At 46.7% G+C, this 63266-nt stretch overlaps 2 protein-coding genes and 5 non-coding genes across 9 annotated transcripts; 1 reads left to right on the top strand and 6 right to left on the bottom strand.

Annotated features, from left to right (window-relative positions):
• Window positions 1–10827: 10827 nt before the first annotated feature.
• On the bottom strand, window positions 10828–23607 carry RPL7A (ribosomal protein L7a). Its single transcript, XM_068248997.1, has 8 exons — window positions 23516–23607; window positions 20912–21032; window positions 17984–18133; window positions 16402–16542; window positions 16133–16212; window positions 13805–13935; window positions 13555–13624; window positions 10828–10978 (listed from the first exon to the last, which is right to left on the bottom strand). Exons 1-8 carry the CDS (start codon window positions 23516–23518, stop codon window positions 10874–10876), a joined length of 801 nt encoding a protein of 266 aa, XP_068105098.1. The 5' UTR covers window positions 23519–23607; the 3' UTR covers window positions 10828–10873.
• Window positions 13689–13761, bottom strand: LOC137529189 (small nucleolar RNA SNORD36). Its single transcript, XR_011023612.1, has one exon. It is a non-coding gene; the product is annotated as a small nucleolar RNA SNORD36 (small nucleolar RNA).
• Window positions 14006–14080, bottom strand: LOC137529186 (small nucleolar RNA SNORD36). The gene has a single exon (XR_011023610.1). It is a non-coding gene; the product is annotated as a small nucleolar RNA SNORD36 (small nucleolar RNA).
• LOC137529188 (small nucleolar RNA SNORD36) lies at window positions 16279–16353 on the bottom strand. Its single transcript, XR_011023611.1, has one exon. It is a non-coding gene; the product is annotated as a small nucleolar RNA SNORD36 (small nucleolar RNA).
• LOC137529190 (small nucleolar RNA SNORD24) lies at window positions 17713–17784 on the bottom strand. The gene has a single exon (XR_011023613.1). It is a non-coding gene; the product is annotated as a small nucleolar RNA SNORD24 (small nucleolar RNA).
• LOC137529191 (small nucleolar RNA SNORD24) lies at window positions 20543–20614 on the bottom strand. Its single transcript, XR_011023614.1, has one exon. It is a non-coding gene; the product is annotated as a small nucleolar RNA SNORD24 (small nucleolar RNA).
• A 377-nt stretch (window positions 23608–23984) lies between the features above and the next one.
• On the top strand, window positions 23985–54115 carry MED22 (mediator complex subunit 22). 3 transcript variants are annotated; one of them, XM_068248995.1, is made up of 5 exons: window positions 23985–24124; window positions 25893–26027; window positions 33067–33147; window positions 44459–44667; window positions 52027–54115. In XM_068248995.1, the coding sequence occupies exons 2-5, from the start codon at window positions 25905–25907 to the stop codon at window positions 52205–52207; spliced, it is 594 nt and encodes a 197-aa protein (XP_068105096.1). In that variant the 5' UTR covers window positions 23985–24124; window positions 25893–25904; the 3' UTR covers window positions 52208–54115. The 3 variants fall into 3 exon arrangements, with proteins under 3 accessions (XP_068105096.1, XP_068105095.1, XP_068105097.1); XM_068248994.1 differs by having other exon boundaries at window positions 52021–54114; XM_068248996.1 differs by lacking the exon at window positions 52027–54115 and having other exon boundaries at window positions 23986–24124; window positions 44459–45217.
• Window positions 54116–63266: the final 9151 nt, after the last annotated feature.

Genomic DNA, 63266 nt, shown 5'->3' with positions numbered 1-63266 from the left:
CCTATTGGCTGCCACTGTGTCTGGCAGCATATGGTATCCGGTATGTTTAGCTTCAGGTTCAGAAAAATGCTGCAGCCCAGGACATTCTGTTCCATTCATGGAAGGTTTAAACGGAATTGAAATGTGTGAACAGTCCCATTCAAAACATTTCATATGTTTTTCTTTCTATCCCTCTGGCTCTGTACAGTCGGGAAAAAGAGCTTGCTCAGGGCCACGTAGGCGAAGTGGCCGGTGACGGGCTCAGTCGGCGAAATCGAAACAGAGCCAGGGGCAGGGGACTGGAGGATCCTAGAGTACCGGCGCGGGCACAGGGTGACTGCAGGGGGCTGGTTGAAGCCCCAGGTAAGTAAAATTGCCTTTTTCAGCCCTCTGCAATTGAAAAAGTACCCAAAAAAATAGGTGAAAAAGTTCTGCCAGAATAATGGAGTATTTCCTTGCTTGCTGGTGGCTTGAAAAGCATTTTATTGATGGATCTGAAAATATCACCTAGGAGGAAAAAAAAGTGATTTGGGTAAGGGTCATTTGTCTTAATGAGTTTCAGGGGGAACTGGAATTCTAACCTAGTAGCAGGCTAAGTATTTCTTTGTCGTTCTGGCCTAGTCCTACAAGATGTTAGGTTGTGATCACTAGTATGGACCTTGTCAAGAACCGGCCCGCGGCACGCCTGCGTATACGGTTCCCGACTGCGGGTTTGACCAGATCAAGCGGGGAGCAGCCTTATTCAAGCTACAAACAAGGCTGGGACCCCTTAAACACTTCTCACTGCCACCACTAGCTGTTGCTAGAAACGTCCACTCTGCTGTCGAGTGCTCACGTAATCCACGTTTTCGTATTCGGGTCAGCTTTGCGCTTTAGGCCGAATACGGGAACGCCACGCACACTCTCACACAGTACAGTTGTACAGTAACACAGCACAACAGGCACTGACTTGTAATGCAAGTTACACTGTAGTGCAGCAAAACCACTAACAGTCGTTCCGTACGATAAAGTTAGCCACTCTGCTGTCGAGCGCAAAAGTGCCCCATACACACAATGCAATTATAATCTCAAACGGTAGAGTTGCTCCAACACACAATCAGGCATGGACTGATACACAGTTACACTTCAGTCTCTTCTAGGCTATGAGTGTTAGTTTAGTACAGCAGAAGTCAAACTTATTAAATAACGATTTAATATTCCAGAAAAAAAAGGGAACAATACAGAACATAATATATACAAAAAAAAAAACAACAAGTAAAAATTACAAGGATAAAAGTTACAAAGACACACACACACACACACACACGACAAATTGCAAAAGTAACAGGGAAATAAACGTACCAGCGTATCGATCTGGGCGTCGTTTGCGGGAGAATGCACTTTCTGGTCAGGAACCAGGTTAGTCCTAGCGGTGTGCTATCTCCAAAGACAACGAGTTGTGAAGGACCTGTGCAGGTTCTTATAGGCCCATTTGGGGCATGGGGCATTGAACGTTCCCTCCCTAAAACTAACGCAATTTCCCAGTTTGTGACATCACGGTCTGCCGAGCCACTTGTCACATCTGGGCTAGCTGTGACATGCGAATTTCAAGGCTTTTCCTGTCACACCTGGCTGACTTCAAAGCAATTCAGATCACAGGTAAAATTGTATCAAAAGAACTTCAAACATTCCTGTGTTAGCTTCCACTGTCCAGTCTGGATTGTATTTTGGCTTGTTGACAGTTCAAAGCATGGCAACAAAAGACAAAAGAGGGGCTCGTTATCTAATTACCTCTTTCCCCAATTAGGAGCAGACAATGGCTCCCCCTGCTTGCCATTGAATGCAGAGTTAATTTACATTATAGAAGGTACTCCAGGAAGCCAGCTGCCAGCCTTCTAAGCCAGACTGGCTACCAGACAATCCCATATGATACAGTCAGAAAAATGAAGGAAATATGTTCCTGTATTATCCTTACATCATAAGCATCATAACTAGCTGCTATATATTCCTGACAGACCTCATTCAATTTTTCTGCTAAGTTTTCTTCTAAAAGTTCTGTTTAAAATAACTTTTCCTACTGATATTGCAGTCTTCATTTTAGTTCTTGGGTAGAGTTTTTTTCTTGAAGGGTATATTTAGCATATTTACCTACCTCCAAGCTTGGTATAAGAATGCTGAGGTATTGTGTACTCCATCACCACCGACACTGCCTCATAGCACTAAATACACACCAGTTCGTCTACTCAAAGTACCAACACCTATTCACTGCTGCACTTCGGTGTCAACTTTTACTCTTTTTGGGCATTTTGGGATTGTTATTTGTAATCCTTGCCTGTTGAATAAATAGCCGTGAAACCGCTGGAGTAGAACCACTGCACTATGTCTCTGTGACACAAAGGCGCTAGGCTGAGACCAGGGCCGGCCTTAGGTTTCACAGCGCCCTGAGCGTAACCAGATTTTGGTGCCCCCCCCCCAATTCATCCTCTTCGCGTTTCAGCGCACCACACACATACACTAATGGGGGGGGGGGGGGGGTGCCTCCGTCCATCCTGATTCCTGACATATAGCTATACATCCCCCCCCTCCCCAGTATAGGTAGCCAGGCATAGGTGACCCAGTAAAAGTAGCCAGCTGTAGATCCCTCCCAGTATAGGTTAGCCAGGTAGGTGTCCCCAGTATAGGTAGCCAGTATACTTTCCCCAGTATAGGCTAGATAGGCATTTGTCCCAGCTATAGGTTAGATAGGTAGGTGCCCACAGTACAGGTTAGATAGGTAGCTGCCCCCAGTGTATAGGTTAGATAGGTAGGTACCTGCAATATAGGTTAGATAGGTAGCTGCCCCCAGTATAGATTAGATAGGTTGCTGCCCTCAGTATAAATTAGATAGGTAGGTGGCCCGCAGTATAGATTAAATAGGTAGGTGGCCCGCAGTATAAATTAGATAGGTAGGTGGCCCGCAGTATAAATTAGATAGGTAGGTGGCCCGCAGTATAAATTAGATAGGTAGCTGCCCCCAGTATAGGTTAGATAGGTAGCTGCCCCCCAGTATAGATTAGATAGGTAGCTGCCCCCCACTATAGATTAGATAGGTAGCTGCCCCCAGTATAGATTAGATAGGTAGCTGCCCCCCACTATAGATTAGATAGGTAGCTGCCCCCCAGTATAGGTTAGATAGGTAGCTGCCCCCCAGTATAGGTTAGATAGGTAGGTGACCCCAGTATAGATTACATAGGTAGCTGCCCCCCCCCCAGTATAGGTTAGATAGGTAGGTGCCCCCAGTATAGATTAGATAGGTAGCTGCCCCCCCAGTATAGGTTAGATAGGTAGGTGCCCCCAGTATAGATTAGATAGGTAGCTGCCCCCCCCCAGTATTAGTTAGATAGGTAGGTGCCCCCAGTATAGAGTAGGTAGGTAGGTAGGTGCCCCCAGTATACAGTAGGTAGGTAGGTAGGTAGGTGCCCCCTCATACTGGAGGGGGAGCCGCGGGGAGGGCAGCCCGACCTCTCCCTCCCTTCCTCTCCGGGCCGCCCTCCGTGCTCCCCCCTCAGATGTACACTGCAGCAGAGCCAGAGAGAACAACTCACCTCCCTCGCTGGTTCCGATCGCCGGCGCCTCTCACTTCCCGCTGGTCGCCTCTTCTACATTAGTTACTGATGCACACTAAACTTCCTGCTTAACAGGAAGTTTAGTGTGTATCAGTAACTAATGTAGAAGAGGCGACCAGCGGGAAGTGAGAGGCGCCGGCGATCGGAACCAGCGAGGGAGGTGAGTTGTTCTCTCTGGCTCTGCTGCAGTGTACATCTGAGGGGGGAGCACGGAGGGCGGCCCGGAGAGGAAGGGAGGGAGAGGTCGGGCTGCCCTCCCCGCGGTTCCCCCTCCATCACGGTGGCTGGCTGCACGGGCATCATGTTTGCGCCTTATCACGGCACCAGGGGGCAGAGCTTCCATGCGGCAGGAGCGCCCCCTGGAAGCCGGCGCCCTGAGCGATCGCACAGGTCGCTCAGGTCAAAGGCCGGCCCTGGCTGAGACAGACACTTGTTGCTGTATTCTCCATCCCCTATTGCCTGATGAAGCGGGGCAACACCTGTGAAACGTGTTGCCTTGACCCTTTGGAGTGTATATATAAATACATTTGCTTGTTGATATATAATCAACCTGTTTTTTGTGTCTGCTTGGAGGAGGTAAGTCCACCACTGCCTCCCCCATTTTTTTTTTTTTTAAAGTTTTAACTACTTTTATCCTTTTGGCACCTCTGTTCAAGTCCACCCATGGTGGAAGGGTGTTAGCCCCTTGTTTCCAGATCTACAGAGAGCAAGTTCTTAATCCTGAGTGGGGCAGGTCTAATCTTCCCCCCTGCGTTTTACAGTGGTTGCCTTAGTGGTAAACCTGGTTTGTAAGTATAACTTTACATACTTGCCTCTCATCACCCACATCAGTCCAGTACATACTGCACTATATTGGGCTCTCGGTGTTCTCTCTCGTTTTCTCATAACTTACTTTGAGTGATCATTTTGTTTGTAAATGTGCTGAAAGGTTAATTTTATCATTTAAGGTGATAAACACATAATTTATGAGAAGTTATTTTTTATCTTTAACCACTTGACCCTATCTGGACGGATATATCCGACCAGATAAGACTGTGCTGATCCTGCAGCGTGGTGTGCACGATCGGGCGTGCTCCTGCTGCCTGCCGCTAGCCCCCCGATCAGTGAATGGGAATATAATTCCCATTCACCGATCTAAGACCCCTGGAGAAATACAGACGCTTTCTAAGCAGAGAGCGCGGTATTTCTGCCCAAAATAAAAATGTACAGCCTCCTAATAGTTCCTGGCAGCGTGATCGTACGCTCCACAAACTTTTTCCACTGTGGCCATCTTGTAGCCAAATAGTAAACTGCACCCACATACATTTTTTAAACAAAGAATTACATTATTTTACATCTAAAAATAGCTGTTTACCTCCCAAACTAAAATCACCCACATACATTTTTTTTAATTAAAAAATAAAAAAAATTTACAATTAAAAAAAAAAAACTACATAGTTACCTAAGGATCTAAACTTTTTAAATATACATGTTAAGAGAGCATCTTATTCAATTTTTTTTTAAATTATAGGCTTGTAAATAGTGATGAACGCAAATTGATAAAAATGCATCTTTATTTCTAAATAAAATATTGGCGCCATACATTGTGATAGGGACATAATTTAAAAGGCGTAATAAGCGGGACAAATATGCAAATAAAATACATGGGTTTTAATTACGGTAGCATGTATTAATTTTAAACTACAATGGCCAAAAACTGAGAAATAATTATTTTTTTTCCATTTCTTTCTTAATCTTCCTGTTAAAATGGATTTAGAAAAAAATAATTCTTAGCAAACTGCAGCACCCAAAGAAAGCCTAATTAGTGGCGGAAAAAACAAGATAGAGATCAATTAATTGTGATTAGTAGCAATAAAGTTATTGGCGAATGAATGGGAGGTGAACGTTTTCCACGCTGTCGGCTGAAGTGGTTTAAAGGTGATAATTACATCATTTAGAAGTTTTGTGAATAGAGCCCATTTTGGGAGTATATATCTTTGCACAGATCTGTACGAGTCCTGAAAAGGACAAAGGAGAAAAAGAGGGACGGACAGACTTTCCAAAGAGGGACTGTCCCTCCAAAAAAGGGACAGCTGGGAGTAATGAAAATAGTAGTGTAAGAATATTTCCAACTCCTAGCCAAAATGCTAGAGAAATCAGACTTGTGCTGCCATCTACTGGCTCATGAACAAAAAACCGACAACAGAATCTGCACGCTACAGTATGTGTGATGGAAAGCAGACCACAGTAACCACCTCATTCAGTGGGGTACGTAAAGAGGTATGGGCCCCAGTGTAGCATATGTGCAATTAAGGCACCAGGACATTTGGACTCAAGAGTAAAGCCGAAAAAACAGCTCACCATGCTCCCGCAAAATTCCCAGTGTATTTCAAGGTAACCAGCACTGAATCCCTGAGGCTTAGGATAGGCAAAGTCTCATTAGGATCCAGAAACTTCCCCCAGCGCGGTAAGTACCGCCAGGGACTCTTTTCTTAAAGGACTTACGAGGCCAAAATGTCTAAAAAAGCAAAGTACCTGTAAGCTGTTTAAATGCACGGAGGACGCCGTCCGCGCCCTCCGTGAAGTTCCGCCGGATCCCCTTCCTGAGATCGCCCCCCGCGCCGACCCCGACCCCCCAGGCCGGGTCGGGCTCTCGTGCCGCTCTCAATATGGCCGCTTCCATTGTGCGCAGTCCGCCTGGCCGCGAGTGCGGCTGCGCAGCTCTACGGCCAACCCCTCCGATCCACGCTACAGTGCGTGGTTCGGGGGGTTGGCCGTAGAGCTGCGCAGCCGCACTCGCGGCCAGGCGGACTGCGCAGCCGCGGCCAATGGAAGCGGCCATATTGAGAGCGGCACGAGAGCCCGACCCGGCCTGGGGGGTCGGCGCGGGGGGCGATCTCAGGAAGGGGACCCGGCGGAACTGCACGGAGGGCGCGGACGGCGTCCTCCGTGCATTTAAACAGCTTACAGGTACTTTGCTTTTTTTAGACATTTTGGCCTCGTAAGTCCTTTAAGGCGTGTAAACATGCCATATTTGAACAAGAGACGTGTCCGTCAAACCCTCCCACCGTCGTTCTGCCGGCAGATTGATACGTTTTTAACTGATCCACCGTGCACATCAGTCAAAAAGTCTGCTGACAGCTTATACACACATGCTACTGTCGGCAGAACAGGAGGGTCTGACCGACCCGTCGCCTGTAAAAATACCGCACACAGATCCAAGGTAAAAGAAAAATCAAAATCCACTTACCTGGGGCTTCCTCCAGCCCCTGGCAGCCACCCTGTGCCCTCACCGTAGCTCCGCTCACTGCCGGCATCCTCCACTGAAGAAGCCACCAGGTCGGCTTAATGTGTGCTCCACAGCGTGGGTCACATGGTGTAGCCGACGTCATCAGGGCTGTTCTGCGCCTGCACAGTACAGACCTGACGACGTCGGCTTCTTCAGCAGAGGACAACGGAGCTGCAGCGAGGGCACAGGACGGCTGCCAGGAGCTGGAGGAAGCCCCAGGTAAGTGGATTTGCAGTTTTCTTTTTCATTGAATGTATCCTTTAAGGGTCTCCTTATGTGTATTTTTACACAATGGCTTACTTACATCATTATGGGATAGCCAGAAAGAAATTTAAACTGCTCTATTGGCATCACATCATGTTCCTTGCAGATCTACTTAAACGGATTAGAAGCTACTGCTTCTTTAGATCTGGGCGTTTGGGGTTTTCGTCTCAGGTTTGTTTTAAAGCGTTTGTGCAACTCTCCCAGTTTCTGGGTTAGATGTGCCGCCATCTGTTCAGGTCAGATCCTGACTGCAGAATGGTACCATCTGAGCCCACACAAGTTTATCCGAAGACATAAAAGTTGTATAGGTGATACTTCTAATGACCAACTGTACAAGATTTCTTCACAAGCTTTAGAAACATAGGCTCATTCATAAAAGTGTGTTCAGTACAAAAAAAAAAAAAATCCGGCCGGGAAAATACCACATTCGGTATTTTACACTTCTGTGTGCTCATTCATAAAAATGTTTACAGTTGCGATAGAAGTGCAGCGATTTCCCAAACTAGGCTGGCGGTATGTTTGCGTAACAGGAGAAGCTGCCCGTGTTGATACATACTCTGTGCAGACAGCATTACAATAAAAGAGACCGCCCCAGCTTCCCTTTAGATGTGCATTTTTTTTGCTGTTTGCACTGCATCTGTCTATTAGTCTTTCTAATCTATTTAATTGCCACAGCTTAGAAGAACTTCAAAAAATGTTACACATGCAGGCTTTCCGATGTGAAATATATCTGAAAACAGGTACCCAAGAGCTTTTAACCACCCTGGCGTTTTATTAAGATCGCCAGGGCAGCTGCGGGAGATTTTTTTTTTAATTAAAAAAAAAACTATTCCATGCAGCCAACTGAAAGTTAGCTGCATGAAAGCCCACTAGAGGGCGCTCCAGACACGTCATTCTGATCGCCTCCGGCGATCAGAATTAACAAGGAAGACCGCAATGAGCGGCCTTCCTTGTTTTGCTTACCTCGTCGCCATGGCGACGAGCGGAGTGGCGTCATGGACATCCTGACGTCAGCCGCCTCCGATCCAGCCCTTAGCGCTGGCCGGAACCGTTTGTTTTTCCGGCTACGCTGGGCTCAGGCGGCTGGGGGGGGGACCCTCTTTCGCCATTACATGCGGCAGATCGGCGATCAGGTAGCACACGCGGTTGGCAAAGTGCCTGCTGCGTGTGCTTTTTTATTTCATGAAAATCGGCCCAGCAGGGCCTGAGCGGCAGCCTCCGGCGGTTATGGACGAGCTGTGCTCATCCATACCGCCCGGCTGCAGCCTGAGTATTCTGGAAAGCCTCTCACTGCTGCTGCTGCCTGGGAGGTCTGCCTCCATTAACTTAGCTGTTATCTGCATGCTTATCGCTTCTTCCAAGGGAGCGTTATTCTCCGTCCTGATACCGCCTGCTCTAATCTTTATGAATTGCCATGCAGTGACATGTGTTGAGATAATCACCACACAAGGCGGTAATTTAATCGCTGTGCTCAGGAATGTCAGCTTTTCATGCAGCTTGAATGGACATTTTGCTGAGTGCTCTGTAAAGTCAGTTTTCAGCATTACCACATGCAGGAATGCTTTATGAATGAGAGCCTGAGGGCCATTTTTTCACTAGAGCGTTTACCGAATCGCAAGCGATTTTAAAATCGCTAGTTTGCTAATATAGGAATCGCACTAGGTAATTTCCACTACCGCAATTCGGTTTTTACTAAATCACGATCATGCCACAGAATGATTTTTGCCACGATTTTGCTATGCAGTGCATCGCAAGAGTCAGGAAATTTTTAACTTTTGCTGAATCGTAATCACTAGCATTTAACGCAAACGCTAGCGATTGCTAGTAGAAAAGGGCCCTTAAAATTTCTTCTTTAGACATGTTTCAGGTTCTGAAACATGCATGAAGAAGAAACAAAGTTTTGAAACCTTGCAAACCAATCGTGTAAAATTAGTCATTAAAGGCATCACCTAAACAACTTTTATTATAGTTTCTCTCCACATCCAATTCTCTCCACAATTAATACCAGACCACACGCAACTGGTATACAAGTTTAACAGCCTGAGGTAAAAGTGGGAGCTCATTGGATGTGGGTAAGAAAACTGTAATTTACTACTATCCAACACTGAGTCTACGCAGATATAAAGACAGCGTGAGACTTATTTCTCAACTACTGTATATAATCTGGTATAAGTTCTTGAGGAGAAGAAAAAAAAAAAAAAAAAAAAAAAAGGGGATCCAAAAGTGGGGTCTCGGCTTATACTCTAGTCACTATTTTTGCTGAACCCTCCCTGGCACTGATGGCTGCGTATTCCCCAGCATGAGCAGACTGCACTTTGTTGTGCGCGGCCGTCAGATGGCCATGCGCCGCCCACTCACCAGATTGGAGTACTATGCGGTAGTTCTACAGACCTCAGTGTTCCCCCCGCCCCTCTCAAAAGCAGAGCGCTGTGAGCACTTTCATTTACCAGTCTGCACCACAGTTAAACATTCTCCTCGTCGTCCATCCCTGCAGATGCACGTCTTCACAGGGTAATCAGTGTTCGCCCCAGCAGGTGCCCGCCGGCAACGGCAGAACGCTATGTACCAGTCTGCAGATGTTCACAGGCGTCATAGCAACAGTTGCTATGATGCCCTCTAATGGCACCTGTGAGCATGTGCAATCACAGTGCTCCGCTGTTGCCGAAGGGGATCCGCTGGGAGGGAGAGAGTGAGTGAAGTTGGGGGAAAGGACGACATGGATGAACCTTTGAAGCCAGGGGCAGACAGGAGAAGAATGTGGAGCAGACTGGTAAATGAAAGTGCCCACAGCAATCTGCTTTTCACAGGGGACACTTAGAGGGGGGCAGGGGAACATGGAGGTCTGTAAAAACTACCACACACTACTCTGGTCTGGTTGGCGGGGGGGTTGGCACATAGCCATCTAATGACAGCACAGAGCACTCAGCTCATGCCGGGGGACATTAAGTAAACACTACATAGCCATCTTGTAACAGGGAACAATTGGAGGGTGAAACGTATGTGCGATCATAACTGCTGCATTCTTAATTTGCATGGTTTGGCAGGGGAGGGGGTTGCACATGGCGATCTAATGCTGACAAATGGCTCCTGCATGCTGCAAAGGACATTCATCAGCAATAAAGACCATCAGGGGAGGCTTGGTACACTGGACAGCTTTGACCCAATTCTTTAGAGGATTTTTGCCATTTACTAGCCAGTGTGCTTCCTGACCTTATGTACCTCCAGGAATTACTGTGCCAAAATCTGCACAATATCAGCATACAGCCATCAAAATGTGCACAAGATGGGGGCCCCCCACAATACCGTGCACATGGGGGCCGTATACCCTCTGTTTATATTAGAGTCAATTTTTTTTAAAGCAAAAGTTGGGGTGGTGGTGGGATTTCGAGTCTGGGGTTTGGCTTATACTCGAGTATATACAGTAATCCATGACCAATTTTACCACTATGTAGTATGAGGGCCAACAGATTTTTTTAATTCTATGAACGGATTACATAGGCAAGCTCTCACACTACATAGAAGTGGTAGAATTAGCCAATATAAATGGGAAGTAGCCAGACTTTATGCCTGGCACACACACAATGCAATTTTTCCCATCAGAGGATTGAAAAATTTCCAACAGGTATACTGTGCTTTTGATCAAGGAAGGGATCGATTGAGATCAATACTGAAAAGGGAGGAAGCAGACAATCCAGTATCTGACACACAATGGTGCAATAACAGACAACAATGTTCTGTGGATGTTTCTTTATTATGTACACAAGCAAGACCAGAACATCTAACCCAGCTTGGTGGCCAGTTCCTTGGCCTTCGCCTTCTCCAGCTTGGCAATTCTGGCCACGGATTTGGGTCCGAGGATTCCACCTCCCCAGTGACGGCGGATCTGTCGGAGAACGCAGAGGTTAGGAGGAGCTCAGATTTTAACACAACGATATCAGCGGTGAGGTCTGGAACTCACTAGGAGAGCTTTGTGATTTGAAAAGCTCTTGCTGACGTAATGGTATGGGTGTGATCCCACTTGAGTGATGTGATTTTATAAAAAGCCCCCATAGCATTGCATTAGCAAGAGCTTTTTCAAATCACTAGCGCTTAGAAAAGGCTGCTAGTGGGTTTGAGCCCTGAAACGACTAACAATTAAACCATACTGTGCATAGTTTCAAAAGCATGCAAGAAAAAACATCTGCAGGCATAATACAGAACTGGATCAGCACAGATGTGCTCCATGACGAATGCCTCGTACACACCATGCAATGTCCTGTCAGATGGGTCAAACCAATCACTTCTAACAGGTCCGATCAGAAAACAATCAGAAATTAGATCACTTCTATACAAAAATCAGTCGGAATTCAGATCGGACGTTACAAATATAAATCGATTTGAACCGTCTGATAAGAAATTGCATGTTGTGCACCAGGCATTAAACCATATACACACACTACATGAAACTCGGCTGAGGCAGTTAAATGCAGCATGTGTATAACAGCCCCCGACCGCTCTTGGCTGCTTTGTCAGCAATCCACCAGGCCACTGAGAATTTTTCTTCCCACTAACCCCGACTGCCAAGTGATGAGACATATGCTGCTCCACTTCGGAACCGAACATGTACTTAGCCTGCCGGCTAGCGACACATCTTTCAGTCTCAGTCCAGCCACATTGCCTGAGATACTTGGTACTGACCCAAAGGGGTGACATGCCTCATATGGGTGTATGAGGTTTAATACTGGACCATACCACACTCACAAAAGGGGAAGACCACAAGTCCACAGTATTCTATGCAACAGGAACCACGCAGTACAGCCTTCTAACAGCGATTCCCTCACAAGTGGGGACAATGTATTTCTCAGCGATCCTCAAAATATGGCGCACATCATATCCCCAAGGGGTACTTCAGTAGGGCCTAGTAGGCACTTTATACTTTTAATCTTAATTACTATAATGGATTTGACAATAAAAAGTTATCGGATTGTTTGAAAAGCAAAAATACACAATTTATTGAGAGACTGAATATATATATGGTCAAGCAGCCCCAAAATGGGGCCCTATGCATTGTGTTTGGCCCACTCTAGACCGCCAGGAAAGCTATATTGGAGGTGACGCCATAGATCAGGGAAGATATATGGAGAGGAGGAAGATTGCACTGGACACCAAGGATTTATATAGGGTGGGAAACACTAGATACCAGGTAACTGTATAGGGAAAGAAGGAGAGTCACTGGACGAGAGAGAGAGAGAGAGAGAGAGAGAGAGAGAGAGAGAGAGAGAGAGAGACAGAGAGAGAGAGAGACAGAGAGAGAGAGAGACAGAGAGAGAGAGAGACAGAGAGACAGATAGAGACAGATAGAGACAGATAGAGACAGATAGAGACAGAGAGACAGAGAGACAGAGAGACAGAGAGACAGAGAGACAGAGAGACAGAGAGACAGAGAGACAGAGAGACAGAGAGACAGAGAGACAGATAGAGACAGATAGAGACAGATAGAGACAGATAGAGACAGATAGATAGAGAGAGAGAGAGAGAGACAGAGAGAGAGAGAGAGAGAGACAGAGACAGAGAGAGAGAGAGACAGAGAGAGAGAGAGAGACAGAGACAGAGAGAGAGAGAGAGAGAGAGAGAGAGAGAGAGAGAGAGAGAGAGAGAGACAGAGAGAGAGACAGAGAGAGAGACAGAGAGAGAGACAGAGAGAGAGACAGAGAGAGAGACAGATAGAGAGACAGATAGAGAGACAGATAGAGAGACAGATAGAGATAGAGATAGAGAGAGAGAGAGACAGAGAGAGAGAGAGACAGAGAGAGAGACAGAGAGAGAGAGAGAGAGAGAGAGAGAGAGAGAGAGAGAGAGAGAGAGAGAGAGACAGAGAGAGAGACAGAGAGAGAGACAGAGAGAGAGACAGAGAGAGAGACAGAGAGAGAGACAGATAGAGAGACAGAGATAGAGACAGATAGAGATAGAGATAGATAGAGATAGATAGAGAGAGAGAGAGAGAGAGAGAGAGAGAGAGAGATAGAGATAGATAGAGATAGAGATAGAGAGAGGTCACTAGACACCAGAGACTGTTTTTGGGGGTGGGGCAGTAGTCACCAGGAAATTGTATAGGGGAGGGGGACATCAGGGAACTTTGTAAATGCTGAGGTTGGCTCACGACTGGGTCCCAATGTTAAATTTAAGCCCACTTTGTATTTGAGACTCCTGGCTTAGAGGATTCCAGTTTATTCAAAAACACCTAGCAAAGGACGTAATACTTTTCCTGTAAAAATCCACACATGTAACTACCGGCTTACATAAAAAGGTGGACATCGAGACCCAGTTAATCTAGATAACACCCCAGGTAGCATAAAGGTGATTAAAAACCCAACTGCAGTGGTGGAGAAAGGCAAAAGGTTCCTCAGAGGAACACCCCTGAGAAAACCCCCAAAACAAAAAAAGCGCAAGATAAACTATCAGCAATCCCGCCCATCTCACCTCGTCATGTCTGTCATTGTAGTTTGTCTTGACTGCTTCCACCAGTTTAGCGAGAGCCCCTTTGTCCTCACTGTGGAAGAAAGAAAAGTCACCGCCGTACTACATAACTGATCCAGAAAAAGCCCAAAGCCTTCTCTGCTCAGGGTTAAAAAGCTCTGAAAGCCACACGGTTATTCAGGTGAAGAAATTCTAATGACATCATTGCAGAGGTGGGAGACCACGGCAGAGACGTGCGGAGATGGACACTTACGGGTTGACGTGTGTGAAGGCGACGCTGGTGCAGGTCTTCCTGTGCACCAGACGTCCCAGCCTGGCCTTGCCCTTGATGATGCAGTATGGAACCCCCATCTTCCGGCACAAGGCTGGGAGGAAAACCACCAGCTGGAAAACACAGAAGAAGTTAGTGAGACCCGTTCTGAGAATAGGATTCAGCAGCAAGATATGGTGACAGATTGCTCAGGGTTAAAAAGCTCAAAATTCAAACTTCACGGAAGAATCAGGTGAAGAAATTCAAACATCATTGCAATCGGTACAACAGAAATCCAGTAGAGCCTCAGTCAATTCAGGTGACCACAGGAATGGTCTGCTACTACCCATAGGAGGAGGAGGGTAGTGAATTTTTCACAGGCTAAGGGGTGGAGATGCAGTTGCAGATTACCTGTGTAATGATGACAGACCGAACATGGCCGCTCTCATTGTATCACAGGAATAAATCATCATAAACTGTTGAAGCTGTTTGCAGCTAGCTTTGCTGTGAAAACGATCTAAACTTTAGATACGATATATAGACAAGTTACTTGTTCTAGTTTTTCATCTCGGATCCGCTTTAAGTTAACTCTAGCCTTAAAATAACTCCAGAATTCTAAAGTTAAAAACAGGCTGTTAATTAACTGCATGTGAAAATAACTAGAGGAGGTAACTTAAGGAAGAAGATAACTCACTGTGCCATGGTAAGTTCTCTTGCCTTATCTCCAGCATGATCTTAGTGAATTGAGGCCAATATTAGAATCATTTTTTTGCTACTAATGTTTTATTACTTAGCTGTACTATACATACAAGTCATCATAAGTTCATTTTTGCTGTAGTTTTCCTTTGAAGCCTCAGTGTTTACAGTTTGAGAGCTGCCTCAGCAGAACTCCTGCAGTGTATTCACAGCTGCTGATAAAATCATTTGATCTGGCTAAACGGAACTAATTTTTTTTGGAACTATATGTGGAATAAAGACTGCACTGTGCAAAAGTTTGGGTCCATACAAACATTTAAACTTTGATTGGCCAATCTTACCACTTCGATGTAGCACAAGGGCCAAAAAATTTGAAGTACTATGAACAAAAGGATTGCGAAGCCAAGATCTTATACTACACGATGTGGTACAATTGGATGCATCTATGCATTATTAAAGGTGAACCTCCGGACTAAAAATCTACTCCGCAGCACTGAAAAAGGCTTGGCGTTTCTTTATCAGTTTCACAGCATCAGAACTTTTACCAAAGCATTATTTTTAGCTAAGCTCCACCCATCAAATAAAAACTGCCCAGGCTTTTTTTCCCTGATGCTGTGCAGAGCATGATGGGATTTTCTATGTTATTCACGTTGCCTAGCAACTGGGAGAGGTGCTCAGGACACAGGACAGTTGGAACTGTGTCTCATGCTCCCTGTCACCTCCTTTCAACCAAAAAGATGGCTGCCATCATGAAATCAAACATTGCCTGTTCTTTTAAAACCGTGTGGGTAATAGATTACTAATCTATTTTAATTAACATAACTAATGTAACTTAATGACAGTATGTTTGTTTAGGCTGGAGTTCCTCTAAGCCTGGTACACACTTTCAATTATGATTGGTCAATTGTACCACCGCCATGTAGTATGCAGGTATTACTACATACTTTAATGCAGATATTGAATACTATGAGCAGATTGTGTATTTAACCACTTCAGCCCGCAGGTGTTTTCATCGCTTTTGTCAGATTTCTACTACCTACGTTAAGTAGCAGCAACAGAAAAATGTATGGCTCATTTTACTCTGGAAAAAAATGTACTTTGTTTTCCCATTTAAAATGTTTCACCATAGTGCCCCTTTAATATGTATGTCATGTGGGTATTTACTTTTTATTAATACAAACTGTGCAGGGTAATTTCACTTTTCGCCACTAGATGGCTATAAACACTACTTGGTTTACAAGTGATTTGATGTTAATGAAGTAAAAAAAAAAAAACGTTACATTCTCATGAATGGGCATGGCCTCATAATCGGGGTCATGTCCTTTCATCACAGGAATTGCGATTGATTCAGAGAACCACCAGGGTGCCGCTGTTTTCAAACTGGACAAGCCTTTAGCTGTGCTGCGTTGGGAGCTACGTAATTGACCAATAGGGGTTGATCAACAAGATGCAGGCTTACGTAAATTTATGCCGCTTGAAAACTGACCCATACCCTACAATGGTTTAGTCTGATTGGCTCACTTTAAGCCACATAATCTTGCATACAAAAATGTGCATAATCCAACTTGCAACCATTTGCATCTCACTCATCAATGACCTGCCATATAACCGCAGCACCAATATTCCTCTACATACCTCAATAGGATCCACATCATGGGCGATCACTACCAGCTGGGCCTTCTTGTTCTCCACCAGGGTGGTCACTGTGTTGACGCCTGGAAGAGAGGACATTGGTCAGCAGGCCGTTTGAGAGAACCGCCCACCCCTGGGACAGCAATCAGCACGCTCAGGGTTAAAAAGCTCGTGTTTTGATCCACACAATGAATTCAGGTGAAGAAATTCAGACATCACAGCAGTGCAGATCCAGGTTCAGACCAACCCCATCACCCCACCGCGCTACTCACCCGCTCTGACGACGGGGGGCCTCTTGGTGGGGACATCAGGTTTGCCGGCAGCCTTCTGCTCTGCGCGGGCCAACAGCCGCTTCTTCTTCTCCTGCTTGGTCTCTGGCCGGTACTTGTGGGCCAGCTTGAAGAGCTGAGTGGCTGGAGGAGAAACCATCAGTTAGTAGATGTTCACAGCGCCCCCACCAGGTACAAATGTGTATCTACATTGGTCATCCTCTTTCCCAGGTACAGGAGTGTGCCTACACTGACCCCTGTTACAAGTGCGTACCCTGCCACCTCCCCAGGTAAAAGCCTCCACACTCGCCAACCCTAAATACAGGTACACCTTGCATCCACCCCAATTCCCCCTCTTACCGAGGTACAAGTGCCTGCCAACACTAACTGCCCTGCCCCAGGTAAAGAAAAGCCTCCACACGTACCAACCCAGTGTTCTCCGCAGGCTTTTAGCCGGGTGCTCCACCCAACTAGTTTTGGTGACCACCCGGCTGTCATAGGCTCACCTCCTATGCTGTAAGCAGAGTTGTGCAGAAAAGCACCGGCCCTGCATCCTCAACACACCCCACACGGCTGGAAAAAAAATTCTGGGGACAACACTGCAACCTTTACTACAGGACAGGTACACCTTGTGTTCACACTAACCACCCCTTCCCATGTACAAGTGTATGCCCACACTGACCCTCCCCCCAAAATAAAAGGGCCAACCCTAAATACAGGTACGCCCCCTCCCCTCCCAGGTAGAACTGTCCATTATGACCTGCCCACACACGTGCAGTATGACCATTACACTTGTACAACACTAACCACACGTCAAGAGACCCCTTGGACAAGGATGCATCCACACGCTAACCACCCCCTTTCCCAACTCTCTCATACAAGTGTGCCACACATAATGCCCTTCTTGCCCAGAGTAATAACGCATCCACATTCGCTACGTACAGGTATCCATTCACACGCTTTCTACAGGCTGCCTCCTGAATGCTAGGCTGAATTCTTTCACTCCTGAAATCTAGGAACCCAGCGTCATTCCATATTCACAACCCCCTCAGTGAGATGGGGCTGGTTTTCACTGCGTTGGTGTGCGTGCACTTGCAGTAATGAGTATGCATCCAAATCCCTGCAGCTATGCCATAGGGATCTGGATGCATACTAAGGCAAAATGCAGCATGCCACCCAAATTGTGCTGGCAAAGCTATTCCATACACTCAAATTGCTTGGGAGGAAATGCAGCAGTGGAAACCGGCCCGTAAGTGTGCACAACTTCACTGACCCGACCCCTCCCCGCAACATTCAGGCTACAGGTTCTCTCTGTGCATCAGCGATCTTGGTGGGAGTGTGTAATCACCGGGATCAGATAGCAAATATTATTTCACATCATCTGCACAGAGCAGCAACCTGGATTGCATAGGCACAAAGCCACTTCTTTCTAGCAGCATTGATAGGCAACTACAGCTGTGATTACTGACTGCTCCCCTCTGCGCCGCAGAGCACCAGACAGCATCTCCCCTCCGCAGAGCACCTTCTGCACCATAGAGCACCAGAAAGCTCCCCTCTGCAGTGCAGAGCACCCTCATTCTCTCACCTGTCTGTCTGTCCAGAGCCTGGGTGAACTGGTTGATTGCTGGTGGGACCTTCAGGCGTTTGTACAGGATGGATCGCTGTCGCTGAAGGCGGATGTAACGAGGCCACTTCACGAAGCGGGTGAGATCTCTCTTCGGTTGGATATCTTGGCCTAGGAGAAAATGCAGCCAGTTAACAAGTGAAGTACAACCGTTCTAACGTAGGACAAAGTGGTGGGAGGAGAACCTGGTTACTAAAGAGATATTCCCTTCCTGACCAGAGTGCTGACTATGTGCCTCCTGGGGAGGGCATGGTAGACAACTCATAGCAGTATGTTCCTATCTTAAAATCTTTCCAGAGGTGTCAATGTCCTTCAGGTCCCAAGTCTTTGCCCCTAACCATAGACCGGAAGTGTCCATGGCAATGAACCAACGCATTAAACTGACCAAATGGGTTTTGAGAGCTCTCGCTTGCACAGTTCAGAAGCGCTCAGTCCTGGGCACACATCATGCACGGTTTGTGAACGTCTACATACCCAATGCATACGCGCTTGTTCAGGGTGGCAGGAGTTCGTTTTCTGGATCAAATAGAAAGATTAAAGGCCGCAAGAACAAGGAACCCTGGAGGGCCCGGACACCCCTGGCAAGAGATTTCAAGGTAAAACCCATACCTCACCATGTGTGGTTTAACCCCCTCCTTAAAGTACCCCTGAACAAGGGTAAAAACCTATTAAAGGACAACTGTAGTGAGAGGTATACAGAGGCTGCCATATTTATTCCCACTTAAGCAATACCAGTTGCCTGGCAGCCCTGCTGATCTATTTGGATGCAGTAGTGTCTGAACACCAGAAACAAGCATGCAGCTAATCTGGTCAGTTCCGACGTTACTGTCAAACACATGATCTGCTGCATGCTTGTTCAGGTGCTATGGCTAAAAGTATTAGAGACAGGATCAGCAGGACAGCCAGGCAACTGGTATTGCACAAAGGAAAAACATGGCAGCCTCCCTACAGTTGCCCTTTACACAAAGTCCATGGCAGGCTAGATTACCTTTGTAGAAGTGGCCTGGCGTTGCTGGTTGTCCTTAGAGTCCCCCAATTCCTCCCGTTCTCAGCCCCCACCCCTATTCTCCTCCCCTCCCGCAGGTTCCTTCGAGCAGCGCAGAGCCATTTCAAAGTGCACAGCGTAAGAAGGTGCTGCTTCTGAGGGCTTACTTCCTCCATGTTAGGGCAGTCTAGAACTTGTGCCTGCGCAGTTTTACGTGCCGACAGTAGGAGGAGCTTCCCAAATCATATTAGACTGGAGGATTCCGTTGAATAGGAAGCCACGAGGACAAAGCAGTGCAAGCAGACTTCTACGAAGTTAATGTAACACCATGGGCTCCAGTCATTTAACTGGTCCCCAGTTCAGTGGTGCTTTAAAGGGAACTCAATGTGAGAGGGATATGGAGGCTGCCATATTAATTTCCTTTTAAACAATACCCGTTGCCTGGCAGGCCTCCTGGTCCCGTGTGTCTAATATTTTTAGCCATAGACCCTGAACAAGCATGAAGCAGATCAGTTATTGACTCCATATGCTTGTTCCAGGATTTTGACTCAAATGACACTTCTGCCAGAAGATCAACAGAGCTGCCAGGCAACTGGCATGGTTTAAGGAAATACATATGGCAGCTTCCATATCCCTCTCACCTCAGGTTCCCTTTAACCTCCCTGGCGGAGCTGAGCTCGGACTTGGCCGCTGCGGAGGATTTCTCAGGCCCTGGTGGAACAATTTGTATAATTGTTTTGTTACACACAGCTAGCACTTTACGATCGTTGCCGCTCCGCGCTGATTCCCCGCCGTGCTGCCCCCCCAGACCCCTTGCGCAGCCTGGCCCATCAGCGCCAGACAGCGCTAAGGGGTGGATCGGGACTCCCTCATGCGCCATGACATCCTGATCGTCGCCACGGTGACAGGGAAGCCAAACAGGAAATCCCATTCTGAACGGGATTTCCCGTTTGCTCTGATCACCGGAGGTGATCGGAGGGGGTGGGGGATGCTGCTGCACTGCGGCTTTCATGTAGCTAGCGCTAGGCTAGCTACATGATTTAAAAAAAAAAAAAAAAAAAAAAAAAAAAAAAAAGTGCTGCGCTGCCCTCTGGCGGTTTTAATACACCAAGGAGGTTAAAGCAGTGCTTCTCAATACTGTCGGCAAGACTTGCCAGCAGGGCATGTTTTATGGAAACCCAGAGGTAGTCGATCGGCTCTGCTGAGACGCCAATTATCCCACCTGCGATTTCCTGCAAAACGGTGAGCCTTGAGGAACTCTGCATCAGAGCACAGCAGCTATTCTCCCACTGTATCATGAATCAGAGGTGAACTATGACACAGCTAAGTCACCAGCACACGTGGTAAAGAGCGCTACCTACAAATTTAGTTAAAACAAACTGGGCCAATCAAATATCCGCAGCAATAGGTTGGGTCCATTCTCGATCTGCATTCAAACTAAATCTGCATCATCTTTATCAAAGTTTGCAGTTGATCATCTAGTTGCGGGCACTCTCGCTGCTCCCCTTAAATATCCAGGTAACAGGCTCTCTCTGTGCATCAGCGATCTTGGTGGAAGTGTGTAATCACTAGGCTCAGATAGCAAATATTAAGTCACATCATTTGCACAGAGCAGCAACCCATCAGCAAGAATAAGCTAATCCCACAAGCAGCTTGCAGGCTGGCCAGGGATAAAAGAGCAAGTAAAATCCACAGAGTAAGGACGAGGTTAAAAAGGCATTTTTGTTTGGAAATATGCCTTAGGACAAAAAAGTGAATTTGATATGAGCCAATGGCTCTATGCAATCCTTTTTTTCCTGAGTTTTCTCCTAGGTAAGGCTTTCACAATAAAAACTTTTATGATCATAGGGCCAGGTAGAGGAACGCCCACCCAATGAGCACTCAGGCCTAATTCCCCCACTTACCAATGCCATAGTTCTTGGGCCTCTTCTCAAAGAGAGGATTCACAACCTTCTTGGCTTCGGCCTTCTTGACAACGGCCGGGGCCGGAGCCACCTTCTTCCCCTTGGCCTTCTTTCCTTTAGGCTAAATTAAACAAACATTTATAAAGTTTTGCAAACTTTATTACAAAGCAGACAACAGTGACAAGACATTCAGAACTCTTCCGGAGGTACCACTCCCTGTACTGCTCTGGGTTCTACTGCAGCAGTTACTGCTAAACCATTACAGATGTATGGTTAACAGAACTTAATTTTGCAAAAGGTCCAAAAGCAGCCAATTGCGTCAGGTACTTGCCAGAGCCAGATTTGGCAGAAATTATGGTTCATGTCCAATAAAGCTCAGAAAACCGACAGCTGTTGATAAAAATTATTGAGTAATGAGTCAGTCAAAAAAAGAAATGCCTTAACGAGGGTAAACGGCAGCAATTACCCACATAGACCAATCCATCCCGGCATAAATAAGCGAGGATGAGAATCGTTCATACTTGACGTTAAACGAACATTCCATTGAAGGTACTCATGTGTGGCTAGTTGCCCACTTCTAGGGTCATTTTAGCACTTCCGCTGATTGGGAAATGGTCAATGGCTGGATAGTGTAATGTTTAAAGGCTCTGCCTTTGAAAAAGGAGACCTGGGTTTGAATCTTAACACTTCAGTATGCCAATACCTATACAGCCAGGAGACCTTGGGCAAGACTCCCCCCAACACTGCTACTGCCTATAGAGCACACCCTACATGCTGCAGCTCTGGCATTTTGAGTCCACCAGGATGAAAGCACAATTTGTCATGCCGTTGCTGAATTCAAACATGCACTAATGCCTTGTTGAAAACTTCACTTTTCCCCCCTAAACTTACCTGGGGTTTCTACCAGCCACCAGCATTAAGCTCACAACGTCACTCCAAGACATTTCTGCCACCTGCAGCGCCCCTCTATCAATTGGATGTGTGGGCCCTGATCGCACTGCTGCGAATGGAACCGATCTACAGTAAAGATGTAACGGAGGACACGTAGCCCGGCTGGAAGAGGCGCACTGTAGTGGACTGGCATTTCCTGCAGTGACAGCGTAGCGGCTACAGGGGGCTTTGTTGACCTTTTATGCGTCAGGCTCACTATAAGTTAACTAATAAACCCTGACTGCTGATAAATCATGATCTGGCAGATATCATTTAGATCAAATCTGCCAGCAACATTTGTAGACAAGGCTATTTACATAACATTCCATTCATACAGGCAGCAGACTTGCTAGCAGCTCCCTATAGGTCTTCTCCATGCATTGTATACATACATCTCAATAGCTCTGCTATCCCCAAACATATACAAGTCTTTTCCATGCATTTTATTCATATCTGTAGGTCTACTCCCTAGGTTCTCAACAAGTGGTACGCGTACCCCAGGGGGTACTTCTGATGATTCCAGGGGGTACTCGGGCTTGATATACTTAAGAACAACAAGTTTAGCGTTTTAGAAAATTATAAATCCTATTTAAACAACACCAAATTAGTGTTTTAGCTCATTAAAAGCAATAGTAAATGATTGGAAATGGTTTAGAACCAATCATCATGTGCTACAATTAAATATATATTTGTCAAGGGGTACTTGTGATAATGTTTACTATGTTAGGGGGTACTTGTGATAATGTTTACTCAGCTAGGGGGTACTTGGTGAGGACAGGGTTTTAAAAGGAGTACTTACCAACAAAATGTTGAGAAACACTGGTCTACTCCATGCATAACATACATCTCTATAGAGGGCTTCCCCATGCATAGTCTACGTACACTGCCATAGATCTATCCCATGCGTTGTGTACTATACACACTTCTCTATGTCTTCTCCATACATCTCTATAGCTCTGCTATTCCCATGCATTGTATATGATACATTCATCTCTATAGATCTATCAGGCATTGTATACTGTGCACACTTATCTATAGGTCTTCCACCTTCAGTATATATATATATACACATCTCTATAGCTCTGCTATCACCATGCACTATACATACAACTCTATAGCTCTATCATGCATTGTGTACAGTACACACTTCTCTACATACATCTCTATAGCTCTGCTATTCCCATGCATTGTATACTATACATACAACTATAGTTGTATAGCTCTATCATGCATTGTGTACTGTACACACTTCTCTATAGGTTTCCCCATACAGTATATACATACATCTCTTTAGCTCAATCTCCATACATCTCCATAGCTCTGCTATCCACATGCATGTCTATAGGTCTTCTCCATGCCTTGTATACATAGCTCTGCCATCCCCATGCATTGTATACTGTGCACACTTCTCTATAGGTCTTCTCCATACAGTATATACATACATCTCCATAGGTTTCCTATTCCCATGCATTGTATAGGCGGAACTGCTCAGCACCGGCCTGCCGCACACGGGCCCCCCTCACCCCCGGCACACGCTCCCCTCTCCACAAATACCCCGGCAGCCCGCAGCGGAGACCCCCCCAGAGAGCAGGGACCGGCTCGGGGCGCTGCTCAGGCCGGGATGGCGGAGGATGAAGGCGGATAGAGAGACGTGAAGCTCAGCACAAAACTCACCATGGCGGACGGGGGCCGAGAAAGGAAGAAAAAGGCATTCTGGGTAATATATGTAGCGTCATCACAATCTCGCGGGATCCTAGCACTGCCTCCTTACATAGAGGGGGGGGGGTGCGCCCCCTGCTGACTGATAAAGGAAAGCGTTGTGGCTACAGCGTATCCTGCAATAGGCAGGAGCGCTCTCTGCTGGAGGATAAAGGAAAGCGTTGTCGCTACAGCGTATCCTGCAATAGGCAGGAGCGCTCTCTGCTGGAGGATAAAGGAAAGCGTTGTCGCTACAGCGTATCCTGCAATAGGCAGGAGCGCTCTCTGCTGGAGGATAAAGGAAAGCGTTGTCGCTACAGCGTATCCTGCAATAGGCAGGCGCGCCCTCTGCTGCAGGATGGCGGAAGTGCTGCGCGTCTGTCATAGAATGCTCCCGTCTTTACATGAAGGCGGCTGGTTAGTTCGGCTTTTGTATCATAGTCATGTGACACCATCATCACTTCCGCTCCTCGCGTGCTCTATGAACTGCTGCTGAGAAGAGCTCTTGTTTTATGCTTTAAAAACCTTCAGATTTGATCGGCCGACCGAGCTACGAGCACTGTATGCTATCGGTGGTAGAGTAAGGTCCGTAATGGTGGGGATCAGTGACGGGCATGTGGTCAGTGAGGAAAGTGTTAGGTTAGTCCTGGGGGTCGCTGGATGAAGTCCAGTGATTATGGTGTGAGGACAGTTATTGGTATGGCTGAAGATGGGGGTTAGGCCTCTGCAGAACTCTGCAAGCTATGTTCCATCAATTGGCTGAACGCGGCAGCAGCCCCAGGACTGCTCAACACCAATTGGATTAGATTGCGCGCGCATCCCTGCTCGAATGACGCAGCTCAGCTCCGCCATCAGTCTCCCAGCGGCGATCGCCGAAAGGAGACTGTTAGGGCTCTTTTCCACTATGAAATGCGATCGCGCTGCCGATCGCAATCGCGTTTCAATTTCCGCCATGCGATTGCGATTGAGCTACTATACTCATTATAGTGCAGCTCAATCGTATACAAAACGTGGCAGGACGACGATTGCGCTTTGACCAAAATCGCATCGCAATCGGATTGCACTAATGGAAATTGCTGCTGCAGTTTCCATTAGTTTAATGTTCCTTGCGATTTGCGATCAGAAGCAAATCGCAGGCTAGTGGAAAAAGGCCCTTAAATTGTACTGCGCTGCGATCTACGGAAGCGATGTACTGGGGACAGCCATGTGACACGGCTGTCCCCCTATGAGGCTCAGGAGCGATCCGCTGTCATAGGCTGAAGCATTTGAGAGCTTTCTGTTGGTGGGCTTTGATCACTCCCACAATGTTTATATTTTTTGTATTTGTTTTTTTTTATTATTATAAATATACTTTTCTTTATATTGTTATTGTCCCCTCCCTCCCTCTGCCAGCCAATGACAGCGATCGGCTGTCAAATGCTTCAGCCTATGACAGCGGATCGCTCCTGAGCCTCATAGGGGGACAGCCGTGTCACATGGCTGTCCCCAGTACATCGCTTCCGTAGATCGCAGCGCAGTACAATTTAAGGGCCTTTTTCCACTAGCCTGCGATTTGCTTCTGATCGCAAATCGCAAGGAACATTAAACTAATGGAAACTGCAGCAGAAAAGGGGGGGGGGAGGGGTCACTTGTGTGCTGAGTTGTACAGCCCTGCAGCGGGCCCTTAAAGCTGCAGTGGCCTAACCTGTAAAAAATAGCCTGGTCCCTAGGGGGTAAAGCCTGTTTCCTGACTCTCCTGCTGATCCTGTGTCTCTAATACTTTTAGCCACAGCCCCTGAACAAGCATGCAGATCAGGTGCTCTGACTGAAGTGTGACAGGATTAGCTGCATGCTTGTTTCAGGTGTGTGATTCAGACACTACTGCAGCCAAAGAGATCAGCAGGACTGCCAGGCAACTGGTATTGTTTAAAAGGAAACATCCATATCCCTCTCAGTTAAGGTTCCCTTTAAGTGGTAGCAGACCTGAACTCAGAACCTCCTCTATGCTCTTAAAGCTACGCAACAGCATAATGTTTTAAAGAAAAACATTTCTTTGATACAGCTGATACAAATCCTGCAATAAATCTGCAGTGTGTCTACTTCCTGCTTTCATGGAAGCAGACATAGGGTTAACAGCCTGTGTTTTACAGATCAGCTGCTTTGCCGTGGTAGAGGAAATTCCTGAGCTGACACAGCTGAGAGATCAGATTACAGTGATGATTAGTCACAGATGAGGGGGAATTGGAGAGGCTTAACTCTCTAAACACATACATTTTGCATTTCTTTTTTAACTTCTTTCCGTCCTGTGCAAGAGTTCAGGTCCACTTTAATGTGATGTCATAACGTGGTTCCTGCTGTTCCTTCATGTCTCCAGGGGTGTGACATCATGTCTCAGCAGAGAGTGTTACCGCAGAGTAAGGAGACTTTGCTGCAGTCCTATAACAAGAGGCTGAAGGATGACATTAAATCAATCATGGATAACTTCACCGAGATCATCAAAAGTGCCCGGGTGAGCATGTCCCTCTAATCCTGCCATTCACAGAGAGTCCTCTTTAGTGGATGTACAGCTGTCCTTCAGTGTACTCTTACAGTGTACCAGAGACGGTGGATAGTAAAGATTTTTTACTTACCCGCGGCTTCCTCCAGCCCCATAAACATTGGTGCAGGGCCGGATTTACCATAAGGCACCATAGGCACGTGCCTACATGCGCCTGATGATGGAAAGGCGGCTCACTCCCCTCCCTGAGTGCCTCCCTCCCTTCTTCCCTATGCAGAGTCCCAAACAGAGCATAAATGAGAGGTTTCTCGGCCAGCTCTTGACATTTCACTGACGAAATCTCCCCTCAGTCGGGGGCACAGCTAGCTACTTAAAGAGAACCCGAGGTGTGTTTAAAGAATGTTATCTGCATACAGAGGCTGGATCTGCCTATACAGCCCAGCCTCTGTTGCTATCCCAAACCCCCCTAAGGTTCCCCTGCACTCTGCAATCCCTCATAAATCACAGCCATGCTGTGAGGCTGTGTTTACATCTGTAGTGTCAGTCTCGGCTGCTCCCCCGCCTCCTGCATAGCTCCGATCCCTGCCCCCGTCCCTTCCCTCCAATCAGCAGGGAGGGAAGGGATGCAGGCGGGGACTGGAGTTCTGCAGGAGGCGGGAAGAGCAGCAGACTGACACTATAGAGATAAACACAGCCAGCTCTGACAAGCTGTTTGTCAGCAGCGTAGCTGTGATTTATGAGGGATTGCAGAGTGCAGGGGGACCTTAGGGGGGTTTGGGATAGCAACAGAGGCTGGGCTGTATAGGCAGATCCAGCCTCTGTATGCAGATAATATTCTTCAAACCCGCCTCGGGTTCTCTTTAATATTGAGGATACTTCTGGCTACCTAATACTAATAGCTACCTATGACGGGCAAGGGAAGTAAGAGAGAAGTGACAGCTGGGCCAGCCAGCACACTTGTGGTTTAGTTCAGCGGGGGTTTGACGGTTCATAGAGGGCGGAGTCTAAGGTGCCAGGACATCTGTGCCTATAGGCTCCTGTGAGGTAAATCTGGGCCTGCATGGATGTGTCCCTTGCCGTCCTCCTGAGTACCTCCGTTAAGCGTCAATCAGCTCCGGTATTCGGCTCAGTGACGTCAGCAGAGGACCTTCTGCTCATGCGCAGACCTCCTGTGCAAGCGCAAAAGTCCCCAGCTGATGTCACTGAGTCAGACTGGGCCCGACTGAGCCGAATACCGAGAGGTGATCGCGGCTTAACAGAGGCACGTGGGAGGACAGCGAGGGACGCATCCGTGCTTATGGGGCTGGAGGAAGCCCCGGGTACGCAAAAATCTTTCATATCCATCGTCTCCGGGTCACTTTGACATTCAAAATGACACAATGGCCTCAATACACCAAGGGCAGTTTGGTAAAATAATTTAGGTCGGTAAATACCGTCTTCAGTATTTTACACTTTTTTTTTTTTTTTTCCAATGTAGTAGAAGTTTGGTAATTTTCCAAATAAACATGCAAGTCCTGCTCGGTAAGTCTCACTTACCAGCTAGTCAGGCAAGAAGCTGTGTATCTGTGTGCATCTGTCGGGTTTTCTGTCCAGTGCATCACCAGCATCCCTTTATATGTTCTGCGGCCACCAGAGGGAGCTCTTCTGTATAAGAGCATACAAATATTCACAACTAAAAAGTTTCCTTCTCCTGCTCTGCCTGACTGAAGTCCCGCCCTCCAGGGTATCGGATCAAATCAAATGAGAAGGTGTGTGGCTCTCCCTGTTGGCTGCCTGGCTCTCCCTGTTGGCTGCCTGGCTCTCCCTATAGGCTGCCTGGCTCTCCCTATAGGCTGCCTGGCTCTCCCTATAGGCTGCCTGGCTCTCCCTATAGGCTGCCTGGCTCTCCCTATAGGCTGCCTGGCTCTCCCTATAGGCTGCCTGGCTCTCCCTATAGGCTGCCTGGCTCTCCCTATAGGCTGCCTGGCTCTCCCTATAGGCTGCCTGGCTCTCCCTATAGGCTGCCTGGTTCTATCCCTATAGGCTGCCTGGTTCTCTCCCTATAGGCTGCCTGGTTCTCTCCTTATAGGCTGCCTGGTTCTCTCCTTATAGGCTGCCTGGTTCTCTCCTTATAGGCTGCCTGGTTCTATCCCTATAGGCTGCCTGGTTCTCCCTATAGGCTGCCTGGCTCTCCTTATAGGCTGCCTGGTTCTCCCTATAGGCTGCCTGGTTCTCTCCTTATAGGCTGCCTGGTTCTCTCCATATAGGCTGCCTGGCTCTCCCTATAGGCTGCCTGGTTCTATCCCTATAGGCTGCCTGGTTCTCTCCCTATAGGCTGCCTGGTTCTATCCCTATAGGCTGCCTGGTTCTATCCCTATAAGCTGCCTGGTTCTCTCCCTATAGGCTGCCTGGTTCTCTCCCTATAGGCTGCCTGGCTCTCCCTATAGGCTGCCTGGTTCTATCCCTATAGGCTGCCTGGTTCTATCCCTATAGGCTGCCTGGTTCTCTCCCTATAGGCTGCCTGGTTCTATCCCTATAGGCTGCCTGGTTCTATCCCTATAGGCTGCCTGGTTCTATCCCTATAGGCTGCCTGGTTCTATCCCTATAGGCTGCCTGGTTCTCCCTATAGGCTGCCTGGCTCTCCTTATAGGCTGCCTGGTTCTCCCCTTATAGGCTGCCTGGCTCTCCCTATAGGCTGCCTGGTTCTATCCCTATAGGCTGCCTGGCTCTCCCTATAGGCTGCCTGGTTCTCTCCTTATAGGCTGCCTGGTTCTCCCTATAGGCTGCCTGGTTCTCCCCTTATAGGCTGCCTGGCTCTCCCTATAGGCTGCCTGGTTCTCTCCTTATAGGCTGCCTGGTTCTCCCTATAGGCTGCCTGGTTCTCCCCTTATAGGCTGCCTGGCTCTCCCTATAGGCTGCCTGGTTCCCTCCTTATAGGCTGCCTGGTTCTCTCCTTATAGGCTGCCTGGTTCTCTCCCTATAGGCTGCCTGGTTCTCCCTATAGGCTGCCTGGTTCTCTCCTTATAGGCTGCCTTGTTCTCTCCCTATAGGCTGCCTGGTTCTATCCCTATAGGCTGCCTGGTTCTCTCCTTATAGGCTGCCTGGTTCTCTCCCTATAGGCTGCCTGGTTCTCTCCTTATAGGCTGCCTGGTTCTCTCCCTATAGGCTGCCTGGTTCTGTCCTTATAGGCTGCCTGGTTCTCTCCCTATAGGCTGCCTGGTTCTCTCCCTATAGGCTGCCTGGTTCTCTCCCTATAGGCTGCCTGGCTCTCCTTATAGGCTGCCTGGTTCTCCCTATAGGCTGCCTGGTTCTCTCCTTATAGGCTGCCTGGTTCTCTCCTTATAGGCTGCCTGGTTCTCTCCCTATAGGCTGCCTGGTTCTCTCCCTATAGGCTGCCTGGTTCTCTCCCTATAGGCTGCCTGGTTCTCTCCCTATAGGCTGCCTGGTTCTCTCCCTATAGGCTGCCTGGTTCTCTCCCTATAGGCTGCCTGGTTCTGTCCCTATAGAGTACATTTGAAATCGGCGCCGGTACACTTGGGCGCAGGATACAGCCGGTATATGGCTGATCCTGCTTCTGCACAAGTCCGGGCCGATTTAATTACTATTCCCTCTCCAGGCCGCCATTGATAGTGGGGGAATGAAATAATTTGGCTTCCAGCGATTGCTGGAGGCCGAATTATCATGTTTTTTTAAGCAACTTCGGCTCCGTCTTGTGACGGAGCCGACGTTACTCACTGAGCGCCGCTATAGATTCCCATTACAGTCTATGGCGGCGCTGGCTGCGCCCAAATCTAGCAGCGCTGAAAAGCACTGCTCCGATCCCTATAGGCTGCCTGGGTCTCTCCTTATAGACTGCCTGGTTCTCTCCCTATAGGCTGCCTGGTTCTATCCCTATAGGCTGCCTGGTTCTATCCCTATAGGCTGCCTGGTTCTATCCCTATAGGCTGCCTGGTTCTATCCCTATAGGCTGCCTGGTTCTATCCCTATAGGCTGCCTGGTTCTCTCCCTATAGGCTGCCTGGTTCTCTCCCTATAAGCTGCCTGGTTCTCTCTGGTTCTCTCCCTATAGGCTGCCTGGTTCTCTCCCTATAAGCTGCCTGGTTCTCTCTGGTTCTCTCCCTATAGGCTGCCTGGTTCTCTCCCTATAGGCTGCCTGGTTCTCTCCTTATAGGCTGCCTGGTTCTATCCTTATAGGCTGCATAGTTCTCCCTATAGGCTCAATTTAACGAATGCTTTCATCTTTGTGAATTGCAATTTCTTGATATTTCTTGGGGTATTTACTGCACAACTCAGTAATTTACCCCACTAATTTTACTTTTCAGTTCATGTTTAGCGATTTGCCATTTTGGAAGGTGATTGGCAAAATCAGCTGTTTTCTGAAATGTCAAGTAATTGCATTTCACAAAGATTAAAAAGATTAAAGCTGTCGGTAAATCAAATAAAAGTGTTCGGTAGTATTTACCTCCAGCTTTGATCAGCCGGTAACTCACAATCTCCATGCGGTAAATGTTGACAGATGTAGCAGAAAGCCAATATGGAGTACCAGGCAGCTGCTTCTCACCCAATTTGGTCCGATACTCTGGAGGGCGGGAATTCAGAACGCAGAGCAGAGGAAGAAGACCTTTTTAAAAGGCTTTTCTGTATCCCTTTAGATGTTAATATCTGAGTACTCAAATACAGAAGCACTCCCTCTGGTGGCTGCAGCACATCTAAAGGGCTGTCGGGGATGCGCTGGACAGAAAAACTCCCTTCTCATGCACACAGCTTCCTATCTGAGCCGCACCACAGCTGGTGAGACTTATTGAGCAGGGCTTAGTGAATTAAGGCATGTTTGTTCGGTAAGTTACCAAACTTCTACCGCATGCAGGAAATCTTAGTGAAAAAGGAAAGAAAAATGTAACATGCCGAATGTGGTATTTCACCGACCTAAATTATTTTACCGAGCACCCCGTAGTGAATGGAGGCCATTTTGGCTAACAGTGGTATTGTAACTCATATACCTGCCTCTGGGAGAAAACGCTTTGAGTTAAAGAGGAACTCCAGTGAAAATCATGTAATAAAAAAAGCTTCATTTTTTACAATTATTATGTATAAATGATTTAGTCAGTGTTTGCCCATTGTAAATTCTTTTAAATCCCTGATTTACATTCTGACATTTTTATTACATGGTGACATTTTTACTGTTGGCAGGTAATGTAGCTGCTGCATGCTTTTTTGGCAGTTGGAAACAGCTGTAAACAGCCATTTCCCACAAGGCAACAAGGTTCACAGACTGGAAATTGCCAGGAGTACCTCGGTCCTCAGAGCTTCTTGTGGGAGGGGTTTCTCCACAATATCAGTCATACAGCACCCCCTGATGGTCTGTTTGTGAAAAGGAATAGATTTCTCATGTAAAAGGGGGTATCAGCTACGGATTGGGATAAAGTTCAATTCTTGGTTGGAGTTTCTCTTTAAGCTTCCTGAATAAGTTTCTTATCCTATATTGTATAGGAGCTTTTACTTGGACCAGTTATCCCAAAAAAGGAAAAAAAATCTCCAGATGGCCATCATTTGTTTAATCAGATTACATTGCCTCTGCATCTCCCAGTGAGTCTGAGGACTTTGTTAAAGGATACATGTGACATGATGAGATAGACATGGGTATGTACAGTGCCAAGCACACAAATAACTAGGCTGTGTTCCTTTTTTCGTTCTCTGCCTGAAAGAGGGAGACATGAGGTATGCAAGTGACAGCTTCTTTCCTGGTCGAACTGGGTAAGACTGTAGCATAACCCTGATGAGTAATTACAGACATAAAACCCTTTCCTGACAGAAAATGGCTTCTGAGAGCAGGAAAGAGATAAAAAGGTTCAATAATTCATAGATTTGAGCTCTGGTATACTTCAGTGAAGGTGTCATAATTTTATAATGATATAAAATAATACTGGGATATCTTAAAAGGTAATTTTTTGGAGAAGGAGGTTATATACAATTGTTTTTCTCATCATATATTTTTTTATTTTTACCTTGGATGTCCTTTAACCACTTGCCTACCGCTCCACTTGCCGGCAGCTCCCTCAGGACCACATAACGACAATTGTAGTGAAGTCCTGGGGTCGTGTTTTGCAGGAGATTGTGTGCGCATCTCTGCTTGAATGACAGAGCTCCGCTCCGTCATCAGTCTCCCAGCGGCGATCGCCGTCTATTTACAATGTACAGCGCTATCCCCTACAGAGGCTCAGGAGCGCTCGACTCTCATAGGCTGATGCCTATGACAGCCGCTCGTGGTGATTGGCTGGTGGGGGGAGGGAGGGAAAGCTGGGGAAAAAAATAGACAAATGTATTAACCTATTGGGGACTGGCAGCCTAACATCCCATAAGGACCTGGACATTAAACTTTGGGGGGGGGGGGGGGGGTGTCAGGCAGCTGGATCCCCAGTATGGCTAGCGTCCTAGGCTCCAGCGATGAGCAGGACTAGCCCCCTCCGCTCTGGTCAGCATCCCTGCTCACACTGACTCTAATTTCCGGGTCGTGGCTTGATGATGTCATTAAGCTGGGACCCAACATTACAGTCAGAGCGAGCAGTGATGCCGGCCAGAGCGGTGGGGATCATCGTGGGAACGGCAGGGAGGTGAGTGGATCCTCTTCTTCCTCTCCTACCGCCGCTGCTCTAATAGTGATCACTACCATCCGCCGGCGATCGTAGCGATCACGTGATCAGGAGCCAGTCGCGATGGCTCCTGATCACTGAGGGGAGATGTCAGCTGTCATATGACAGCTTAATCTCCCCTCTCGGGTGCGTATGATTTTGGTTAAATAAAAAAATAACAATAAACAAACAGGGCAGCAGAGATCAGAGCCCACCAACAGAACGTTCTGTTGGTGGGCAGAAAAGGGGGAAGGATCACTTGTGTGTGCTGAGTTGTATGGCCCTGCAGTGAGCCCTTGAAGCTGCAGGGGCCTAATTTGTAAAAACAAAAACAAAAAAAAGCCTGGTCACTAGGGGAGTAAAGCCTGTGGTCCTTTAAGTGGTTAAAACCAACTCGTTGTTGGGTCTGGTCTTTCAGCTTAACGTGATCCATTTTTGTTCCAGATTGAGGAGGAGCACCAAGTATCCCGCTCAACTCAAGGAGAACAAGATAATTACGAGATGCACGTCCGGGCGGCCAATATTGTAAGTACCCCTGTCATCGATGTGTCCGGACTCCCTCAGTGAGTCCGAATTACTGTGCTGAAGGATGCGAATATTGGACTTAGTGCACCCCGGCACATGTGACTGCTTCCTTCCTGAACTGCCATGTTCAGAGAGTGTTCTGAGCTGCAGTTCATTCCAGTAATTAGGGAATTGCACAGACACAAAGCCGCATCATCCACAAGGCAACCTAGGCAGTGGCCTTGGGCCTGGAGAGAGTCTAGGGGCCTGCTGGATGCTACCCCCACCAAATCTTATTAAAGATGGTGGGCAAAAACTTCTATATTGCCTAGGACCCCATTCCAGCTTAATCCTTTTCTGACCTTTTTCTACGCATAGCTGTGGGTTACAATACATCTTCTAAGCCAGGGTTTCTCTGCTCCAGGGCTGTGGAGTCGGTACAAAAATCTTCTGACTCAGACTCCTCAGTTTTTTGAGACCACCGACTCCGACTCCAGGTACCCAAAATTGCTACGATGTTTTGTGGAAATCCACAGAGGTAGTTAAAGTGAACCAGAGACGAAGCACCCTCGTATTTTGCCATCAGTGGAAACATTAGAGAAAACACCTACCCTGCTCTCTGTTTCATTCTTCACTGCACAGCTTGCTTCTTATCAGCCCTGATAAAATCCCCGCCTGAGCATTCAGTCTGGCTTTGCTATAATGACTCAGCTATAATGATTCCTGAGCAGAGCCACAAGGGGGCAGGGTTGGGCTTGAAAAGACACCAGAGAAGACAGACTCAGCTATAATGATTTCTGAGCAAAGCCAGGGTGAATGCTCAGTCGGGGATTTTATCAGGGCTAATAAGAAGCAAGCTGTGCAGTGAAGAATGAAACAGAGAGCAGGGTATTATTATTATTATTTATTTATAAAGCGCCAACATATTCCGTGGCGCTGTACAATGTAAGAAAACAAACAAGGGATACATAATGATACAGACAATGATCTACATCAAATATGAGCACTGATACAAAATACAGCACTGCTGATTACAATTTGATTTAACATGATGACTAAAATGTATAAATGTCTAACAGTGTGCAAGCAATTAAATGAATAACAGTCCATGATACAAAAGGATGGGAGCCCTGCCCTTGCAAGCTTACAATCTAAAGGAATGGGGTGGAAACAAGAGGTGGGGATGTATACAGTATATGTACAGGCAGTGCGTAATTAGGTTATTTAGTGGGTGCATGGCCTAAGCTAGAGAATATGCTTGTCGGAAAAGGTGGGTTTTGAGGGAGCGTTTAAAAATTTCAAAGGTGGGAGAGTGGCGAATGTGTTGTGGAAGGGCATTCCAGAGGAGGGGTGAGGCACGTGAGAAGTCTTGTACACGTGAATGTGAGGAGGTAATTGTAGAAGAGGATAGAAGAAGCTCGTGTGCAGATCTGAGATTGCGGTTGGGTTGGTATCTGGAGACTAGTGAGGAGATGTACAGGGGAGAGAGATTGTGGAGAGCTTTGTAGGTTAGGGTTAAGAGTTTGAACTGAATCCTCTCATTAATTGGTAGCCAGTGAAGAGCTTGACAGAGAGGGTCAGCAGAGGAAGAGCGAGAGGAGAGATGAATGAGTCGAGCAGCAGAGTTCAGTACAAAATTGAGCGGTGTTAGTCGGTTAGTTGGAAGTCCACCAGGGCTGTGGAGTCGGTCCAAAAATCCACCGACTCCGACTCCTCAGTTTAGGATTCCACCGACTCCGACTCCTCGACTCCGACTCCTCTAATTTGCATATTACAATTTTGTTGATTAAAAATATGTAACATGAAATTCGTCTCTTAACTGCCAACGCTTAGGAATTTTGCAAGGAAGAGGAGAAAAATCGGCACTAGATGCTGACTTGGCAGGCCAGGAGCTGCAGGTGCTATATCCACTGTGCCTCCAGTAAGTATTATATCCAGGCAAAAACAAGTAAGATTCTCCGGGCACCAGATGGATTTGCAAGTCACCTTTAATAAACTCCCAGCACCTTCATAGATACATACAACAATTCTAAGCCTTACAGCTGTTTCACAGGATAAACCTGCTTCTTCAGAGGCAGAAGATACAAAGTATGGCATAAAAAACACGATATATATAGAGAAATACATTAGCATCAAGTCTTACCAAACGCTGCAGGTTTCCCGCACTGCCGAGCGCGCGCCAGAGTGAAGCGCCGCCCCAAGCCGGTCAGTCCGCCCGCTGGAGGAAGCACGCCCCCTTGCTTGGGAGCGTGCAATGGGATTTCCCCAAGCGTCACATGACTAAAGTCACGTGACCCGCATATCTCACTTCCTCCACTTTCTAATTGGCTGCCGGTATCAGTGCGGAGACTGCAGAGCGTAGCCTAGACAACCAGGCACGCCGTTTGAAGACCTGAAACAACAAAGAGATAAAAACAGCATTTAGTACGCATTCACAATGCGCCATGTAAACGTCTTAAAACAGGTATACAATGCAGCAAAAGGGAGAGGAAACTGATGGATAGACGCAAACATCCGCATTATATGCGGATCATTGGTGGCATAGAACCAAAGTTGCATGGAAAGATACGATTTCAGTTTATATATACAGGAATTAGAAATTCAGTTCATATAAAGAGGAGGTACCTTCAAAGAGGGAAAAAGGGGATTAGTACATACAAAGGGGAAAAAATCTGGGCTAAAGTTACTTAGCAACCTATTTATCAAATGGTTAAAAAGTGAACAGAAGTGGGCTGAAAAAGGAGGAAACAGTACTCCAAACCGCTACTATTAATGTTTGTCCAAAAAACACCAAAGTTCATTTCTCTCATTGAGACCCATCCTACCACACGCTCCTGTAAGGGAAATAAGTCTTGCCTCCTCCCTTCGCAGGAGTTGATCCCTAGACCCCCCTCTACGTGGGGCAGACACCGATTTGAGACCACAGAATCTTGAACATTCACCATTCCCTGCATGTAGATCCCTGATATGAGCAATCAACCTACCAGCCCCCTTACCAGTTTCAATGGACTTATAGTGCTCCTGGAATCGGGTCTTAATCGGACGCGTGGTTTTGCCAATGTAGAACCTCATACATGGGCAAAACACCACATACACCGTAAATTCAGTTCCACAGTGTATACAGTCCTTAATCTGCACCGTATATCCGCCCAGTTGTATATTTTTACACGGCCAGAATTGATGGCAATGACAGCAATTGTGGCAACGGAAATTGCCCTTAGGCCTAGCCTTGGTCAGCCAATCAGGTTCACCAAGGTCCCTGAATTCACTGCTGACCAACCTGTCACCGATAGTCGGGGCACGACGAAACGTTATCATTGCTTTTTCGGGCAACCGTTTTTCCCAATTAGGGCGGCTGCGCAGCTCGACCCAATTCCTTGAGACAGCCTTTCGAATCTTGTCTGACATGGGGGAAAAATCAAAGACAAAAGGCACATTGGCTTTATGATCCACAATATTATTCTTCTTGCTTCTTCTGCCTGTACCTCTTTTCAGGATATCCTCTCGTCCACGGCTATCAGCCTTATTGAAGGCCTCAATCAGTAGAGAGAGAGGGTACCCTCGATTTAAAAGTCTGTACCCTAACTCCCTACTCTGGGTAATGAAATCACCATGTTTGCTATTGTTTCTTTTGAGACGTAAGAATTGACTGTATGGAATGCTGTTCACAACATGACGGGGATGATAACTATCATAGGCCAGGATGGAATTAGTGGAAGTGGCTTTCCTAAAGCCCCTGGACAAAAGCCGCCCTTCATCCACATAGATGACCAAGTCCAAAAACTCCATCTCTGTGCCTCCCCACACGCCAGTGAACCTCATGTTGAGGTCATTCTGCCTCAACCATCCTACAAATTCGTGGAAGAGGGACTCAGTCCCGTCCCAAACAAGAAGCACATCATCCATATACCGATGCCAGGACACGATTGCGTGGCGATAGGGATTATCATGGTTGTAAATATATTGGTCCTCCCAGTAAGCCAGAAAAATATTGGCAAACGTGGGGGCCACTGATGTCCCCATCGCCACGCCCGAGGCCTGTGTGTACCATTGATTATTGAAAAGGAAGGCATTGTGGGTAAGAACAAAGGACAAACATTTGCCAATATAATCTACCCAATCCACATCTTTGCCCCTTTCCATTAGAAACGATTTGATCACTGTTACCCCTAGTTTTTGAGGGATTCTAGTATACAGACTTTCTACATCTATGGATGCCAGGGGGCAACCTGGTTTTAATGTCAAGAGCTTATTACTTGAAAGAGGGTCTTAGACAGCTTGAAGGCCCGGATGGTTTTTATGAGAAACTCAGAGGTGATCCAACACAGCACTATCTGAAGACTTTACGCACCCTTTTGAGACAGGGTGTAGAACAAGGGTGGTTATCCCGTAAATTGGGGGAGGGTCTTTTCCCAGACTTTCCCAGGAAACCAGTCTGGTATTTTTTACCGAAGGTTCATAAAAATCTGGAGTGCCCTCCGGGTCGCCCGATTGTGTCTGCCAAGGGATCGGTCACGGAACCTTTATCCCGGTACCTTGAATATACATTAAGACCATTTTTGGAGGAAGTTCCCTCCCACTTGGCAGACACATTGGCAGTTCTGAGGCTTCTACCAACCATCGAATGGAAAGACCAGTATTTTCTGGCATCCATAGATGTAGAAAGTCTGTATACTAGAATCCCTCAAAAACTAGGGGTAACAGTGATTAAATCGTTTCTAATGGAAAGGGGCAAAGATGTGGATTGGGTAGATTATATTGGCAAATGTTTGTCCTTTGTTCTTACCCACAATGCCTTCCTTTTCAATAATCAATGGTACACACAGGCCTCGGGCGTGGCGATGGGGACATCAGTGGCCCCCACGTTTGCCAATATTTTTCTGGCTTACTGGGAGGACCAATATATTTACAACCATGATAATCCCTATCGCCACGCAATCGTGTCCTGGCATCGGTATATGGATGATGTGCTTCTTGTTTGGGACGGGACTGAGTCCCTCTTCCACGAATTTGTAGGATGGTTGAGGCAGAATGACCTCAACATGAGGTTCACTGGCGTGTGGGGAGGCACGGAGATGGAGTTTTTGGACTTGGTCATCTATGTGGATGAAGGGCGGCTTTTGTCCAGGGGCTTTAGGAAAGCCACTTCCACTAATTCCATCCTGGCCTATGATAGTTATCATCCCCGTCATGTTGTGAACAGCATTCCATACAGTCAATTCTTACGTCTCAAAAGAAACAATAGCAAACATGGTGATTTCATTACCCAGAGTAGGGAGTTAGGGTACAGACTTTTAAATCGAGGGTACCCTCTCTCTCTACTGATTGAGGCCTTCAATAAGGCTGATAGCCGTGGACGAGAGGATATCCTGAAAAGAGGTACAGGCAGAAGAAGCAAGAAGAATAATATTGTGGATCATAAAGCCAATGTGCCTTTTGTCTTTGATTTTTCCCCCATGTCAGACAAGATTCGAAAGGCTGTCTCAAGGAATTGGGTCGAGCTGCGCAGCCGCCCTAATTGGGAAAAACGGTTGCCCGAAAAAGCAATGATAACGTTTCGTCGTGCCCCGACTATCGGTGACAGGTTGGTCAGCAGTGAATTCAGGGACCTTGGTGAACCTGATTGGCTGACCAAGGCTAGGCCTAAGGGCAATTTCCGTTGCCACAATTGCTGTCATTGCCATCAATTCTGTCCGTGTAAAAATATACAACTTGGCGGATATACGGTGCAGATTAAGGACTGTATACACTGTGGAACTGAATTTACGGTGTATGTGGTGTTTTGCCCATGTATGAGGTTCTACATTGGCAAAACCACGCGTCCGATTAAGACCCGATTCCAGGAGCACTATAAGTCCATTGAAACTGGTAAGGGGGCTGGTAGGTTTATTGCTCATATCAGGGATCTACATGCAGGGAATGCTGAATGTTTAAGATTCTGTGGTCTCAAATCGGTGTCTGCCCCACGTAGAGGGGGGTCTAGGGATCAACTCCTGCGAAGGGAGGAGGCAAGACTTATTTCCCTTACAGGAGCGTGTGGTAGGATGGGTCTCAATGAGAGAAATGAACTTTGGTGTTTTTTGGACAAACATTAATAGTAGCGGTTTGGAGTACTGTTTCCTCCTTTTTCAGCCCACTTCTGTTCACTTTTTAACCATTTGATAAATAGGTTGCTAAGTAACTTTAGCCCAGATTTTTTCCCCTTTGTATGTACTAATCCCCTTTTTCCCTCTTTGAAGGTACCTCCTCTTTATATGAACTGAATTTCTAATTCCTGTATATATAAACTGAAATCGTATCTTTCCATGCAACTTTGGTTCTATGCCACCAATGATCCGCATATAATGCGGATGTTTGCGTCTATCCATCAGTTTCCTCTCCCTTTTGCTGCATTGTATACCTGTTTTAAGACGTTTACATGGCGCATTGTGAATGCGTACTAAATGCTGTTTTTATCTCTTTGTTGTTGCAGGTCTTCAAACGGCGTGCCTGGTTGTCTAGGCTACGCTCTGCAGTCTCCGCACTGATACCGGCAGCCAATTAGAAAGTGGAGGAAGTGAGATATGCGGGTCACGTGACTTTAGTCACGTGACGCTTGGGGAAATCCCATTGCACGCTCCCAAGCAAGGGGGCGTGCCTCCTCCAGCGGGCGGACTGACCGGCTCGGGGCGGCGCTTCACTCTGGCGCGCGCTCGGCAGTGCGGGAAACCTGCAGCGTTTGGTAAGACTTGATGCTAATGTATTTCTCTATATATATCGTGTTTTTTATGCCATACTTTGTATCTTCTGCCTCTGAAGAAGCAGGTTTATCCTGTGAAACAGCTGTAAGGCTTAGAATTGTTGTATGTATCTATGAAGGTGCTGGGAGTTTATTAAAGGTGACTTGCAAATCCATCTGGTGCCCGGAGAATCTTACTTGTTTTTGCTTAGGAATTTTACAGGACGACTGAAGTGAGAAGGATATGTAGACTACTATATTTATTCCCTTTAGACTAAAACTAGTCCTTGGTAAGAGTACTTGTAAAAGGTACAAACCGGAACAAAGTACATCTATCAGGCCCTAGGCAATGTAAGTGTGGGTACATGTAAGAATAATGTGCAGGTACTCTGCAGGGGAATGAGGAGATTGTAAACAGACAACACCTCTGTGTTCAATGTGCACAGCATTCTCAGTGGATTCCCTGCAGCTCTGTGGAGAGTGCATATGTAGAGTATAGTACTACTGTGTAACAAAGTAAACCTGAGACAGATGAAATTAAAGTTTTATACATACCTGGGGCTTCCTCCAGCCGCCTTCAGGATAATCAGTCCCTCGTTGTCCTCCTCCGCCACCTGGATCTTCTGCTATGAGTCCAGGTACTTAAGCCAGTCGGGCGTAGTGCGCATGCACACACTCCGCCGCCGGGAGCGTACTACACCTGTGCAGCACTATTGCGCAGGTGCAGAATGTTCCTGGCTGTGGGAGCGGCATGCGGCCGGACAGCGCTGACTGGCTGAATTACCAGGACTCATAGCAGAAGATCCGGGTGGTGGAGGACAGCGAGGGACTGATAAGCCTGAAGGGGGCTGGAGGAAGCCCCAGGTATGTATAAAACTTTAATTTTCATCCGTCTCAGTTACCCTTTAATTTGTAGTCACCAAACCAAATTTTAACAACCTATCAAATTATTTGATTTCATCAGCAAAGGGAGTGCATACATTTGCATAAATCAGCATCAATGCAGAATTATTTCCATCTCGTTGACCATCTCTATTAGTGACACAGCTACACATTAGGCTTTATTCTTACAGCATAGATGTTATTTAGTATATATAAGAGATTCCTGTGTACACATCATATATACAGTCACAATCAGATGTGTATATCTGACCTTAAAAATACGGGGACTGCTTTATTGAAGCAGCACAAGTAACTAATTTTGATTGGTTTATTTCATTTTTGTGGACTAAGCACAGCTATTACTGTGTATATACTGTATATATACATTATTTTTAATGACTATTATCTGAGAAATAGAACATTTTATCATATTTTCTATTTTAATTACAGTTACAAATTCATTAGGAGTCGGAGTCGGTGCATTTTTTCCCGACTCCGACTCCAGGCACCCAAAATTGCCCGACTCCACGACTCCGACTCCACGACTCCGACTCCACAGCCCTGAAGTCCACCACGCAATATATTGCAATAGTCCAATCGAGATATAATAAGAGCATGTACTAACATTTTGGTTGTGTCATGGGAGAGAAAAGGTCGGATACGTGCTATGTTTTTCAGTTGGAAATGGCAGGAGCTGGTTAGGGAGTTAATGTGAGGAGTAAATGAGAGAGAAGAATCAAATATTACCCCCAAGCACCGTGCATTAGGAACTGATGTTATAGACGTGTTGTTAACATTTATTGTAATATCAGGCAAAGGGGTGGACAGGGATGGTGGAAAGACTATTAGTTCAGTTTTATTCATATTAAGTTTTAAGAAGCGAGAGGACATGAAAGAGGAGATAGCGGACAGGCAGTCGGGAACCCGTGTGAGGAGGGAGTTAAGGTCTGGGGCCGATAGGTACAGTTGTGTATAGTCTGCATATAGGTGGTATTGGAAACCAAATGAGCTGATTAAGTTACCAAGACCGTGCATGTAGATGGAGAAGAGGAGGGGACCGAGGACAGAGCCTTGAGGTACCCCTACAGACAGAGGATGTGAAGAGGAGGCCTGATCTGAATAAGAAACAGTGAAAGACCTTCCAGAGAGGTAGGAAGATATCCAGGAGAGAGAGGGGTCCTTTATTCCTATAGATGAAAGGATCTGTAGGAGTAGAGTGTGGTCGACAGTGTCGAATGCTGATGACAGATCTAGAAGGATGAGTATGGAATAATAGCCTTTGGATTTAGCTGTGAAGAGATCATTTGCTACTTTGGTGAGGGCTGTTTCTGTGGAGTGGTTTGGCCGGAAGCCAGATTGGAACTGATCAATCAAGGAATTTGCAGATAAATACTGACTTAGTTCAGCATGAATGTGGCGTTCAAGTAATTTAGATGCAAATGGAAGAAGTGACACTGGGCGGTAGTTAGCAAGTTCGGTGGGGTCTAGAGATGGTTTTTTAAGTAGTGGTGTTACAACAGCCCTCTTGAGTGAGGATGGCAGGCGGTTTCTCTAATGTTATATATATATATGGTAAAATACATGAGGGTGCCTCATCTCTGGTTCACTTTAAAGGACATCCGAGACCCCCCCCCCCCAAACAAAACCCCAATATTACATGTAGTGCATTTGTTATAAATATCATCCTTTTGTAGGCTGTGTCCTCCGTTCGTGAAATTCCCCCCCCCCCCTTTCTCCATTATGAGACCAGTTACTTGGCCCGCCACGACCTTTGAACCGGATGTAATGACTCCTGCGTGGGGGGGGGGGGGGGAATGGAGATATTGTGCATGCGTAAGTAGGCCAAGTCAAGGCTAATAACAGAACCATTTGCAGCTGATTGGAGTGTGACGGAGGAGAATGAACGGTGCGGTTATAATCCGCATTTATGCACAAACATGTCATGAGCCTCCATTTACACATGCCTATTCACCTCTGGTATCCTTTAAAGCTTAAAGGATAGAGGTATATGGAGGCTTCCATTTTGATTTCCTTGTAAGCAATACCAGTTTCCTGGCTGTCCTGCTGATCCTCTGCCTCTAATACTTTTATCCATAGACCCTGAACAAGTGTGCAGGAGATCAGGTGTTTCTGACCTTGTCAGATCTGACAAGTTTAGCTGCATGCTTGTTTCTGGTGTGATTCAGACACTACTGCAGCCAAAAAGACCAGCGGGGCTGCCAGGCAACTAGTATTGTTTAAAAGGAAATCAATATGGCAGTATCCATATCCGTCTCATTTCATTTGTCCTTTAAGAGGACCTTTAATTTGGGACGTTTTCTTCTATCGAGGCTCCCCTCATCCTTCTCCGTCCCACGGTGACCCGAACGGAGGTCTTTTAAATATTTACCTTTCCGGCAGTTTGCCTGCGCAGTAGAGCGGATGTGAACGAGATTGGCTATTTCTACTTGACCCCGAGCAGAGAGCCGCCACTGCGCCTGCGCTGGAGCCGGGGAAGGTAAATATACTCTGTCTCCAGCGCTGCCACCGTGAGACGGAGGAGGACGGGGGAAGCCTCGATAGGATCCAGAGGCTTCCCCCTCCTGAGGTAAGTACCCTCCAGAGGACCTTTTTGAAGTTACAGAGCCTCTTTAACCACTTGACCCTATCTGGACGGATATATCCGTCCAGATAGACTGTGCTGCTCCTGCAGCGTGGTGCGCGCTCCCGCTGCCTGCCGCTAGCCCCCCGATCAGTGAATGGGAATATAATTCCCATTCACCGATCTAAGCCCCCGGAGAAATACCGACTCTTTCTAAGCAGAGAGCGCGGTATTTCTGCCCGGAAAAAAAATGTACAGCCTCCTAATAGTTCCTGGCAGTTTGATCGTACGCTCCAGGAACTTTTTTCACTGTGGCCATCTTGTGGCCAAATAGTAAACTGCACCCAAATACATTTTTTAAATAAAGAATTACATTACATTACATCTAAAAAAATAGCTGTTTACCTCCCAAACTAAAATCACCCACATACATTTTTTTAATAAAAAAATAAATAAAAAAATTACAATTAAAAAAAAAAAAAAACTACATAAATAGTTACCTAAGGGTCTAAACTTTTTAAATATACATGTTAAGAGAGCATCTTATTCATTTTTCTTTTTAATTATAAGCTTGTAAATAGTGATGAACGCAAATTGAAAAAATGCACCTTTATTTCTAAATAAAATATCGGTGCCATAAATTGTGATAAGGCATAATAAGCGGGACAAATATGCAAATAAAATACATGGGTTTTAATTACGGTAGCATGTATTAAACTACAATGGCCAAAAACTGAGAAATAATGATTTTTTTCCATTTCTTTCTTAATCTTCCTGTTAAAATGGATTTAGAAAAAAATAATTCTTAGCAAAATGTACCACCTAAAGAAAGCCTAATTAGTGGCGGAAAAAACAAGATATAGATCAATTAATTTTGATTAGTAGCTATATAGTTATTGGCGAATGAATGGGAGGTGAACGTTGCTCGAATGCATGAGATTTTCCACGCTGTAGGCTGAAGTGGTTAAACATTATGCTTGTGCACCACTGTTGTTCATAGATCTTTTTCCTGTCAAAGCTCCAGTTGGAGTTCCGTGTCTTTCGTACTGTTTGACTGCTGGCCTATCCCGCTCTGCTGCGTTCCTCATTCCTGTCCCATGACATGCTGGTGCCGGCAGAGACTTACCTCCGTGCTGCGGTGTGTGTTGCAGGTCCGAGCCGGCGAGTCCCTCATGAGGTTGGTGTCCGACCTAAAGCAATACCTCATCCTCAACGACTTTCCCTCGGTGAACGAGGCCATCAATCAGCGCAACCAGCAGCTGCGCAGCCTGCAGGACGAGTGCGACAAAAAACTCATTTCCCTGCGGGACGAGATCGCCATCGACCTCTACGAGCTGGAAGAGGAATATTACTCGTCCAGGTATAAATAGGGCCTTGAGAGTGGCGCGCCCTGGTCATCCATCTTGGACTGCGTAGTTTATACTGGTGGCTGGAGTGACGGGAGATCTTGTGCCTTATTGGGGTGGGGGGATTGCTGGTTTCAGGCATGGGTTATAGACCAACAAGCGAACCCTCTAGAGATGCAGTCCAGTCTCCTGCTTGACCTGTAGGTTGCAAGTCCACCAAGATCATTATTTTGTCTAATGGTGGTAGAAAGTCACTTTACAGACTAGTATGGGAAGGAGACTTTTTTTATCTTGACATCCCGGTGCTGTTACTCTATTGATGATGTTGATTATGAATGTGTCTATTCTTCAGCAATGTATAGGAGGGATATCTAATGATCAGAACCATATTCAGAGCTCTTAGAATGCTCGCTGAAAAAAAAATGTCTACTTTTCACCTAGTTCTGATGTTGTTGTGCCTCAAGATTTCTAACAAATTATATAATTATCTATATATAAATATAAAATCAGTTTATAGTATAACAGAATTAATATAAATATGAATAAAGCTATTTCTGTATCGACCTCCCTGACGTGCTTCCTAACCTATCTCTTACACTGGCCGCAGACGTATTGGCCCCACTAAGGAGTAGGCGTAGCCAATGGGATGCTGACAAGTCCAGCCTGCGTAAAAAAATCTCCGAGGCCCTGTAATGACATATAGTAGAATGCTGTAAATTATTCAGGATACCCACTTTTACAGTAATTTTACTGGTTTCAGCATCAGAAACCTTCCCTATATTTACCGTAATTTTCGGCATTTAAGACGCACTTTTTCTTCACCCAAAAATGGGGAGAAAAAGTCCATGCGTCGTATGTGCCGAATACAGGGAGTCCCTGACTTATGAACACCTGCCAATACGAACTGCCCGTGATGTTGGAGTCTCCCTGCACTGTCCGCTCCTCCGTTTGTCCTGCTCTTCCCACAGGATAGACTGTGGCCTCACAATGTCTCGGTGTACACTGGTAACACGTAGGATAGACGGTGGCCTCACAATGTCTCGGGTACACTGGTAACACGTAGGATAGACGGTGGCCTCACAATGTCTCGGGTACACTGGTAACACGTAGGATAGACGGTGGCCTCACAATGTCTCGGGTACACTGGTAACACGTAGGATAGACGGTGGCCTCACAATGTCTCGGGTACACTGGTAACACGTAGGATAGACGGTGGCCTCACAATGTCTCGGGTACACTGGTAACACGTAGGATAGACGGTGGCCTCACAATGTCTCGGGTACACTGGTAACACGTAGGATAGACGGTGGCCTCACAATGTCTCGGGTACACTGGTAACACGTAGGATAGACGGTGGCCTCACAATGTCTCGGGTACACTGGTAACACGTAGGATAGACGGTGGCCTCACAATGTCTCGGGTACACTGGTAACACGTAGGATAGACGGTGGCCTCACAATGTCTCGGGTACACTGGTAACACGGAAGATAGATGGTGGCCTCACAATGTCTCGGGTACACTGGTAACACGTAGGATAGACTGTGGCCTTACAATGTCTCGGGTACACTGGTGACACGTAGGATAGACTGTGGCCTCACAATGTCTCGGTGTACACTGGTAACACGTAGGATAGACGGTGGCCTCACAATGTTTCGGGTACAGTGGTAACACGTAGGATAGACGGTGGCCTCACAATGTCTCGGGTATACTGGTAACACGTAGGATAGACTGTGGCCTCACAATGTTTCGGGTACACTGGTAACACGTAGGATACACTGTGGCCTCACAATGTTTCGGGTACACTGGTAACACGTAGGATAGACGGTGGCCTCACAATGTTTCGGGTACACTGGTAACACGTAGGATAGACTGTGGCCTCACAATGTTTCGGGTACACTGGTAACACGTAGGATAGACTGTGGCCTCACAATGTTTCGGTGTACACTGGTAACACGTAGGATAGACTGTGGCCTCACAATGTCTTGATGCACACTGGTAACACGGAAGATAGATGGTGGCCTCACAATGTCTCGGGTACACTGGTAACACGTAGGATAGACTGTGGCCTCACAATGTCTTGATGCACACTGGTAACACGGAAGATAGATGGTGGCCTCACAATATCTCGGGTACACTGGTAACACGTAGGATAGACGGTGGCCTCACAATGTCTCGGGTACACTGGTAACACGTAGGATAGACGGTGGCCTCACAATGTCTCGGGTACACTGGTAACACGTAGGATAGACGGTGGCCTCACAATGTCTCGGGTACACTGGTGACACGTAGGATAGACTGTGGCCTCACAATGTCTCGGTTTACACTGGTAACACGTAGGATAGACTGTGGCCTCACAATGTCTTGGTGTACAGTGGTAACACGTAGAATAGACGGTGGCCTCACAATGTCTCGGGTATACTGGTAACACGTAGGATAGACTGTGGCCTCACAATGTTTCGGGTACACTGGTAACACGTAGGATAGACGGTGGCCTCACAATGTCTCGGGTACACTGGTGACACGTAGGATAGACGGTGGCCTCACAATGTTTCGGGTACACTGGTAACACGTAGGATAGACTGTGGCCTCACAATGTCTCGGGTACACTGGTAACACGTAGGATAGACTGTGGCCTCACAATGTCTCGGTGTACACTGGTAACACGTAGGATAGACGGTGGCCTCACAATGTCTCGGGTACACTGGTGACACGTAGGATAGACGGTGGCCTCACAATGTTTCGGGTACACTGGTAACACGTAGGATAGACTGTGGCCTCACAATGTCTCGGGTACACTGGTAACACGTAGGATAGACGGTGGCCTCACAATGTCTTGATGCACACTGGTAACACGTAGGATAGACTGGCCTCACAATGTTTCGGGTACACTGGTAACATGTAGGATAGACGGTGGCCTCACAATGTCTCGGGTACACTGGTAACACGTAGGATAGACGGTGGCCTCACAATGTCTCGGGTACACTGGTAACACGTAGGATAGACTGTGGCCTCACAATGTTTCGGTGTACACTGGTAACACGGAAGATAGATGGTGGCCTCACAATGTCTCGGGTACACTGGTAACACGTAGGATAGACGGTGGCCTCACAATGTCTCGGGTACACTGGTAACACGTAGGATAGACGGTGGCCTCACAATGTCTCGGGTACACTGGTGACACGTAGGATAGACTGTGGCCTCACAATGTCTCGGTTTACACTGGTAACACGTAGGATAGACTGTGGCCTCACAATGTCTTGGTGTACAGTGGTAACACGTAGGATAGACGGTGGCCTCACAATGTCTCGGGTATACTGGTAACACGTAGGATAGACTGTGGCCTCACAATGTTTCGGGTACACTGGTAACACGTAGGATAGACTGTGGCCTAACAATGTTTCGGGTACACTGGTAACACGTAGGATAGACGGTGGCCTCACAATGTTTCGGTGTACACTGGTAACACATAGGATAGATGGTGGCCTCATAATGTCTCGTTGTACACTGGTAACACGTAGGATAGACGGTGGCCTCACAATGTCTCGGTGTACACTGGTAACATGTAGGATAGACTGTGGCCTCACAATGTCTCGGGTACACTGGTAACATGTAGGATAGACTGTGGCCTCATAATGTCTCGTTGTACACTGGTAACACGTAGGATAGACGGTGGCCTCACAATGTCTCGGTGTACACTGGTAACACGTAAGATAGACGGTGGCCTCACAATGTCTCGGTGTACACTGGTAACACGTAAGATAGACGGTGGCCTCCCAATGTCTCAGGTACACTGGTAACACGTAGGATAGACTGTGGCCTCACAATGTCTCGGTGTACACTGGTAACACGGAAGATAGATGGTGGCCTCACAATGTCTCGGGTACACTGGTAAAACGTAGGATAGACGGTGGCCTCACAATGTCTCGGGTATACTGGTAACACGTAGGATAGACTGTGGCCTCACAATGTTTCGGGTACACTGGTAACACGTAGGATAGACTGTGGCCTAACAATGTTTCGGGTACACTGGTAACACGTAGGATAGACGGTGGCCTCACAATGTCTCAGGTATACTGGTAACACGTAGGATAGACTGTGGCCTCACAATGTCTCGGGTACACTGGTAACACGTAGGATAGACTGTGGCCTCACAATGTCTCGGGTACACTGGTAACACGTAGGATAGACTGTGGCCTCACAATGTTTCGGGTACACTGGTAACACGTAGGATAGACTGTGGCCTCACAATGTTTCGGGTACACTGGTAACACGTAGGATAGACGGTGGCCTCACAATGTCTCAGGTATACTGGTAACACGTAGGATAGACTGTGGCCTCACAATGTCTCGGGTACACTGGTAACACGTAGGATAGACTGTGGCCTCACAATGTCTCGGTGTACACTGGTAACACGTAGGATAGACGGTGGCCTCACAATGTCTCGGGTACACTGGTAACATGTAGGATAGACGGTGGCCTCACAATGTCTGGGGTACACTGGTAACACGTAGGATAGACGGTAGCCTCACAATGTCTCGGGTACACTGGTGACACGTAGGATAGACGGTGGCCTCACAATTTCTCGGTGTACACTGGTAACACGTAGGATAGACGGTGGCCTCACAATGTCTCAGGTACACTGGTAACACATAGGATAGACAGTGGCCTCACAATGTCTCGGGTACACTGGTAACACGTAGGATAGACGGTGGCCTCACAATGTCTCGGTGTACACTGGTAACACGTAGGATAGACTGTGGCCTCACAATGTCTTGGTGTACAATGGTAACACGTAGGGATAGACGGTGGCCTCACAATGTCTGGGGTACACTGGTAACACGTAGGATAGACTGTGGCCTCACAATGTCTCGGTGTACACTGGTAACACGGAAGATAGATGGTGGCCTCACAATGTCTCGGGTACACTGGTAACACGTAAGATAGACTGTGGCCTCACAATGTTTTGGTGGGTACACTGGTAATATGTAGGATAGACGGTGCCCTCACAATGTTTTGGGTACACTGGTAATACGTAGGATAGACGGTGGCCTCCCAATGTCTCAGGTACACTGGTAACACGTAGGATAGACTGTGGCCTCACAATGTCTCGGTGTACACTGGTAACACGTAGGATAGACAGTGGCCTCACAATGTCTCGGGTACACTGGTGACACGTAGGATAGACTGTGGCCTCACAATGTCTTGGTGTACACTGGTAACACGTAGGATAGACTGTGGCCTCACAATGTTTTGGTGGGTACACTGGTAATATGTAGGATAGACGGTGCCCTCACAATGTTTTGGGTACACTGGTAATACATAGGATAGATGGTGGCCTCATAATGTCTCGGTGTACACTGGTAATACGTAGGATAGACGGTGGCCTCACAATGTCTCGGTGTACACTGGTAATACGTAGGATAGACGGTGGCCTCCCAATGTCTCAGGTACACTGGTAACACGTAGGATAGACTGTGGCCTCACAATGTCTCGGTGTACACTGGTAACACGTAGGATAGACTGTGGCCTCACAATGTCTCGGTGTACACTGGTAACACGTAGGATAGATGGTGGCCTCACAATGTCTCGGGTACACTGGTAACACTTAGGATAGACTGTGGCCTCACAATGTCTCGGTGTACACTGGTAACGTGTAGGATAGACGGTGGCCTCACAATGTCTTGGTGTACACTGGTAACACGTAGGATAGACGTGGCCTCCCAATATCTCGGTGTATACTGATAACACGGAAGATAGATGGTGGCCTCACAATGTCTCGGGTACACTGGTAACACGTAGGATAGACGGTGGCCTCACAATGTCTCGGGTACACTGGTAACACGTATGATAGACGGTGGCCTCACAATGTCTTGGTGTACACTGGTAACACGTAGGATAGACGTGGCCTCCCAATATCTCGGTGTATACTGATAACACGGAAGATAGATGGTGGCCTCACAATGTCTCGGGTACACTGGTGACACGTAGGATAGACTGTGGCCTCACAATGTCTTGGTGTACACTGGTAACACGTAGGAGAGACTGTGGCCTCACAATGTTTTGGTACACTGGTAACACGTAGGATAGACGGTGGCCTCCCAATGTCTCAGGTACACTGGTAACACGTAGGATAGACGGTGGCCTCACAATGTTTTGGGTACACTGGTAATACGTAGGATAGACTGTGGCCTCACAATGTCTCGGGTACACTGGTAACACGTAGGATAGACTGTGGCCTCACAATGTCTCGGTTTACACTGGTAACACGTAGGATAGACTGTGGCCTCACAATGTCTTGGTGTACAGTGGTAACACGTAGGATAGACGGTGGCCTCACAATGTCTCGGGTACACTGGTAACACGTAGGATAGACGGTGGCCTCACAATGTCTCGGTGTACACTGGTAACACGTAAGATAGACGGTGGCCTCACAATGTCTCGGTGTACACTGGTAACACGTAAGATAGACGGTGGCCTCCCAATGTCTCAGGTACACTGGTAACACGTAGGATAGACTGTGGCCTCACAATGTCTCGGTGTACACTGGTAACACGGAAGATAGATGGTGGCCTCACAATGTCTCGGGTACACTGGTAACACGTAGGATAGACGGTGGCCTCACAATGTCTCGGGTATACTGGTAACACGTAGGATAGACAGTGGCCTTACAACGTCTCGGGTACACTGGTAACATGTAGGATAGACGGTGGCCTCACAATGTCTTGGTGTACACTGGTAACACGTAGGATAGACGTGGCCTCCCAATATCTCGGTGTGCACTGGTAACACGTAGGATAGACGGTGGCCTCACAATGTCTCGGGTACACTGGTAACACGTAGGATAGACGGTGGCCTCACAATGTCTTGATGCACACTGGTAACACGTAGGATAGACGGTGGCCTCACAATGTCTCGGGTACACTGGTAACACGTAGGATAGACAGTGGCCTCACAATGTCTCGGGTACACTGGTAACACGTAGGATAGACAGTGGCCTCACAATGTCTCGGGTACACTGGTAACACGTAGGATAGACGGTGGCCTCACAATGTCTTCCCATGTTGACACTTAGAAATATTGGTTCTACATGCAGTGTAAGTTTGTGGTCCACTTTCAAATAAATGGTAACATTTGTTTTCTGATCTAGTAGATTTATATGTTTACAGTGTGCTGTATAGATGACCCCCGATTAGGTCACAGTCCAACTGCTCTATTAGCTGCGATGTATGAAATGACAATATAGAAGAGGCAGGTCCTCTTTTTGTTGTTGTTTTCTTAACCCTTTACTTCTGTCTTACTTTTCTCTCCACCTCTTGTCTCGCTGCCGCCGGACTCTCTGCTTTACCTGTTGGCCTTTGTGTTGTAAGCTACAGTGTGTGTGAGCCGAATGATCTGCCCCTGTGCGAAGTGTACTGGGACCGCGACAGCCTGGACTCCTCCCCTCTGGATTTCTCCTCCTCCTTGGCGTCGTCAGAGAGCATTCCAAGTGGCGGCCAAGTCCACGCCTCTCCCCACCTGAATGGACACAGTGGAAGCATGGCGGATCACAGCTGAGGGTTATCAGAGGCTACTTCCACACATAGACATAGACTGATCTGTTCTACACCTAGGTAACTGGTACAATTATGCTGCAACCCACCGGGGTCTGTTACATCCTAACATTCAGTCAGAGCCTGTAACATTATAGCGGCCATGCAGGGCCTGTTACTCCATAACTACCAGCCACGGCCTTGTAACCCTATGGTAACCTGTCAAGGACTCTTTTTAACTAATCAGTGTTACGTAACACATAACAACCAGTCAGAGCCTGTGCAGTCTAATTGGGGCCTGTTACCTTAACTCTATTATCTAGGTGTGTAACCCATAACAACCAGTCAGGGCCTGTACCGTTGAGGACCTTCTAGCAACTTGCCATGGACTTCATTATCCACTCAATGGCTGTAAATCCATAACAACCAACTACAGCCAGTGCTGTCCAGTCATGGCCTGTAACCCATATTAGCCTGACAGGACCTCTATTATCCAGTCAAGGCCTATAACCAGGGCCTTTATTATCCAATGAAGGTCAGTCATGATAAGCCAGCTGTCTCCCTTTACTACGCCTTCTGTCTCCAGTATTTCTGCTGTAAATATTTGCTTATTCAAAGGGAACATCAGGCAACCGCTTAACCCCTTCTGACGCCTCATGTTGGTCTAGGTGGTGATGCTTGGCACAAATGGATTTGCCCTGGCTGGTAAAGTAAACAGCAAGAAGTTCTCAGCCGACTCATTCCGTTAGGTACTCTTTAATGCGTTAGTTAGTTCAGAAGGACAGTGGAGGCTGCATATACTGTAGTTAAAGTCACTTGACTATTTGCAGAAGTTCAGTTACTTTGCTGCAGAAGGGAAGCATTTTCTTAGTTGACAAAGTACAGAGTGTAGGTGTCATCGCTGTGTGAATAGCAGCTCCTCCTCTTACCAAGTACGGTACTCGTGAGATGTATGAGGTACCGTTTTAGGTCACCTGTTTTTTTATTTAATTGTTTTTTTTGAGTCTTTTATGTCTTTTGTTCAGCTTAATAAATGGTTGCAGAACTTAAACAAGCTCATCATCATCCAGCCTGACACCATACCCCACAACTCCTCCCTCCCCCCCTGTATTTATGTCCGTCTTACAGTCAAGATGATGGTTTCTTTACAGGTTGCTTTGCATTTTAAATGCATCAGTAAATAAAATCCATGTTATTTACATCCAGGGTCCTAAACTAATTAAGACCCAACAGAAACGCACCCCGTCCAATCACAGTGGCACAACGATTGTTCAAAATGGTTTGTCTGCTCTCAAGCCATCCGGTTTCGCTCTCTCGGTGGGCGAAACTAGTCGAGTTGAGTGCGGGCATATCATTTTGAACAATCATTGTACCATCATGGACGGAAGGCACTTATTTCGGTTGGGTTCTGTTTTGATGGGAGTAAAATTGATGTTTTTATTTACTGAAGCTTTTAAAACCAATAAACGTTTTAGAAGCGGCTATTGCCGTTGATGTGCCCCTCTGTACTTTTCTATTTTACACTGCGTTGAAGTGCGTGGCAGTAATGGAAGAGAACACGGGCATTAACTGTTATCTACTATATGGACAAGAGTTTACCAGTGCCACAGATTTACACAGAATCACAGAATTCATTTGACCTGCTGTGGGAACAAATCCTCTGGTGGCAGCCCAACACTGGCGTTTATCTAGCAGTCGTTCTTGGATTTCACTACGGAGTGGTAAGGTTCGGAGGCGCCCTTGTCTTATTTTCAACTGTGTTGGTGGGTACTAGATGGTCTCTGGGGCGGGGTGGGGGCCACAGCTCCTTAGCTACGCCACTGGAGGAAGAGAAGGTTAGTAGTTAGGGGCCTCCATAGCTCTGGGCTCTCCTGAGATCGCACCCTCTAGTTACACCCCTAAAAGTTGGGGCTTTCTGGTGGGAGTCTTTAGCTCGGTTAGGTACAGTACTAGAAGTTTTCAGTACTGGTACTTTAGCTCGGTTAGGTACAGTGCTAGAAGTTTTCAGTACTGGTACTTTAGCTCGGTTAGGTACAGTACTAGAACTTTTTATTACTGGTACTTTAGCTCGGTTAGGTACAGTACTAGAACTTTTCAATACCCGTACTTTAGCTCGGTTAGGTACAGTACTAGAACTTTTCAGTACCGGTACTTTAGCTCGGTTAGGTACAGTACTAGAGCTTTTCAGTACAGGTACTTTAGCTCGGTTAGGTACAGTACTAGAACTTTTCAGTACCCGTACTTTAGCTTGGTTAGGTACAGTACTAGAACTTTTCAGTACTGGTACTTTAGCTCGGTTAGGTACAGTACTAGAACTTTTCAGTACTGGTACTTTAGCTCGGTTAGGTACAGTACTAGAACTTTTCAGTACTGGTACTTTAGCTCGGTTAGGTACAGTACTAGAACTTTTCAGTACTGGTACTTTAGCTCGGTTAGGTACAGTACTAGAACTTTTCAGTACTGGTACTTTAGCTCGGTTAGGTACAGTACTAGAACTTTTCAGTACTGGTACTTTAGCTCGGTTAGGTACAGTACTAAAACTTTTCAGTACCGGTACTTTAGCTCGGTTAGGTACAGTACTAGAACTTTTCAATACCCGTACTTTAGCTCGGTTAGGTACAGTACTAGAACTTTTCAGTACTGGTACTTTAGCTCGGTTAGGTACAGTACTAGAGCTTTTCAGTACAGGTACTTTAGCTCGGTTAGGTACAGTACTAGAACTTTTCAGTACCCGTACTTTAGCTTGGTTAGGTACAGTACTAGAACTTTTCAGTACTGGTACTTTAGCTCGGTTAGGTACAGTACTAGAACTTTTCAGTACCGGTACTTTAGCTTGGTTAGGTACAGTACTAGAACTTTTCAATACCTGTACTTTAGCTCGGTTAGGTACAGTACTAGAACGTTTCAGTACCGTTACTTTAGCTCGGTTAGGTACAGTACTAGAACGTTTCAGTACAGGTACTTTAGCTCGGTTAGGTACAGTACTAGAACGTTTCAGTACTGGTTCTTTAGCTCAGTTAGGTACAGTACTAGAACTTTTCAGTACCGGTACTTTGGCTTGGTTAGGTACAGTACTAGAACTCAGCAGCCCCTCTGATGTTTTCTAGAATCCAGGGAAACATTCCAATTGGAACTTGGCTATGAGAATTGACACACCCCATGGTCACATTGCCCCCTGTCCTTATGTGAGGGTAAAAGCTTTAGATAAAACCATGAGTTTTCTGCATTGTGCATTTTTGTATGATTTTGCAATAGCATTTTACATGCATTTTTCAATATTTTCTGTTTTTCAATGGAGTAAAATATTTTATAAAAAAACACATGTAAAAATGCATCTACATTGAAATACATGATATATTTTGAGGGATGCTAAATCAATAAGAGATATTTTGAGGGATGAAAAATACATTACACGCGTTTTAAAGAAGTTGAGCAGCAAGTTGTGCATTTTGAAAAATGTGCATTGTTGAACACTGAGAGGCACAAACTAACCAGCAAGCTCATGGTGACCCAGAACTCATTGGAGTGTGTAAGGGGGGCTACAATGGTCCTAAAAGCCCCCTTACTAAGATGTTAAGAAAAACAAAAGTTTGCTTTCTTAAAACAGAAAGAATTTGCGATAATTCAGGTTGGAGTGAGCTTGAGATGTCTCCCAGAGCATCACTGCTGAATATATGCAAATTAACCATTGTACCCTTAGAAGCTAAACACACCTCCAGAACCGCTGGAATGCAATGATGTGTCAGCTTGTTAATTTGTACAGAGCCATAATAATCCAACATGCATACAGACTGTTTCGGATTGTTTGATCCTCATCAGTGCATGTCATGGATTAATTTGGCTCCATGGAGTAGGGCTTGTAACACCGAGAGGCACAGACTAACCAGCAAGCTCATGGTGACCCAGAACACTGAGGTATGCATTTTTTTATGCGGCCCATAGACTTTTATTGTGAGCAAAACGCATGCATTTTCCGCAAAGTTGGCGATTCTGCCTAGTGTGCTCCTAGCCTCAAGGTTTGTATTGCTGTGCGTGATCTAATCTTGGAGAACTTCACTTACTAAGGCCTGGGGTCCGACAGTTGTTGTTTCAGCTGCGCTTCGGAATCTGCAGCGATTTCCAAAAGCGATAGGCTACTAAAAATTAAATAGGGACCTAAACTGAGAAGGATATGGATTTTTCCTTTTAAAATAATACCAGTTGCCTGACTCTCCTGCTCATCCGGTGTCTCTAATTCTTTCAGCCACAGCCCCTGAACAAGCATGCAGATCAGGTGCTCTGACTGAAGTCAGACTGGATTAGCTGCATACTTGTTTCAGGTGTGTGATTCAGCCACCACTGCAGCCAAAGAGATCAGCAGGACTGCCAGGCAACTGGTATTGTTTAAAAGTAAACCTCCATATCCATCTCAGTTAAGGTTCCCTTTAAAGAGACTCTGAAGCGAAGATAAATTCTATTTTTTAACTTGTATTCCTGTCCATCACCATAACAGCTGCTAAACCACCGCTATCCCGCGGCAAAACGAGGGGTTTATACCCCCCAAATCCCCCTGCAAAATTCACGACTTTCTTGGTCGTGGATTTTGCTGCTCATGGAGGCAGAGCTTTGAGATGCAGCTCTGCCTCTTCGCACGTCAATCCCCGCTGATCGCTGCCTCTCCCCGCCCCTCTCAATCTTCCTTCACTGAGAGGGGCGGGGGAGAGGCGGAGATCCGGTGGGCAGATTGACGCGCATGGAGGCAGAGCTGCAGCTGAAAGCTCTGCCTTCATGAGCAGCAAAATCCACCACCAAGAAAGTCGTGGATTTTGCAGGGGGATTTGGGGGGTATAAACCCCTCCGTTTGCCGCGGGATAGCAGCGGTTTAGGATTAAAGGGACATTGTCAAGTCTTGCTAAGGACATTTACAGTACAATAGAGACTGTGTAATGTGTGATGCTTATGTGATTTGTAACTAGGAAACTGCTCAGCTCTGAGAAGCGCATACCCGATATAGTTGATTAAGGGTATACCCCCTCATAGGAAATGCGCACCCGAGTTAGAGTTGTACATTCTATAAATTGTTATAGGTATAATTGGTTGGAGAAGCGCAGTAACCACTTTGAAGCAGAGTCCTTTAACTAGCTGAAGACCGCTCCTTGCCGATGGGCGTGGCCGCGGCAGCAGCCCCAGGACCGCCTAACGCCAATTGGCATCAGGTGCTGGAGCCGGCTACTGAAGGAGATTGCGCGCAGGGTTCGCGCGCATCTCCTTGGGGGCGGAGCTCCGCCTCGCCTTCAGTCTCTGAGTGGCTATTGCCGATCAGGAGACTGTTAGATGGCGTGATCGACGTCTATTTACATGTACAGCGATGCGATAGGCAGCAGCGCTGTACTGGGGACAGCCGTGTCACACCCCCCTGGGGGTACAAAAGAGCAATCGGCTGTGATAGGCTGGCTGGGGGAGGCAACAGAAACGTGTTTTTTTAACCGTTTCGGGACCAGCACCCTCTGCCCCCTTAAGGACCAGAGGGTGCTGGTCCAGTAAACCCCCGCTTCCCGACGAATCGCTGCAAGTTACCGTCGCTCCAGCCGGTCACGTCACTCTGTTCCCGCCGCAGGCTGCTCTCTCTGCCGTCGCTATGACGGCAGAGCGCTGTGCGCCGGTCAGGAGCTGCTTTCATTGGCTCCTGACCCTGTCACTCCATGTAAGCCAATGGGATTGGCTTGCAGTAATCACAGGGCCAGGAACCAATGAAAACTGCTCCTGCCCGGCTCACAGTGCTCTGCTGTCATAGAGGCGGCAGGGCAGCACATTGTGGCGGGGGCAGAGCGGATGGATCGGCGGGGACGGGCGGGGGTGCGCGGTCAATGGGACGTAGAGATTACGTCCGGTCAGGACCGCAGCGCCCCCTGCCCGACGTAGATTTATACTCGCTCGGTCCGCAGGTAGTTAAATAATTACACACTATAAATATTTATATAAAAAAAAATAAACAACTGGGGGGCCATCAGACCCCACCAACAGCTTTGTTGTGTTGTGCGGCCCTGCAGCTTGTCCTTAAAGCTGCAGTGGCCCTTTTAGTAAAAAATGGCCTGGTCTTTAGGGGGTTTAGCAGGCCTATTTGATCGCTGAAAAATCCCTTTTTATTCGCTGTACAAAAAGCAATTTGGCATCAGTTGTACCACCCAGAACAAAACAAATTGAAAATAATCGCAAATGCCAAAAATTACAAGCAAAGCGCTAGGCTACTGCGATCGGGATTTCCAGTGGGCCTCAGCCCTTACGGTTCAAATGAGAGCAGTAAGTAAATCCATCCATGAACAAAGAAAGGAGCATCTGTATAGAGGGCCCTGTAATCAAAATACTCTATGACCAGATAAAGCTACAAAATCATTTTATTGAAGACATCCAGAAAAATATTAAAAACAATCAAAACTCCCATAGCAATGGCAACAAGGGGGTCAAAAACAAAGAATTGCATATCAAAATCAAATCGTCCACAGCAGCTGTGCAGTACTAATCATAAAACAGGCTTCCCTCTAATACAACAATTGATTAAACTTCATGATTAGTACCGTACAGCTGCTGTGGACGATTTCATTTTGATATGCAATTCTTTGTTGGACAAAATTAAAGCAGCACATATCTTAATTTTTGCAGCACAAACCTGGCCCTAACCAAGCATGATGGATTTTATTATTTGTGCTGATTTGTGTTGTCTTTGTCTTGATTGTAAGGGGGGCAGCTTCACGGAGCTCCCCCGGCTACCATTCTTTCACCTCTCCCCAAGGACTCCTGGTTTTCTCATGATAATGTTACTATGAGGCTTCTGATGGTCCCTGGTTCTTTCATGATGTTCATCTTTCAGGATGGTTTCACAGTGGGACGTTACAGGCTCATGTTACAGCAGCCAGTAAGGCAGCCTAACTCACAGCACTGTAAAATCAATGTGCTGTTCACAGTGCCTGCGTTGCGTTACATAGTAACGCAGCACGTTTAAACAAAGTGCTGCATGCTGTACGTTATACTGGGCTAAGCAGCGTTAGACTGCTTGCACATGCTCAGTAATGTTGGAGGAGGAGGTCTCCCCTCCTCCTCTGCAGCCAGCCACATGGCTAATTAATATTCACTGCACTGTGGTGACTCGTGGTGGGACTGTAGTGTTGTCCGGATCATGAAGGAATCGTCCATTTGATCCGGATCTTTTTTGTGAGTCGAATCATCCGGATCATCACAATGAAAGTCCTGTCCTGCTAGTCATTTCACCCAGTCTGCTTCCCTAGTAAAAGATTCAAATGATTCGGTTCAAAGATCCGGATCTTTTCAATGATCCGATTCAAATGATCCGAATCCTTAAAAAGATCCTGACTTCCTATCACTAACCTGGAGCGGCTGCATAACGCAACTCAATATGACGTCCAACTTCAACACCACCATGCGTTACGTTAGGGGCATGTTATGCGACCATAACGTTCCCTAAAACGCAACGTCTTGGTGTGTAAGTAGCCTCAAGGGAGGAGAGCCTCGGTAGTCTGTAGTCCTCATTTTGTGTAATCTGAGGCACCCACCAGGTGCTGTGGTGAATAAAACATGAACGTCTGAGCAATCCAGTGTCTCTTTTACGCACATCTGTCCCATAAGTTTCACTCGTTGGAAGTCTGGGAGAGGTAAGGGGATTGTGGTCCAGCCAGTCCAAGCCACTTCCATCATCCTCTTCACATAGCTCGTTCTGGAAGGAGCAGGATGCCATGGCCATTTTGGAAGAGAAGATCTGATCTCCTGTCACTAGGGAAGAATATGCCTGAGGAGTATGGATGGTCAATGAGAAATCAGTTTAAGTTTTTGCAGCAGTATGCTAAATTTTATGTAGCTTTAAAATGAACCAATCAAATCCTGCTGAGGTAAAATTTCGATTGATCCATTTTCAAGATGCATAAATGTGCATAATCCTACATCAGCTCACATTATTTGCATCCTATTGAGCATCCCTGCTGAGGAGTAATGAACAGGTGGACTGGGGATCATAAAGAGCATTACAAAAGTAGGAAGTATGAGGTTTTCTCTTTATAGGTTTGGTTTTGCTGTAAGGGCCCGTTTCCACTTGTGCGGTGCGAACTCGTTGCGAAAAAGTAAAAGAATTCGCATGCGGATGCGAATTTGTACGCACATGTAACTGCAAATTCACGTACGTTTTTGCGTACGTATGCGAATTTAAAGAGAGTGAAGCGAGAAAAAAAATCTCGCTTCAGAGCTCATAGTTAGCAGGGGCATGTGTGCGCCGCTATCCCGCGGCTTAACGGGGGTCCCTTCACCCCCAAATCCCCTCGGTGCAGCCGGGGAGCGCTTCCTGGGGTGGGGCAGGGCTAACCGCCGCAGCCCTGCCCCACGCGTGTCTGTCAGACGCGTATCTCCGCCTCTCCCCCGCCCCTCTGTCTTCCTTCACTGAGAGGGGCGGGGGAGAGGCGGCGATGCGCGTCTGATAGATGCGACTGGAGGCAGGGCTGCAGCCGTTAGCCCTGCCTCCAGGAAGAGAAAATCTGCGACCAAGAAGACGACCAAGGTTTGCGGGGGTGGGTTGGGGGTGAAGGGACCCCCGTTTAGCGTCGCGATAGCGGCGGTTTAGCAGGAGCACACATGCCCCTGCTAACTATGAGCTCTGAAGCGAGATTTATTCTCGCTTCAGAGTCTCTTTAACCATGTCAGTGCCTGTGTGCTTTTACATTGATTTTAAGGCGAAAACGTACGTGGATTCACATGGAAAATTCGCATAGCGAAAACGCATGCAAATTTCCTATTAAATACATGCCATGCAGATTTTTCCTGCACAGAAAATTGCAAAGAATTCCTGACAAGTGGAAACAGGCCCATCCACTTGTATTGGTTATGCGAATCTGAATGCAGAAAACACATGCAGATTCGCTCTAGTGGAAATGGGCCCTTACCATTATTTTTAATTTCCTGATTGGACAGCAGCTGGGAAGCATCATCGGATGTGCGGCATGTTTCCTTCATTTAATTGAAATGTAGACGAGAGACATCACTCTGCACATTTCTGTAAAACTAATTGTATTTGTCAAAATAAAGACTGAAGCATTTTCTAATGTTGGGTTTGGATTGACTCAATACTGGTAAGGATCCCCGTGCCCACATTTGTACTGTGCCCACACACATAGGGGGTTCAAGTCCAACAGCGGATTGGAAAGGGTTCATTACAAAAAAAAAAGTTCTCATTGGCAGACTGCTATCACACAACTGTTAGGGCCTATTCACACTTGCAAAACGCTAGCGCTTTTGCTATGGCGATTTTTTTTTTTGCATTGAACGCGAAAAAATTGCCATTCACACTTGGAGATTTTTTTTTAGTGATCGCGTTTAGCGCTTCTATAGCACTGAAACGCGATCGCCGGGAAATCGCCTGAAAATGGTGCAGGCTACGCGCTTGCGATTTGTGTTAATCGCCGGCGATTAACGCAAATCGCCCAAGCGAGAACGGGCCCATAGGATATTATTGCACTAGCGCTTTAAATTGTGCAAGCGCTTTCATGGAAGCAGACATAGCGTTAACATCCTGTTAACATCCTATTTATTGCCTGAGGAAGTGGGATATACCCACGAAACGCGTTGCACCTTGTTTGGAGTATGTAAATAAACTGATTTTTGCTTAAAACAGCAATTTTTATGTCTGTTTTGGAGGGGTAAGTCCACCGCTACCTACTTCATTTTAACCATTTTAAAGAAATATTGTTTTTACCCTGTTGGCGCCTCTGTACTAGTTTTGCAGTTGTTAACATCCTAGCTGCTCTGATGTGGCAGATAAGATTCCTGAGCTGACAGAGCTGGGAGATCAAATTACACTTGTGATTAGACACAGATGACGGGGAGTTATACAGGATGAACCCCCTAAATACACACATGGTGCATTTCTCTGTTTTCCTTCTGTCCTGGGCAAGAGTTCAGCTCCACTTTAAGGTTGCCGTACACTATTACATATGTTTTATCGATATCCGGTTGATATGGTCATTTGATTGAATCTGCCAGACATCGTTGCCACAAAACTTTTCCCTTTTGATTTTCTGCCCAACTCTATTGATTTCCAGTTGAATGTATCTGAAAAAAGATTCTGCACGTTCGGCGGTGGGTCAGGACCGCAGCGTTCGGTTTCAGGCCAACCAAAGTGGCAGTGTAGCTACACTCACCTGCCCGCCGGTGCTCCCTCACCTGTGTCTTTAGTCCACTGGCGGGGCTTCTTCCGGTCTCTTCACTCGTGTATCATGTGACCAAACACTAGAGGCTAAATACTAGAGGACTCTAGTGGTCACATAAGGTACCCCAGTGGCATAGCTAAGGAGCTGTGGGCCCCAATGCACGTTTTACATTGGGGCCCCCCAAGCACTCTATACATAACAATTGATACGGCGCACCAAAACCTGCCAATGGCATCTACAGTGTCAGAGGTGCAAGAAGGGGATGAGGAACAGTCTGTTAATGATTACCACTATTCAAAGCATCTAAAGAAGTGATTATTATGAGCACAGGCCCAATAGAGAGCTAATACTGTAGTTGAGGGAGGGCCCTGATGTGGTCGCTACCTCTGCAACCCTTATTGCTACGCCCCTGAGGTACCCGCCACGGTGCTCCTAGTGTTTAGTGAGAAGATACACAGCTCCCAGGAAGTGGAGAGATGGAGAAGCCCTGGTGGAGGAGAGAAGACATACGAGGAAGTGCCAGCAGACAGGTGACTGGGTATACTCCGGGTACTATGGATTCCTCCCACATCCCCAAAACATACAACTAAATGAATTGGCTTCTCTCTACGATACATACACTACACGATACATACATAGACATATAACTATAATAGGGATTAGATTGTGAGCCCCTCTGAGGGACAGTTAAGTGATGAGACAATATACTCTGTACAGCGCTGCGTAATATGTCGGCGCTATATCAATAAATAATTATAAAAGTACCTCCGCTGCCCCTACACTCTACATGAACTTGGGTAGTTAGCCTGTACAGATTTTCAATCTATTTCATGCTGAAATCTATTGAAAATCTGTGTGTAGTGTATGGAGGGATTCGATCATATAGATCCCTCTCTGATC

Source organism: Hyperolius riggenbachi, chromosome 8 (genome assembly GCF_040937935.1).
Source record: "Hyperolius riggenbachi isolate aHypRig1 chromosome 8, aHypRig1.pri, whole genome shotgun sequence".
In the NCBI taxonomy this organism is placed as follows: Eukaryota; Metazoa; Chordata; class Amphibia; order Anura; family Hyperoliidae; genus Hyperolius; species Hyperolius riggenbachi.
Note: the sequence above shows the minus strand (reverse complement) of the source record. Positions and strands in the feature narration are given on the sequence as shown.

What these genes read in the sequence shown, in the direction of transcription:
- MED22 (XM_068248994.1), top strand. Translation starts at nt 25,905, where the DNA reads ATGTCTCAGCAGAGAGTGTTACCGCAGAGTAAGGAGACTTTGCTGCAG. An exon ending in ACGTCCGGGCGGCCAATATT is followed by an intron (nt 33,148 to 44,458) that starts GTAAGTACCCCT and finishes TGTGTGTTGCAG; the next exon opens with GTCCGAGCCGGCGAGTCCCT. An exon ending in GAGGAATATTACTCGTCCAG is followed by an intron (nt 44,668 to 52,020) that starts GTATAAATAGGG and finishes TTGTGTTGTAAG; the next exon opens with CTACAGTGTGTGTGAGCCGA.
- RPL7A (XM_068248997.1), bottom strand. An exon ending in GCCCCCCGTCGTCAGAGCGG is followed by an intron (nt 16,213 to 16,401) that starts GTGAGTAGCGCG and finishes CCTCTCTTCCAG; the next exon opens with GCGTCAACACAGTGACCACC. An exon ending in ATGATGTGGATCCTATTGAG is followed by an intron (nt 13,936 to 16,132) that starts GTATGTAGAGGA and finishes TGTGTTTTCCAG; the next exon opens with CTGGTGGTTTTCCTCCCAGC.